Source organism: Triticum urartu, chromosome 5 (genome assembly GCF_003073215.2).
Source record: "Triticum urartu cultivar G1812 chromosome 5, Tu2.1, whole genome shotgun sequence".
NCBI lineage: Eukaryota > Viridiplantae > Streptophyta > Magnoliopsida > Poales > Poaceae > Triticum > Triticum urartu.
The window spans coordinates 483,184,182-483,256,270 of NC_053026.1; the positions used below are offsets into that span (position 1 = coordinate 483,184,182).

Sequence of the window (72,089 nt, forward strand, 5' to 3'; positions counted from 1 at the left end):
GAACAGAAGGTGAAGTTGATTCGCGATAGGCTCAAGGTAGCCCAGTCTAGACATAAAAGTTATGCAGATTCTAAACGCAAGGAGACAGTTTACGAAGTTGGAGATAGAGCTTATCTTCGAGTATCTCCACTTCGGGGAACAAAGCGTTTTGGAGTTAAAGGGAAGTTAGCACCACAATTTGTAGGACCATATCGAGTTTTGGAACGTATGGGGGAAGTGGCCTACAAGTTGGAATTGCCCAAAGGATTGTCAGGAGTTCATGATGTGTTCCACGTTTCTCAGCTGAAGAAGTGTCACGCGGAGATGGCTGACATACCGTTGAGAGAGACAGTGCCTTTGGAAACTATTCAGTTGGATAACGATTTGACCTACGAGGAGAAGCCAGTCAAGATCCTCGAGTTTGCCAACCGAGTTACTCGCAGCAAGGTTATCAATTTTTGCAAAGTTCAGTGGAGCCACCACTCAGAGGATGAAGCCACCTGGGAGCGAGAGGAAGATTTGTTCAAGGACTACCCTCACCTATTTTCTAGCCAACCCGAATCTCGAGGGCGAGATTCATCTTAAGGGGGGTAGGTTTGTAACATCCCAAATTTTCAATTTGGAATGTTATACATTAGATCATCAATGCATATCATATTTCTTTTGCATTCTGGTTGATCCTAGAAATTCTACGCAACTCAATAACCCATGGAGAGAGTTGGGGATTTCGATATTTTCATATTTGAGTTCTCTCAAATTTTGTGAATAGGATCATTTGATTTTATTTATTTTATCATCAATTATTTCTATTACAAAAATATGAGAGAGGGAATAAAATGACTTTCCCAAAATAAAGATATATTGAGGATTTAATAATAAAATCAAATAAGTTTTTATTTCAGAGTTTTTCGGTGTTTTATCTGAATTTAGGAAAAAAGTGTGTTTTTCAAAATTGCATTTGGGTCCCAAATAAATGTTCACCTTGTGAGGCTTGATTTTAGAAGCCCGTGAAAATTTATTTCGGAATTTTTGGAGTCCATTTAGTATTTCTTTTTATTCTTTTCTTCCGAGCGGATTATAAAAAAAACCGCGCCCGACTGGGCCAAGGGCCCAGCTGCCGCCGCCTCCCGCTCGAGTAGCCGCCGGACTCGGGAGGAGTCCGAGCCGGAGCCGCCTCGCCGCCGCCCGACCCCCTCCCCAAGTCAGCCCCCCTCCCTCCCTTAAATAGCCGCCCCACCGCCGCCATTCTCCTCACCCCGCCGCCCCGCACCGCAGCCCGCCCCCGCCGCCTGCGCTGCTGCCGCCGCCGCCGCTGCTGCGTCGCCCCGCCGCCCCGCATAGCCACCGCCGCCGCCCGGAGCCCCGCCGGAGTTTCGCCAGTGCCCGAGCCGAGGTAGCCGCCCCGCCGCCGATTTTCTTAGAGAAACTGCTTCGGTTTTTTAGAAAACCCTAGTTTTCATTTTTTTAGATCGTTTTTTTTGGTTTTTTTTATTTAGCGAGCGTTCGCTCGTTCGTTCGTTTTAACGAACGCGTTCATCGTTTAGTTTCAGATAACGAACGTTCGTTCGTTAATCTGTTCTTCGTTTTTCTTTTTTCTCGGATTAAATCCGCGATTTTTCTGATCGCGATTCCTGATCTGATTTTCGTTTGAGTTTAACTTTTCGCTCATTTATCGGAATCAGGCGATTGAAGCGCCTAGGGATTCGTCTCGAAACCCTCTATCCGTTTAACCAACTTAAACAAGGTTTTGCTACTGTAAAATTTGCCCTAGATCCAGATTGCTAGAACGAAGTTGTTTTCTTTCGCCGTTTGTCTTTCGTTGCTTCGTTCGATTTGATTCTTTTGCCAACCGGAGTTCTTAAGTTGAACCTTCTGGTTAGATCTCTTATTTGAGTTTTACCTGTGCATTAGATGAGTACTTATTGTATGCTCGTTTGTTTGTTTGCGATAGAGTATCCGGAGTGCGCCGCCTGTTACTTCAAATCGCTAGGTTTCCCGGATCATCAGCAAGGCAAGTAACACTTTGATCATACCTTCTCTACTACCCAGTTTTATTGCATTAGATCAATCCTCACACATTGCATGATTAGGATCTAATTAAATTGTGGGATGGGAAGTAGATGAGGTAGTACCTATTACCAGTTTATTTTCAAACCTTTGGGAGTTACTTCTACGTTTGCTTATTATGCCATGCTATGCTAGTAGACGTGGACTGGGTGAGTGAAATCCATGACAGATGTGAGATTGTTAATTAATGGTTTATCTAAGGTGGCAACTTAAACACACATCTGGGTGGATTGAGGCACCTGGGTATTCCAGGACTTTCTTGTTTTCTTTTGGACCGCCACCCAGGCTCAAAGGGATCATAAGACTATTCATACTAGAAACTTCTGTGTGCAACCACAAGCTATTATGGGCTCTAGCATAGTTGACTAAGTCGTCCGAACTCTTACAGTGGTAGACTAGCAGATGTAGGGGATGTAGGTGGTACGGTCTACCCGATCGTAAGGTGCTAGCGCTTCTGAAAGACTATGTCTCGGTCATCCGTCTTCTCAAACACCGTGTAGTGCGAGAAACCAAACGGAGGCGATCGAGTCTTGTGGGGAAAAGTGTGCAAACCTCTGCAGAGTGTAACAAACTAATCATGATTAGCCGTGTCCCCGGTTATGGACATCTTGAGTATCTAGTACCTGGATTTTCATGTGAATCTCAACATGTTACTCTAAATTAATTTTGTTGGGTTATGTTTAATGATGATGCTTAATTGGGATTGAGAATGTTGTCAACCATTCTCAATGTTTAACAACTACCATGATAGTTAAATAAATTTATTCCTTTGAAGTAGGGAAAAATTGGCTTTACACAAAAACTGTAACCATAGAGCTTTCCACCAGCCAAATATGCATATAGTATAGCTGTTTCATTCCATTACTCTCTATGTGTTACATTGCCAGCATATTCCATGTGCTGACCCGTTTTCGGGCTGCAACGTTAATGTTGCAGACTTTTCAGACGACGACTAAGGAGTTTAGGTCGTGGTTCTATACTTAGTGATGCCGTTGGAGTTGATGGACTCACTTATCTTCCAAGCCTTCCATTGTTATCGTTATTAGATGGCCTTAAGCCATATTTATTGTAATAAGTTCTCTTTTGAGACACTCGATGTAATAAGTGTGTGATTGCTACTCTGCTATAAATCCTCCGAGTACTGTGTGGTGTCAGCATTACTGATCCAGGGATGACACCGGAGCACAGAGATCAGACTGTTTGAGGTCTGGTCGCTACAGAGAGGACATGAGGCTTCGACGAGGGTGGAGGGCGCGCCCTACCCCCCTGGGTGCGCCCCCTGCCTCGTGGGCACCTCGTGCGCTTTCCGGACTCCGTTTTCTTGCATGATATTTCTTTTGGTCGGTAAAAATTCATTATATAATCTCCCGAAGGTTTTGACCATCGTATCACGCAAAAATCTCCTGTTCTTGTTTCGAGCTGTTTTCTGCCAGGGTTGTCAAGGCCAAGCATCATGTCATCTCCCTCCTCCTCCAACAATGAGGGCAACGATGCTTGGATAATGAAGATAGAGCTGAAGAGAGAAGAGCCCGGAGAGATCAACAAGGATGAAGGGATCAAGAAGGCCACGGAGGACCAAGTTCCGGCAACAGAAGACATCCTTCAACTTGATCACAATCTTCTTACCCCAACTGAGATCGAAGCTTTCAAGATGATTGAGTTAGCTCGTATACAAAACAAGTATCTCACACGTGAAAATATTTTGTTGAAGGAGCATATCATCGCACTCAAGGGCATTATCCGTAAGTTGGAAGACCTCCTACACTCGATGTGCGACAATCCATCATCACCAACACCCTCTTCACCGACAAAGAAGGAGATATAAACACATGGGTATGGCCACTCCCCTTGGCAACTTCCAATCTTGGGGGAGTGCCCCGGTATCGTATCACCATCACTTTTATCTTTACCGTTTTTCTTAGTTCGATCCTTTTGATAATATCTTGATCTAGTAGAATAAAGTTTTAGTATGATCTAGTTGTGAGTTTTGCTTTATGATCCCTCTATGTAATCGAGTCCGTAAGCTATATAATAAAGATTTGTGTTGAGTCAAAGGCTTGATGATTTTGCTATGATCTTGAGGGAATTAAATAAAATAAAAGAGAAGAAATAAAAATAAATAAAGAGATCATATGGATCTTATGGAGAGTAATGACTTCACATATAAAAAGTGTGATGAATAAAAGTTGTTGAGAGTTGACAAACATAGTTTTGGTCATCGTTGCAATGAATAGGAAGTAATAAAGAAAGAGTGGTTCACATATAAATATACTATCTTGGACATCTTTTATGATTGTGGGCACTCATTAAAGTATGACATGCTAAGAGTTGACGTTGGACAAGGAAGACAATGTAATGGGTTATGTTTTCTTACATCTGAGATAAATTATATTGTCATGGATCATCCAACATGTTGAGCTTGCCTTTCCCTCTCATGCTAGCCAATTTCCTTGCACCAGGTAGAGATACTACTTGTGCTTCCAAATATCCCTAAACCCAGTTTTGCCATGAGAGTCCACCATATCTACCTATGGATTGAGTAATATCCCTCAAGTAAGTTGTCATCGGTGCAAGCAATAAAAATTGCTCTCTAAATATGTATGACTTATTATTGCGGAGAAAATAAGCTTTATACGATCTTGTGATATGGAAGAAATAAAAGCGACGGGCTGCATAATAAAGGTCCATATCACAAGTGGCAATATAAAGTGACGTTCTTTTGCATTAAGATTTTGTGCATCCACCCATAAAAGCACATGACAACCTCTGCTTCCCTCTGCGAAGGGCCTATCTTTTACTTTTATCTTCTACCTTACATAAGATTCATGGTGATCTTCACCTTTGCTTTTTACATTTTATCCTTTGGCAAGCACAATATGTTGGAAAGATCCTGATATATATATAGCTAATTGGATGTGAGTCTTCATGAACTATTATTGTTGACATTACCCTTGAGGTAAAACGTTGGGAGGCAAAACTATAAGCCCCTATCTTTCTATGTGTCCGATTAAAACTTCATACCTATAAATATTGCGTGAGTGTCAGCAATTGTGAAAGACTAAAAGATGGTTGAGTATGTGGACTTGCTGAAAAGCTCTTATATTGACTCTTTCCTATGTTATGATAAATTGCATTTGCCTCAATGACTGAGATTAGAGTTCGTTGGTTCTCAATGAAGTTTATGATTCATACTTGAAATTGTGATTGAATTGTTACTTTAGCATAAGAGATCATATGACTATATATATATATATATATATCATATATATATGTGTGTGGTTGTTCTAAGAATGATCATGATGCCCTCATGTCCGTATTTTATTTTTATCGACACCTCTATCTCTAAACATGTGGACATATTTTTCGATTTCGGCTTTTGCTTGAGGACAAGCGAGGTCTAACTTTGGGGGAGTTGATACGTCAATTTTGCATCATGCTTTTATATCGATATTTATTGTATTATGGGCTGTTATTACACATTATGTCACAATACTTATGCCTATTCTCTCTTATTTTACAAGGTTTACATAAAGAGGGAGAATGCCGGCAGCTGGGATTCAGGGCTGGAAAAGGAGCAAATATTAGAGACCTACTCTGCACAGCTCCAAAAGTCCTGAAACTTCACGAAAGCTATTTCCAGAATATATAAAAAATACTGAGCGCAAGAAGTTCCAGAGGGGGGCCACACCCTGGCCACGAGGGTGGGGGCGCGCCCTACCCCCTGGGCGCGCCCCCTGCCTCGTGGGCCCCCTGGTGGCCCTCCGATGCCCATCTTCTGCTATATGGAGTCCTTCGTTGAGAAAAAATTCATAAGCAAGCTTTCGGGACGAGACTCCGCCGCCACGAGGCGGAACCTTGGCGGAACCAATCTAGGGCTCTGGCGGAGCTGTTCTGCCGGGGAAACTTCCCTCCGGGAGGAGGAAATCATCACCATCGTCATCACCAACGATCCTCTCATCGGGAGGGGGTCAATCTCCATGAATATCTTCACCAGCACCATCTCATCTCAAACCCTAGTTCATCTCTTGTATCCAATCTTTGTATCCAAACCTCAGATTGGTACCTGTGGGTTGCTAGTAGTGTTGATTACTCCCTGTAGTTGATGCTAACTGGTTTACTTGGTGAAAGATCATATGTTCAGATCCATTATGCATATTAATACCCCTCTAATTATGAACATGAATATGCTTTGTGAGTAGTTACGTTTGTTCCTGGGGACATGGGAGAAGTCTTGCTATTAGTAGTCATGTGAATTTGGTATTCGTTCGATATTTTGATAAGATGTATGTTGTCATCCCTCTAGTGGTGTCATGTGAACATCGACTACATGAGACTTCACCATTGTTTGGGCCTAGAGGGAGTCATTGGGAAGTAATAAGTAGATGATGGGTTGCTAGAGTGACAGAAGCTTAAACCCTAGTTTATGCGTTGCTTCGTAAGGGGCTGATTTGGATCCATATGTTTCATGCTATGGTTAGGTTTACCTTAATACTTCTGTTGTAGTTGCGGATGTTTGCAATAGGGGTTAATCATAAGTGGGATGCTTGTCCAAGTAAGGACAGCACCCAAGCATATGATCATGATGAAAACTAGCTTGACGATAATCCCCATGTGTCCTGGAAGCGCTTTACTTCATATAAGAGTTTGTCCAGGCTTGTCCTTTGCTACAAAAAGGATTGGGCCATCTTACTGCACCTTATTTACTTTTATTACTTGCTACTCGTTACCAATTACCTTATCACAAAACTATCTGTTACCGATAATTTCAGTGCTTGCAGAGACTACCTTGCTGAAAACCGCTTATCATTTCCTTCTGCTCCTCATTGGGTTCGACACTCTTACTTATCGAAAGGACTACGATAGATCCCCTATATTTGTGGGTCATCAGGGTTCCGGGGGTTCAGTTTGTGAGACGTGGGTGTGCACAGAGACCATGGATCACGACAAGAGTCCGTGACCGCACGGTCAAGCCCTCTGCGGAACACGTAGGATGCCTCTTACAGATTACCTGCGCATTATCGAGTGATGAAGCAAGCACAAGTAGTAATCAATATATATAGAGAGAGATATGAACATGGTTCACCTTGTAACACACCCCGCACTCGCCGGAATATACTCGGAATCCCATCACCATTTTCTTGAAGGGCGCGGTAAGCATAGTTTCCCCGAAGACACATATGGCCAAGTCTTCAATTCATGCGCAAATCAACAAACAGAGACGTGGACGTGGCGATGAGTACACTATGAAGGTGTTTGTTTTGAGGAGTGGTAATGTAAACGTAAAGGTAATTACCTTTACCGTTACGTTTACAGACTGTATGGTAATGTAAGTAGTTCCCGGCGGCTGGGTTGGCGTGGATGGATCAAGAGGCTGCTGTGCTGGAATAGGAGGAGAGGATCGAGGGGAGGCGGCGGCACTGCACTCAAAGAGGGTCGACGAGGAGTGGCGGCGCTGCACTCAGAGGGCATCGTGAGGAGGTGACGACGCAGCCCTCGGAGGGGGTCGAGGGGAGGCGCAGTGCTGGACAGATTGAGCAGAGGAGTCAACTCTGACGAGGAGTATCGGTTTTAGCCTGGTTTTCCATAAATTAACCAGGCAATTCTTACTCTCTTCTTAATCAAGTCTTTTGCCTTGTTTCAAAAAAACTCTAGAGAGGATGGAGTCGTGGGGGGAGGCCGGATGGGCTCCTAGGTGGTAACGTACGTTATCGGTGCGGGGTTGGCTGTATCGATTGAGAAACAATTCCTTACTTAACACTATCTTAAATTTCGTTTCCTTATTTGACACTGAAAAAAAAATTCTTCCTTATGTAACAACGAGTCTAAATTTTATGCCTTTTATAACACTTTCGTCTATTTTGAGCCTAAATGACAACTGAAAAGATCCTTTTGCCCCTCATGTGGTATGTGTGTGTGTGCGGGGCAATAACACACGCACGCAACATCAGCACGAGGGCAGTAGCACACACAACACACACACAGCAGCACGCACACACACAGCACACACACACACACGCAACACACTCACAGGTAGCAGCACACACGCACGCATCAACAACCCACACACGCAGCAACACACACAGCGAAGTAATATACATCCAGTATTGTAGTAAGTTCTTTCAAAATTATATCATACATGATTTTCTCCTTCATAAACTCCGCCACACCAGAAAAATATCCTGCCTCCGCCACTGCACGCACCACGCATGCACACAACAGCATGCACGTACACACGCAGTAGCAAACTCACAAACAGCAGCACACGCGCGCGCACACACACACACACACACACATATGCAGCAGTAGCACATACATACGCGCACACAAACAGACGCAACATCACAGGCAAGCGCACACAAACATACCACATGAGGGCAAAATGGTCATTTCAGGTGTTATTTAGGTTTAAAATGGACATAAGTGTTATAAAAGGTATAAAATTTAGACTCCTTGTTAGATAGGGAACAAATTATTTATCAATGTCAAATAGAGCATAAATTTTAGACACGGTGTTAAATAAGGAATTCTCTAATCGATTGATAGCTAGCCTGTATCTGTATACGGAGGAATGCGATTACAGAGGCAAGGCAACAAACACTTGTAACGTTTTCTGTTTACGCCGTAAACAGGTGACGAGCAAGAATTGGCTAAAAACACCTCTTATAGAGGACGCGGCATGTAATCCAACAGAGATGTGGACTAGGAGTAGCTACTACGAGGGCGGATCAATGTAGGTCTGAATGGGTGTGGCAGCACGAGACCAATACGTGAAATACATTGTACTCCTTTCGTTTCATAATAGATGATCCAATTTTACACTAACTTTAGTATAATGCATGTTTCTACTTTTTTTAAGACAACCTCGCGAAGCTTTTTATTAATTCGTCACAATGTTTCTAAGAACGGATGGTAGATTTTCCGGGTGGCTTAACCACACATGACGGCTAACACCAGAAGATAAAACATGCTTCGCTAAGTTGTGAGCTTCATAATTTGAACTCTTACTTTCATGACTAAAAACACCGTATTCACACCTCTCTCGCAAAATCATCTGCACCCACACACAGCCCAGCTCAACCTGGGAGAGCGCACAGCAGCCCAACAATGGCCCAACAGGCAACCACACATGGCAAAGTAAGCAACTTTAAAGAGTCTTCATCTATCCAGCTTTCAGCAATCGGAAATCCAAATTGGTTGCAGTTAATTTTGTAGCTCTACTTTGTCGAGATTCTAGGGTCATGCTTTTTTATTCTTCCTCAGCTATTTAATATTCCCTCTGTCCCATAACATAAGAACGTCAAAAACGTTCTTATATTTTGGGACGGAGGGAGTAGTTGATAGTAGTTAAGAAAGCAACGAAATCAACTAAAATGTAAATATTTTGGTGAATGTTAGGAAAAGTTTTTCCAAAGAAAAGCACCATACAGTCTTAGTTGCAAGGTTAGAAACGGAAGATGGATATACATTGGTCCTAAAATTTTAGGAAGAAAGTGTAGCTCTCTTGAGAGATCCTAGCCACCAATTTTGCCTCTACATTTCAGATGTGATTTACTTTTTTCAATGAATCATCTCTTGAGAGATCCTAGCCACCAGCATATAGTACGTGACGCGCTACCAACAGTACGTATTGATCTCTTTTTTTTTAACATCAGTACAGACACAAGCGCTTATATACACACGCATACACTCACCTCTATGAACGCACACACGCGCACCCTATCCCTATGAGCACCTCCGAAAGACTGAGCCGGCATATCATCTTGAAATTTACGAAGTCACCGTAGGCGCCTCGTCGTCGACGGAAACGTCTCCTCCCATTGAATGCGCATCGCCGGAAACCCTGAAATAACTCCAGGAATAAATGCAAGCACCAGGATTTGAACCCTGGTGGGCTGGGGATACCACAGTCCCTCTAATCATCCAACCACATGTTGGTATGTGTTGATCTCTAGTGGTACGGTGACGATGTATATGGGAGTATATGATGATGGAACTCACAGTCGTAACGGGCGCTGTCCGGTGGCCCCAACCAGGTGGCAGTGCCTGTCTGCACCGCCGGCACAGCACCCTGTGAGGCACCAGCGAGCAGGACGAAAAGCATGAGGAGGAGCTGGAGCCTGCCGGCGCGGCTCAACGCCGCCCCCGCCAAGGTGATGATGGCCCCAGGCCGCGTGCAATGGGTGCACGAAACAAGCAAGGTGAACGTGGGAGGGGCGGAGAAATCAACCGAACAAGATTACACCACCAACCGTCAAGCTAATCATTGTTTGCATGCTTGGACTCGAGTCGATGGAACATATTAATTGATGTGTCCGCCCGTATGTGGACACATCCCCCCCCCCCCCCCCCGCGCACACACACACACATGTCGGTCCTGTGACGGCACGGGCGGAATCCTAGCCCACCGCCGTTGTCGCCCCTCCTTGGACTCCCCTGGCCATCGCCGAAGGGTGCTGGCTGGAGGCGACAGTGGCGGGGGGAGCTTGCTCGCGCGCCCTAGCGTTTACCATGGTGGGGGAGGCTCCACTCCTGATCTGCGCACTTCTCTGCTCCGCGTCGGCGACTTCTATCACACGGTGTGACGACTCCTTGGGCTTGGTCCGGCAGACACCAGGTTGCGTGCTCCAGTGGAGGTGGCTCTAGGAACTTCTAGCTACGTCACCGCCCATGTCCCGGTCCCACCGGATCTTCCCGGGTTAGCATGGCGGGGTGGCGGCCTGGTTTCCTGCTGGCTGGAACGTGCCCTTCTAGGGCAATCGATCCACTTTCCCCATAGCCCTAAGGCTGTGTCTCAATCTCCTACGCGAAAACGATAAGATACTGGAGACGGGGTCGCATGGCATGGGTCTTCGACTCTTGGTCTAATTCCACGACGGAGAGTCGGCATGGTGTAAAGTGAAGATTGGAGGAATAGAGCGAAATCCCCGTCTGGGGTATTCCAAAGGTGTAACCTACGCAACGAAAAAGGCAGGGGAGATGGCTGACGGGCTTGGCGATACTATCACGGGAGGATGCTGGATCTGATTGGGCGGCTGGATCTGGGCTGTTGGTTTTAGTTGGTGGTGAGAAGATGGTTTATCTTGCATGTGTCGGTGCATCGGCTTCGTGGGAGGCGGGCGGTCTAGCGGAGCTGCGGTGCGCGCAGGTGTTGGGTTGGGCGGTGCGCCAGACTAAACCTTGTCGGGCTATTGCCGGCGGTCGGTGTCCATGCACTTTGTTTCACTTTCTTTGAGGTGTCGGCGTGGAATCCATCCCTTGCACATCCCCAGATCCAGTTCTTTAGGTGAAAAGCTGAAAGAACATGCGGTGCCCCCATGTTTGGTTTTGGTAATTGATGACAATCTCTATGGACTAATGGTTGCCTTGAGTTATATTTGAAGGTTTTGTCCATACTTGGAGTACATGTGTTGGTTTCAAGGAGAGTTTGTGTCGACCAAGGTGTTATTCAAGGAATTATCCAAAGATTGGTCATGTGAGAGTTGAGCTTATTGCAAGCATGTCTTGAAGAAGAAGATTGTGTGATAATTCATGTCTACCTTCAAGACATCATTCAAATGAAGAGAATTGGAAAGGTTCAAGGATGATCAAGACTAAGTCAAGAGTGAATCAAGTTGATCAACTCACAAAGCGCAGAAGATGTACCGAGAGGGATCAAGTGATCCCATGGTATGGTAAGAATTGTCAATTACGCTTTGTGTACTAACACATGGTCTTCGTGAGAGTTCTTTGTGGGGTTAGGTTGCGGTGTGCAAGTTCAAGTGGAGCATCACGAAGAGATCAAATGCTTGAAGCTTGCCGTCCTTTGTGGTGATAATGGACTTGTGAAGATGTGCGGAAGAGTGGCTCACTCATAGTGGAGTATGGGGGAGCAATCAACTAGTCTTCATCGAGTCAACACAATCAAGAAAGGTGGTCCAACTTGAGGGAGTCAAGATTGTCATCATCTAGCTCAAGTGGACCATGTGCAAGGCAAAGGTTTGCCCTTAATAGGTTTTCTATTTTACCAGTCTCATGATGGTAGTTGGGAGACCGCGTCATAGGATCAATTGCCGTACTATCAAGGGGGGCTCTCGATGAGTAGCTTGATCGTATCGTTCGTAGAGAGCTCAAACCATTGCATCCTTGCATCATCTTTCTTGGTTCTTGTTTGGTTCTCTTTGTGAGTCTTAGAGCTTATGGTCATCTTGATGACAAGCTCGAGTTCATCGAAAACGGAGTTCACATGCATCTTCTATAATGTTTTCGATGTTGGAGGTTTTGCCAGTTCTTCTCGGTTGGAGGTTTCACTCCTCTATTTGTTGGCATACCTCCCCTGCCTCTTCTTACTATATCCAGTCGCTGTTTTGATGCTACTCGTCGTCTTGTTTCCAACAAGCTTGAGTTTGCTCAATTCGGAGCTCATATGCAGAAGTTATGGCAGTTCTGATTTTCTTGAGAGTCGTTTTTGTCTGGTCTCAGCGGTAGTACCGCGTGCCCCAGCGGTAGTACCGCTTGGAGCTCTCAGCCGTTGTACCGCTGCTTCCGGGCGGTGGTACCGCCAACTTGCTCAGCAAAGACTTGGGCGGTTGTTCCGGCCAGGCACCGCCCAAGTACCGGTCAAGCCTCTGTTTTGATGCGGTACTCGGACGGTGGTGGCCCGGTTGGTCCGGTCGTACCGGTACCACCGGTGTCCGGAGCGGTTCGACCGCTCAGGACTTAGCCGCCCGAGTGCTCAAGGCCATGCGGTTGCACCGGCCCGGTACCGCTCGACTACCGCACTCAGGGGTGACTCCCTTCTGTTCCTATGCGGTGGTTGAGCGGTGGCTGGGCGGTTGGTCCGGTTGTTCTTCTCAACCGGTGCTACCGCCTGGTCGCCCGGTTGTACCGCCTGGTAGGGTTTTGCACGTATACTGTGAGTCCCGGTTGTACCGGGACCAGGAGCGGTTGTACCGCTCGTGTGCGGGCTGAGCACATAACGGTTGGATTTTCCCCCTCCTATAAAAGGGGGTCTTCTTCCCCATTGACCCCAAAAACCTTTTGAGCTCGTGTTCTTCCCCCATTGTTGACCTTTTTTGAGCTTGCTAACTCTCAATCCCTCCATAGATTCTTGCTAGTTTTTGAGGGAAAAGAGAGAGGAGATCTAGATCCACATTTCCACCAATCACTTTCTCCTTTATGTGAGAGGAACCCCTTGGATCTAGATCTTGGAGTTCTTAGTGTTCTCCTTCTTGTTCTTCCTCTCATTTTCCTCCCTAGCATTAGTTGCTCCGGTGGGATTTGAGAGAGAAGGATTTGGGCACTCCGTGTGCCCTTGCCATTGCATTTGGTGCATCGGTTTGAGTTCTCCACGGTGATACGTGGAAGTGAAGTTTGAGAAGCTTATTACTCTTGGGTGTTTGGGCACTCTAGAGCTTGTTCCTCTTGGGTGCCTTGGCGCCCTAGACGGTTGGTGTTGTTCGGAGCTCAATCATTGTGGTGTAAAGCTCCGGGCAAGCGTCGGGGTCTCCAATTAGGTTGTGGAGATCGCCCCGAGCAATTTGACGGGTACCGGTGACCGCCCCCAAGGGTTGCCAAAGTGTACGGGTTCGGTGACCGCCCCCAAGGGTTGCCATTTGTAAGGGTTCGGTGACCGCCCTCAAGGGTCCCTTAGTGGAATCACGGCATCTTGCATTGTGCGAGGGCGTGAGGAGATTACGGTGGCCCTAGTGGCTTCTTGGGGAGCATTGTGCCTCCACACCGCTCCAAAGGGAGATTAGCATCTGCAAGGGTGTGAACTTCGGGATACATCATCATCTCCGCGTGCCTCAGTTATCTCTTACCCGAACTCTTTACTTATGCACTTTACTTTGTGATAGCCATATTGTTTCTTGTCATATATCTTGCTATCACATAGTTGCTTATCTTGCTTGGCATAAGTTGTTGGTGCACATAGGTGAGCCTAGTTGTTTTAGGTTTTGTGCTTGACTAATTAACCTCTAGGTTTATTCCGCATTTGTTCAAACCTAAATCGTAATCATTTTAAAACGCCTATTCACCCCCCTCCCCCTCTAGGCGACATCCACGATCTTTCAAAAGCTAATGCCCAGTCAGGTCGGGTGACGGCGTCGACATTGTCGCTTCCTCCTTTGGGGTGTCATATTGAAGACTTAGGATCTCATTCGAACTCTCTATGTGCTAGATGCTCATGGCAGTGCAGTCGGCAGACGCACGACCGACAATGTGGTGGTGTATGTCTAGTTTGGCAATGATGATGATGGCCAGCAGTATAGGGTTGTGACAATGCTTTGATTGTCAGATTTTCTCGATGTACTCGACATGTCACTTTTGGGTCTCGCTGTGTCGTTGCTTTGTAGGAGCTGCCCTTGAGGTGCCTAGGTGGTGACCATGATTGGTGGCTAGTGGTCTTCGAGGAGGTGTTGGTTGGCGCAAACTCTGCCCATTTCTCCTGTGTTTCGGTTGTCTTCATAGTCGGAGTTGTCTGGGCGCCTGACTTTTACCGGCGGGCGACTGTTTGACATGGACCGACATGGATTCTGACATTTGCAGCGACGAGGACTTTATTAGTGGAAGTCGATGGCAAAGACAGAGCCGCTAGCTCATGGAGGAGTGTTGACGATGACGCTTGGTGACCACCTCACCTTTGTTTTTCTTCTGACCATTGTTGCTCTATGTGGACTGTTGTAACGGGTTTTTTCGGTCTTCTATTAATTAATCAAACAACCCTCTTCTTTCCTAATGTCAAAATTCTAATGGGCCGACATCGAAAAACCGCTACATAGCTATGCACGTGGAATGAGACCCATACTTTCTTGAAAGTCTCTCCGAAGTTTAGCGCTTTTGTTCGTTGTGTGTGTGTACATATATCAGGGCTAGTACTATTTTTAAAGGGAATACCTGTACAAAGGGCATTTGGATTATTCTTTGGAGGCAAAAAAACAAATGTAATGGTTTACCCAACTTATCGCAATCAACCAATATCTACATTGATGTATGTACTAAATGACACAATTTTTCTTGCAAAAAGAAAAACTTCTTGTGACTGGGGGCTGGCTGCGGAAACTAAAAATTCTCCTTGTGGAACTCAAATTTGTTGCTCGTCTTCCTCGAGAAATCTTGCACAAGCTGCCACAGCTCCTTGATCAGCACCAACGCGCCGCAGGTGTGCTTGAGGGTTGATGTCCTTGTAGACGTTGCGCCAGTTCGGACGGGTGAAGTGGGTCTTCATGCGGGCGCCGGAGACGACGTCGATGGCGTGCTTGGAGTGGTTGAGGGACTGAAGAATGGCGACGAGTGCCGACCGGGCGCCCCCTTCCTTGTAGACGCTAGTGTAGTAGTTATGGAGCTCGATGATGCCCTTCTTATCACTCTCGGCCACCTCGTCCATGACGTCGCGGAACTAGTTGAAGGAGCCTTCCTCCCTCGTCACCTAGTAGAAGTAGGTTGTGCCTCGCCTGAAGCACCGTGCCCCTCTGACCAGCCTGGACCCGTGCCTTCGCCGCCACACGAGGGTAGAAGGAAGCCCCGCCACCACCGACACGGGCCAGGTTGCGCCCGACGGCGCCTTTTGGCGGTGGCGAGGAGGAGGGAGTAGGGATGGGAGCTCGCTAGCCGCTACTCGCGGGAGCGGCGGGCGCAAGATGATAAGGTTTGTCTGCCCTGCTCCTAACTCCTGAGCGGCAACAACCGAATTATGCCACTAAGTACTTGAACTGCCAAGACATCTTACATTAGTGAATAGAGGTCGATGTGGTACTTCCCTAAGCACCATGCATTGTACGAGGCCTAAGTTGACTCGTAAGTATATGATTTTTTATGAAGAGCATTCGGTTATGGTGACATACACACCATAATAAGTCTCTATGAAGTTTAGCATTTTTTTTTTGAGACCGACTATACATTTGATATTTTGGGGGGTAATTCAATTTTCCGACCATTAGATTAAGATTTAACGGTCATCCTTCTTTCTTCTTCCTCTAGCTTTTCTTTGGCCTCCAACCGATTCCTCCTCTCACAAGATCAACTTATTCAAATTGCAAATTCAGTCAACTTACATATAACTATTGTGTTTTTGTTAGTTGTATGTGTACATACACCTGAAGTGCTGATTGTATTTTTCTTTAGAAGGGAATATCTGTACAAGGGGGCATTGGATATTATTCTTCTATAGGCAAAAAAATCGATGAAACTCTTGACCCAGCTTGTCAAAATCAACCAACACCTACTTCGATCTATAGAACTGGGTGTGTACTGAATTAACAGAGTTTTTCCTCACGAAAAGAGAAACTTGTTTCTTTTCTTAAAAAAAAAAAGGAGGAACTTCTTGTGACTGGGCTGGCTGCAAAGTTAGAAATTCTCCTTGTGGAACTCGAATTTGGTGCTCGTCTTCCTCGAGAAATCTTGCGCAAGCTGGCGCAGCTCCTTGATCAGCACCGGCGCGCCGCAGTAGAACACTCCGACGCGCTGCCCGGCGTGCTTGAGGGCGATGTCCTTGTAGACTTTGCGCCAGTTGGGCCGGGCGAAGTGCGTCTTGACGCGGGTGCCGGAGACGACGTCGACGCCGTGCTTGGCGTGGTTGAGGGACTGGAGCATGGCGATGAGCGCCGACCGGGCGTCCCCCTCCTCGTAGACGCTGGTGCAGTAGTTATGGAGCTCGATGATGCCCTTCTTGTCGCTCTCGGCCACCTCGTCCATGACGCCGCGGAACCAGTCGAAGGAGCCTTCCTCCCGCGTCACCCAGTAGAAGTAGGCGCGCCGCGTCCGGAACGACGCCGCCGACACGCTCCTGTCGCTGGGGCTGCCGGACTCGATGTCGCCGTCGAGCCGCTTCATGTTGTTGATGATGTCCTTGATGATGGAGATCATGGGCGTGGCCCCGATGCCCAGCCCCACCAGCAGCACCACGTCGTACTGCTTGTAGTCCTGCGCCGGCGCGCCGTACGGCCCGTCGATCAGCACCGTGGGGAAGCTGCTCGGGCTGGGCATGGCGGCGCCGCCGTCACCGGCGTACTCTGCCCGGAGCAGCCCGCTCTTGCCGTCCGTCGGCGGCCGGCAAACCTTCTCGAAGACGCTCTTGAGCTCCCGGGTCCAGTCGCCGAGCGTCCTGATGTGGACGCTGATGTAGTCGTCGTGCGGCGCCGACGTGATGGAGAAGGGGTGCCACTGGAACGGCGAGACGGCGGCGCAGTTGACGAAGATGTACTGCCCGCTCTTGCACCTGAATCCCTGCGGCTTGGAGAAGCGCAGCGACAGCACGTTGCCGGGGTACACGGCCACCTTGAGTATCTTCACCGGCCGCACGCTCGAGCGGAGCGCCCGCGCCAGCCGCTCGCACGCGTACATGACCATCGGCGCCGCCAGGTACATCCACGTCGACTTCTTCTGCCACTTCTTGGTGAGGTAGAGGAAGTGGCCGTGGACGATGAGCAGCGCGTAGACGATGATGAAGAGGTGGTGCGTGTACCAGAAGGCGTTGAACCCGGTGAGCCGGCTGAGCGGCCCCGGCAGGCGGACCCTGCCGCGGCGGAACCACGGCGTGGCGAGCGTGAAGGCGACGGCCATGAGCGCCAGCATCACCAGCCCCGTCCACCCCTCCGTGCCCTTGACGAACCACCAGTAGTTGGGCGGCTTGACGTCGCCGAAGAAGGGCTTCATGGGCTCGTACTCCTCCTCGGTGGCGTGCAGCAGCCGCGGGAAGTCGCACGCCAAATGGGAGATGATGTGCATCCCGGCGCCGACGGTGATCCCCGCGGCGATCACCTTGTGGAAGTTGAGGTTGTCGTCGAACGGCACGACCCGCCCGGCGGCGGTGCGGTTGCGGAGCCACGTGATGGTGTTGCGGCACACGGGGAGGAGCACGAGCGCCATGTTGAACTTGAGCGTCTCGGCGCCGCCCTTGGCGACGCACACGCAGTAGCCCATCACCTCGAACACGGCGCGCCGCCGGTACTGCACGAACTTCCAGGCGAAGAGGCCGGCGCAGATGGAGAACCACAGGATGATCACCCAGCAACGGCGCCAGTTGTCCTCCAGGAAGTAGCTGGCGCGGCGGTACCACCGGCGGAGCGGGTTGGGCTCCGTCGTCGGCTTGAGGTGCTGGCTCAGCATCTGGCTGAGGTTGCGGCTGCTGGTCGTCCCGCTCCCGCCCCGCGTCGGCTGGGTCGGCGGCGCCTGCAGCAGCAGCGTCTCCAGGTTGGACAGCTCGATGTAGCCGAGGTTGTCGGGGTCGAGCTCCTCCATGATGAGCCGGGCGTACTCTTCTGTGCGCTCCGTGATCTTCTTGAGGTCGTTGGCGGCGGCGCTGAGCCCGATGATCTGCCCGACCTCCGCCTCGGTGATCCTGCCGTCGGCGTCCTTGTCCACCATGTCGAAGAAGGTCTGCAGGCGGCTGTCGAAGCTGGTGTCGGAGATCTGGTCCCAGAACTCGAGCAGCTCCGCCTTGCTGATGCTGTCCCCGGAGATGTCCCGGCGCCGGGCCAGCGCGTCGAACAGCTCGCCGGCGAAGGCGAGCTCCTTCATCCCGATGCACTTGCCGAACTTGGAGCGGTGGAGGAGTCCGCCGTTCTCGGCGAGCTCGTCGAAGCGCTTCTCGACGGCGGGCCAGCCGTCGGGCTTGCTGATGAACTTGAGCCCCTTGAGCGCGTGCGCGGCGGCGGACTTGGACCGGTCGATGCGGCTGGGGCGGCGCTTGACGGACGCGATTTTTCGGAGCTCCTGCGACACCTGCTTGATCCTTGTCGACGCGTTCCGGAGCACGCCGCCGCCATGGGTGCCCCTGCCGGCGTACGAGGAGGAGCGCGTCTCCAGCGCCCGCGCCAGCAGCGTGACGTCCGGGTCCTCCTCGCCGCCGGCCGCCGGCTTGACGCTGTGCACCGCCACCGAGTCGTCCCGCACGTCGAGGGTGACCTCCACGTAGTCGTTGTCGTCGTCGTCGCCCTGGTGGTGGTTCCCGCGGCCGCCAGCGCGCAGCGGCGCGGACACGGAGTCCGCGAACCGCGCGCTCTTCCGCGTGGCGGAGCGCTTCCCCACCAGCGGCCCGCTGTGCGGCACGACCCTCTCGCCGCCCGCCTCCACGATGTCCCCCGCCCCGCCGCCCCCGTGGTTATGCATGACCGGCGGCCGGCTCTCGCTACCCCGCCCCCAGCAAAGTCAACCGGCGAACAGAAACCTCCAGGATGCGCAGCCAGGAATGAGCGCGCCGCGGAGGCTGGATATAATGGACGTACTCGCGGCCGGAGACCTCGTCGTGATTAGACTCACGTAGTAGGTGTGGAGGAGGAGATGGCAATGAGACCACGCACCGGAGCGCCAAGTAAGCAGTTCAATCGCTGCGCCGTACTACTAATATACTAGCAGCTAGCCGGGAGGGAGAGAGGGACTGTTTCAGCGCGGCGCAAAGTCTCGCGAAATTTATGTCGAAAAATTGAAGTCTGGTGAAATTCTCCGGCGACCCTTTCAGCCGGGCAACTCACCTACTCCGACCTACGCTACGCAGGCGGCGCGGCGTGCCCTCTTGGTCAGAACAAAAGGTGGCTTGACCGCGACCGCGCCGCGCTTGCTCCAACGGCCGCATGCAGATGCACGCACGCACGCGGTTTACGTACACGCACCAGGGGCTGGAGGTTGGAACAGGTCTCTACTCGCTGCTTAGCATTTATTGAGCATGAAACGACGCCGTAGCCTCTCGGTCGATGCATAGATGCGACGAGAATGGTTCCCTTTTTGGCGCTGAAACTCTTGTCTTGCTCGAAATGAAAGAAATCGGTGCACGCAACCGTGAAACTTTTAGTTTGCAGAAGATAATTAACGCGCAGTAGGTGTAGCAAAAAGAAAACAATGGTTCAAGTTGTTAGAAACATTAGAAACACACCCAGAAAAAAAGGTGTTAGTAAAGTTTTGAATTCCGAAAGAAAAAAAAAGAAAAGAAGAGCTCGTGGAGCACTGAAATTTCAGCTGCCGGAGTAATCAGAAAATACCCGGAGGTTACCAAGCGATTTCTTGTTTGAATGAACTTTTGACTCGCGCAAAATTCACTTAAGATTCAAAAGTATCAACAACGGAAAGTTGCCTCGTAATGCGGTTTCTCGTGAGGTATCAAAGATTCGTGGTTACCGGACGATAACCGAATTTTCCGCCCGGTAACCAAATCACTCGTTAGGCAATCTCCAACGCCTACCGTCAAATCACCTGCAACCGTCGGAACCGCTCGGTTTGAACGTGGTGTGTCCTCTAACGTGAGCCTGTATACGTCCGATGAGTGGTCCGGACGCATTTTTCCTCGTAAAATGGAGACAAACTAGGTGGGGTTTCATTGGAGTCCGGACATTAGCCACGCAGGACTCCGACACCCCCGGCCCACTGAATCCTCCCTCCTGGTCCTATTTTTCCCAATCTGCCCCTTCTCCCCCCCTTGCTCTGCACCCCCACCCTCCTCCTCCGCCGCCGCCGTTGTACCTCTTCCGTCGGCACAGAGGCATTACCGGACCTCCGCAACCAGCATCGACGTGCCCACTCGCCTTTTACGACGGTGTTGTCCACCCAGAACTTGTCCGTAGGCAGGAACAACCCCCCCCCCCCCCCCCACCACCCCCGGTCGAATTCGGCCATGGCAATCACCACGCTCGGTAGGTATTCGGTCAAATGGCGTTGAGCTTATTTTGAATGACATGTCGTTTTTAGAGTACGAAGGATGACGGGATACGCGACTATGGAGGATGAGTTGTTGTGCAATGGGCGGTTCGACGTATCCACAGGTTTCGTAGACAAGAGAAAGGGAGGACCTTTTGGCAGCAAGTGCATGAATCATTTCACACGCGAAAGCACATTGTGCCCTACGACATGCACATCAACCAGCAACGCAATGTGAGGTCATTGTCGTATCGATGGTATGCCATCCAAACCTCTGTCACCAAGTTTTGTGGCGCGGTTGATAAGTTGAAGGCAAGGTGGCCATTGCGCGCGACAGAGGAGGAGATCGTAAGTTCTGCTTCTTCTTCCTCAACTTGTTGATTGATTGGTTCATTCATTCATTCAATGTTGCTCTACACATTGTGTAACCCGCATGCACTGTCGCCACCCGTGATGTAACACATGATGGAGGGACGGCCATTTTATGCATATGCACTGTTGGGTGAAGTTGAAGGGGTAGTAAGTGTGGGACATCAGGATCCATTAATCTCGCTGAATTTGACATATTGTTATACTAGACTTATTTACATGCTATGTATGAATGATTTGTGCTATTTTCTATCCGAACTTTGATAAAAATTCGCCTTGTTTGCATGAATCTCGCCTGATTAGTTGAAACCCGGCTTGAAATGTATGCGGGCAGCATTGGATGGTCGCCTTCCTCATCAGTATTTATGGGTCAGTATTGGAGATGCCCTAGGGCATTTTCAACGGCGACCCGTAAATTTCCTCCAGCATCCGTCTGCGGACAGGGGGGCCAGTCCGCGGAGACGGATGCGGGAGACCGCCATTCAACGTTGTCCGCATACATTTCAACCCGCATTTAAACTAATCGGACGACATTCATGCAAATCGACCGATATTCATTAATGTTTGGATAGAAAATAGCACAAATCATTCATACATAGCATGCAAATTAATTCTAGTACAACAATGTCTTAAATTCGACTAGATTAGCCGAATGTGTAACAAGTTTTTCATCAACAGATCATGGTCTCCCACACATACTTCCCCTTCAGCTTCATTCAACATTGTGTGTACGTAAATGGTCGTCCATCTGTCCTGTGGTATATCAAGGCGGCGTGTGCGTGCTACATAATGTCTAGACCAACATTGTGTGAACGAATCAATTAACAAGTTGAGCAAGAGAAAGCAAACTTATGATCTCGTGCTCTGCCGCGTGCAATGGTCACCTTGCCTCAAGCTGACGAACCACATTACAAAACTTGGTGACGCTAGTCTGAAAAGCGTACAAGCGATACGATAATGACCTCACATTGCGTTCTTGAATGATGTATATGTCGTAGGGTGTAATGTGCTTTCATGCGTGAAATGATTCACGCACTTGCTGCCAGAAGGTCCCCCTTCTGCTCCTGCATACGAAATTCACGGATACAGCCAACCACGCATCGCACAACAACTCATCTTTCATGATTGAGTAGATCACCATTTTTCGTACTCTAGAAAACGACATAGCATTTGAAAATAAGCTCAATGGCAGTTGACCGAACAACTGACGAGTGTGGTGTCCGCCATGGAGGTTGTCGACAGGGGGCGAAGTGTACCTGGGTACAAACGATCCAGGGCGGATATCGCCGTCATCGAGGCGAGCGGGCGCGTCAGTGCTGGTTGTGGACGTCCGACGATGCCTCTGTGGGGGCCTGAGACGTGCAGCAACGGCGGCAAAGATGAAGAGTGCGGATGCAAAGTAAGGGGGAAGGAGCGGAGTGTAAGGAAATTTTGCCGGGAGTGGGATTGGGTAGGCCGGCGGTGTCGGAGTCCTACGTGTCTGCTGTTCGGACTCCCGCAAAGCCCCCGTTCCCTCCCATCACATTTTGTCTCCAATTTACGGGAAAAAAAACACGTATGAACAGCTCAGCGAAACGATACAGATCCACGTTGAATGACTTCCACAGTCCGGACGTATGCGGGCGGTTTAAGAACCGCGTCGAAGATGCCCTCAATGCCCTTACTGATGAGGCGAGATGGACGTAGCTCGTGAAAGAAAGAAAAAACGACGACACGTGCATGTTGTCAAAGTGTCAAGCTCCCGTGCGGCTTCCAGGCGCGTGCAACATGGGCCTCCAGCCGTCTGCGCGAGCAGGAGGAGGGAGAACATATCCAGTGCACCGGCTCCACTGATGCAACGGATGCACCGAGAGAATCTGGACCACGGGATAGAGAGCAGACGGGCTGGATGTTAGCAGTAGGTGCCAGGTGGTACAGTTTGCATAATGGACCTTGTAAAGTTATTCAACTACGCATGTAGTCCCTCCAAGATTCTTCCATAGTCTCCTTCCGTTTGCTCTGTTCCACTCTGTACCTCTGAGGCTATCTGCAAGCTACGGTTAGGGACCGATCGACTCATTTTTTAGGTGAATAGAAAGAGTGTTCATAAGTTATGTAAATGCACAGCTGCCTTTTCTCTTCTTTTTTGCTTTAGCTTATTGTTAACTAACAAATCTGCAATCTGGCCATTACATGGAAAAGAATGATAATATCCAAATATCCTTATTTATATGACAAAATTAAGAGGTGTGTTTGTATGACAGTGTTAATAATTACATATCAAGTGTCATAATCGCTGAAGAAGTTGCACTAAGGCTTCAAGATGCACTAAAGTAATTTCATCCAGGCTACAATTGTCTCGTAGAAAACTTGACAGTACCATATTTAAATTTCTTGTACACCACTGTCGTATACACAGTCGGATTCACTCATTGTGTACATATATATGACGCACATATTTCATAAGGATAGCTTGTTCTACACAACTCTTGAACAGAAGGTCCACCATGTTCTGTTGTCAATAACTTTACTACAAGAGATACATTACGTTTCAGATGCCAATATATCCTGAATTAGCAGCTCCCCTCATCATCTGACAGAGATATCTTGGCTGACTAGAAGAGACAAAGTAACTATAAATGAGCTTGCAGCTGAACATCCAGACAGTATCTGAAAAAATAGGAACATCATCTATTTTTAGAAGCGTATCCAATATGAGAGGTCAACCAAATTATCTGATTGGGTAAGAATAAACTTTATGCTAAAGACCATTTCAGTGACACTGCTTAAGATTTGTGTACCAGATCATGGCTCTTACTCCTAAAACCATTGGTGAGTGTTGATTGCAAAAAAAATATTCTTACTTGCTGCCATTACAAAATATATTCTTGTTCCAGATCTTGACCTTAATGTCTGCTCTTCATTCCTGCAAGTACATGAGGTACAGAAAAATTTAAAAGAAGGGGACTACAACTAACCTGAAATTGTTATAAATCAAGTGAAGAATCATATTTTCTTGTAGAGAAAAGGGATACACCCCTTGCTTTCATTTATTAGAATGAAACCTGCAAGTGTGATTTCTCGGTTGCGAGCATCGGACTTAGTTTAGAAACAGTTGAACAAAAATAACGATAGCCATAGGCACAGGTCGGTCAGAGTACATCTCCAAGTAAAATTCACATGTACTACAATTACATGTATCAAAAATTTGTGAGATGATTCCAGGCATGTACGCTAGATCAGTATTGTTATTTTAAAGAATTGTTTGAATGTGGATTGCAACAAAGAAAAAAGGCATGAATAAGAAGAACTAGTAATGAATTCAGAAAGTTCAATTGGACATTAAAGTGCAGTTTCATTTTACGATCAACAAAGTGAATCAAAATAAGACACTTCAAAGTATATTCTACTCCAGACATGTACGCTAACTCGCTTTTTCACATACAAGTCATAACATTCATGCACAAATCTTACTTTATAGGCTGCAGGAGATATGGAAATTGTTTACGAATTAAGTATGGGAACAACGAGCACATCTCTTTGCCTGTTTGCTACACCATTGCTGCAATTGGGGGAAATTGACAGATGGGAGGAAACATAATATTTGGATAACTCAATAAGAGATCATACCCTGGATACTTTAAGCTGCAGAAGATGGCCGGCTTTGCGATGGCTGGGTCAACGTTGCCCAGACCTACAGCACGGCGGCGCTACATGTAAGCGCTCGTCGGTGGCGCGGCCGTTTCAGGGGAGAGGGGGCGCTTGTACAGAGCTGGAATTAGGTACAAAATACAGTAGGGAGAAGGTCAGAGTGGCCCAGCAGAGGGGGATGTGGAGGGGAGAGAGGCGATGAAGCAAATTGCTAACCCTAGCTTGCAAATCCTCGGTGTACAGGTACAGAAGGGAGAAGAGCGAAGGGAAGAAGACGATGGGATCTTGGAAGAACTGCTTGTGTAGTTGAATGATTTTACAAGGTCCATTGTGTGAAATGTACCGGCTGCCACCTTATACTAAGATCCAACCCGTCTGTTCTTCATCCAGTGGCCCAGAATCAGTCGGCGCATTCGTTGATCCAATTCATCCGGTGCACAGGATACGTTCTCCAGGAGGAGGGCAGCGCGCGCACGTGGAACATGCGTGGACTAATCTTGGTTCCGCTGGCCGGCCGGCGAGCCGAACGACGGCACGCACGCGCGTCAAGTTGCGGCTACACCAACTCCAGGCGAACCGTGCACGTCGCAGCACCGGTCACCCGTTTGAGCCGGCTTCTCCGCGCGCGGCAGCCATGGGATCAACGGGGCCATGCAAGTATGCAACCGGCCGGCCACGTTCCACGTAGTGCATGTCCAGCAAAAGGGGCTACTCATCCAGCAAGTCCATCGGCAGCTTCGTCCGTGCGTGCGTACGAGTGTGCATGTACGCATCCGGCAAGCAACGGCCGACGTCGCCGCGTGCGAGTCCACCGAGCTGCCGGACTCCATCGACACCGACGGACCCACGGGCGACGAAGCCCACGCGGCGCACGTAAGCCAGCAGGGACGCCGTCGATCCCCGGCCGTATCGGCAATGGCATCGGCATCGGCATCGGCATCGGCATGGTCACCATCCACGCGGCCGCACGCACAAGCCGTCAACCCGCCCAACGTCAGTGTTAAATGTCACATCAACTTTATACGGAGTACTATATTAACTAAACGAAAATGGTGGTTTCCATCACCCTTTTTTTAACTATAAAATAATACAGTAGTCAGATATGCATGCGGTCAAGAAGGCTCAACGTGTGCTCATGGAAAACCTGGGGCTGGCCGCGCCTGATGAGCAGATCACGTCTCACAACCTGCTTAGATATGCGGCCGAAGAGGAACATTCATCAGAGGTTACTAAACTTGTTCTAGAACCCAGTGCTTTAAAATACCTAAAATACAGTCATTGAACTCGCTAAGGCTTCGTTCGGTTGATGCGGTTTCCATCCACACGGGGAACCAACCCCTGCAGGGATTGGGTGAATCCCCTCATGTCACCCACCCCCCGCCAACACCTTGACCACAAATCCCTTTGTCTTAAATTCTGTTCGGTCACTCCCTCACTCCTTTGGCAAAAATTTAGCAGTCAGCTCATTCAATTAAACATGCTAAGGACGTCAAAGGTAGCATCACAGGTACCACATCAACAAACTCAAAAGCACAGCTGCTTTTGCATCATCAGAGGGAGTCAAAAATCACCCCGTATCACCAATTCCTCAAATCAAAGTCCATGAACCCTAGGAATTAAGGGTGTGAGAGGGGCATCAAGAATAGGAGGGAGGGATTACTGGTCCACCGTCGGGGTAAGGTAACGCCGGCAATGGGTTTCTCTGGTCTCCATAGCTCGCGCCGCGGCTGCTCCGGGTCGCCGCCGAGCTCATGCCGCTGCGACTAGATGCGGTGGCGCCGCTTGGGCACGCCGCGGCGGTCTCCTCCAGTAGCGCTGCTGCTGACCCTCCTTCTCCGAAGTCGTCGCCATCGCCGTCTCCCTGCGAAATTGAGATTCGAGAAAGGGAGCGAGGGGTCGGGGCGAGAGAGAGAGCGCCGTTTCGCTCGCGAGAGAGACGGGGTTTGGTTCCATGGGGTGAGACGCGTGGGCCATTTCCCGGCTGTTTCCACGGGGTTTGGAAGGGATTTGGGAGGGACTTAATCCAGGCCGGGTCTAACCGAAGGCTGCTATAGGCCAGACCGGGATCTGATCCCGGCCGGGACGAAACCCACGGGGATCGACGGGTTTTGTCTCTGATCCCGGCGAGGGTGGGGATAACCGAACATAGCCTAAAGGGGTTTACATACAGCCTCTGACATGTTTTTGTGTACATATTTTGTTTAGCAGGCATACAGTTGACTGGTCCAACCACCATGTGAACGACAACCGTAAGGACAACGTGGCGAGGCGATGTGACATTTTGCAATAAAGCACTGATAGCCCCACCTGTTAGCTGGGGGTCAAAATTTTGCAATAAAGCCTTGATGGTCCCACCTGTAAGTTGGGGGTGAATTTTTTGCAATAAATCCCTGATGGCCCCACCTGTCAGTTGGGGGTGAAATTTTTGCAATAAAACCATGATGGCTCCACTTGTCAGTCTATTAGTTGGGGGAAGAAATATTATGGAAACTAAAACAAAGAAGCATGTCCGACAATTTTGCTACTCTACATAAAAGCTCGTTCTCTCCAGCTATTGCCCTTACCTTTCGTGAAATTGTTCATTGGTCAATGGGTGTGAGCCCCTGTATATAACCCCAACATATAACCTCGTCTCCCCTCTGTGCACCACCTCCTAAGGCCTTCCAAACTTATTACCCATCTCCGCACTAGATCCACCACCACCCACCATTCAAATTAAACCCTATTCTCGCCGAAAATTTGTAGGAGTAATCATCTTCGGAAAACAAAAATTGGGACTAGGAGAACACGAAGAGGTCACCGAAGGACGACATACGCCAAGTGAGGACACAAACAGATTGTCATCCCCGGAGGCCAAAATACGCCGAGTGAGAGGACATCCCAGGTACTTGTTCATCAGGTATGTTTTCCTTCGCTTTTTGATTTCATAGTCACCTTTAGGCCGCGCTTGGCAACCATCTAACTTAATACAGAAGTATTAAATTTACAAGTGTATTTTACCAGACATAGTGATTTCCGGCCGGAAACAAAACCAACAGGCAGAAATCTGTATTTTTTTATGGATGTATTTAAAAGACAAACAATAATCCAAAGAGAGCCTTAACCCACAATAAAAACATTTCTAATGGAAAATGGGGTTTACAGAAAGTCGAACGAACTATGATTAGATTAGTACGTCGACCTAGGTGAGACCATTCACGCTCTGCCAAGCACGCTGGCATGGCATCAGAGCCTTGCCAATCTTTACCAGCAGAGAAAAAGCATGGGGTTTGTACCAGCGAAGCAAGTAAACCAAACAAAACATGATCAGACCCAAAAATTGCAGATGCATCACCTCTCAGGCGTGAGAAACCAGGCAGATCTCAGGACCCAAAATGGTAAGAAATACTCCCTCCGTTCCTAAATATTTGTCTTTTTGGAGATTTCAACAACTGACTACATACGGAGCAAAATGAGTGAATCTACACTATAAAATATGTCTATATACATCTGTATATGATAGTCCATTTGTGAAATATCTAAAAAGACAAATATTTAGGAACGGAGGGAGTATATTCAGTTACAGTTTTCACCAACCAAACCTTGCAACATCAATGACTGCGAACACTGCCACAGATGGCAGGCAATCATGCGTGATGATGACTGGCCAAACAGGAAATATATAAGCAGCGAGCTGGCTCCTGCATGGATAGCATTTCTATCACAGCACACAAATCACAACCAGCCATATATTACAGTACGGTACGACGGCATCTATTGCCCATCTGGAAAACAATGTGACATACTGCAGGTTCAAAAATTTCCTAACAATCATGATATGTTTGTACAATGGTTGGTGTATGCGGAGCTCGGCACTGTGTGAAGTATAACAGATGCTGTATAACAGAGAAGAACGGCAAAAAACATTTGGTGGCATTGAGCTGTTGACAGAAGTATGCAAAAAAGCTACTCAGTTGCTAGCAAGATGAATCAACGAGAACTGTGAAGGTTGGAGTCTAGAAAGGTATTCCCTGTTGGAAATCGACTACGACGGCAGTTAAGCTATGCATCATTCTTGGCGGTGGATCTCATCCCTGTCATTTTTAGCAATCACTGCACGTGGAAGAAGTAAAGCATGTCAGTTGTATTGATTTTTAAACACACAAAAATGAAGGAGCAAAAGGCAGCCAAAATATAACTGCAGGTCCCTCTTAACACATAATGCTTGTGCACAATCTGTCAATCAGCTTATGCACGATCATGGCAATTTTTTACACTAGTGTAGTGTCAAAAATGCTCTTATATTACGGGGCGGAGGGAGTATCAGGTTGTGCTATGGTATTGATGATTAACAGCTCTTTCACTAATCAGTAATCACTATCAGGTTGTGGTATTGAGTACCAAATTCAACAGCAGTGACCACTACTGTGCTAACCTTTGGGACAAGCCTTGATGACCGTCTGGGTACTGTAGAGGGCTTGGTCTGCTTAGCAGCAGCACTTCTTAACCTACATAGTATATTTCTTGTAGCCACACCCTGCAACTCCTCAGGATCACACGGTTTTTCTTTGTCTGCAGATTCATGACTGTTACCTGTCCTGCAAAATATAAGGTTTATGTAAGTAAGGAACTACTTCAAAAACAGAGGTGCTAACTATGTTTACACAGAACATACTTTGCACCATGATTCGTGGCCAGGGGAGTAACAGCATTGTCCTGCACAAGAGGATAAAATAAAATAAATCAACCGAAAAAACGACAAATGAAAGCAAGCAATGAAGCAGCTTCCAGATACACAGGCACACAGAGATATAATTAATAACTTTGTATACTAAACACACAAATGGAAATGAAATTTCAAAGGAAACATAGTAAACGAAAATGATTTTACAACACATTATACTATTTCTTTTAAGTGATCATTTCGCTAATCCCTGTAGAAAAAGAAAACACTAGATTCACCAAGCCATGCTATATGAAGGCACTGGTAGTGAATACCAAAGATGCCAGTTAATGAGGTTACCCAAATATCAATTACCAAATAGATAGGTTTGCAGTTGCAGAGCTAAGATTTGGGCATGTGGAGTTGGCCACAGTTAGGCCAGAATGATACAGGCAAGCTTTCCTTCTTTCTTCCCCTTTTACTACAAAGTATAAACCAGTAAAAATAAGTCAGCCATGCATCTACTAGTTTAGTGAGAGTTGACACTATGACTAGTTGAAACCGTTGCATGGATGACTACAAATAGAAGACGCCATCTTGAAAGTTGTTTGAAAAGGGGATGTAGGCACCAATTCATTGTAACAAATGAATAGGAAAATTTGTGCAGGGAAGATGTATCACTAGTAGGCCTTAGATGATACAGTTCAACCACAGAAACACGACACCTTAACAAAGTGCTTACTTGGCCATATAGAAAACCCAAGAAAAAAGAAAGAACAATCTTCGCTACAATAACAGGTCATTCCTAGTATAGAAGGTCATTAATATTGGTATTCTACCTAGAAAGTTTCCTTGGTCAAATTAGAAAGTTATTTATGAATGGCACAAGAATGTCAATATTATGTTACTATTTTCGAGTCCTATTGGATATTTTTGCATCAATACTTCATTTTGTATAGAGAAAATATTAAACTATTTTGAATGTCATGAACTGACAAATCAAGAGTTCACATGTCAGATACAAACCCTACAAAAGGCAGTTGGAGCCATGCAAGTTTGCATGAAACTTGTCTAAAGTACCAATAAGGGACGGCATTTGATGGTCATGGAGATTGAGAAGGTTAAGATGACAGCAAGAACCCTGTAAGTGGGTTCATAAACATGTTGGTCCACTAGGCCCATGACGGATGTGGCGAACTAGCAATTCATTATTCCCAGCTCACATGATGTGCCTAAGCGATGGCGCTTTTGCATCCGCCCTCTACTATGAGGAATTTGACAAGGTTCTTGTCATAAAATTAATCCACAGTATGTCAAAGTTGAGGACCACCTTCAAGATTGGAATGGCATGGCAAAAAGTTGATACGACCTTTCAATTAGAAAATGAACAGTGTTTAGAGTTCTTGAGTTCTTTTAGAGCAAAGAGAACATTGATGCAGGCAGGGAAAACATAATATGTATATGCTTCTTGATTTCCATGCCAGTCATCTGCATGCGCATGTGGGGATATTACCAACGTGTTGGGTCAAAAGGGCCAACGTTGATGTGAACGATGTGGACAGTGTGGTCTAGCAACAATTACAGTTATCGAAGCTGCAGGGAGGAAGGTTAATACTACCTTTCAGCTAGAAAATGAAAAGAGAGTTCTTGAGTTCTGTGGCCCAAACAAAATGATGCAGGAAAAACATGATTTTAATTCAACAGGACACAGCAATTCAATGAAGTGCTTGCTTGCCCAGCCATATAGGCAAATTCTGTGTTTGTACACAAAGGAAAGTTAAACATAAAAGATAGAGAAAAAAGATCCAGGCCAAGAGAAGACAGGGACAATGTTTCATGCACGTCAGAAGGTCATTAAATACGGATTTCCTAGTTTGTAAATATTTCTTCCTGAAAATAAACATTACCAAAGTGCTTTTGGGACCACTCATTTTGGAAAAACAATTGACTGAAAACAGTAGTAGAGGCTCCTACTAAAATAAATCAGTTAAAAAAAGATTTATGTACATCATATGTAGGGTGAGAAGGACCTTTAGATCCTCATTTTGGGAAGTTCGAGATCATGAGGTCATATATCTTGTAAGATTAAACTTTTTATTAATTAAATTATCAAAAAATTCAAGATTCCAGAAAACGTAGAATGTAAAATTAAGCAATAAGATAGGACATGAGTAATTAAGATGCAGATATCACAATCATCATCATGCATATTTCTATATTTGGTATTAGGCACAGTTAATTTTCTAGCTAGCATTGAAGTACAACGAAATTACCGAAGCAACAGATGATCGTGTTGGGTCTGTGAGGTCGAAGTTTCCAGCAACGCCGCGATCTGCAGAACTAGCATCTGACTGGGCATTTGCGGCAGGTAGTGCAATTACCGCCTGATTGGCTAGTTGACGAACTGACAAGCTGCCACCATGACCATTATCTTCTTCCATAGCCACTGCTGCTGTTGGTACATTTTCCATTAGGAGTCCATTTGTATCACTGTTGCGGGTACGCTGATCCCCTGAAGTAACATCTAACATTTCCTGTTTGCCCACAGATGGTGGACGAGAGTTTTTGTCAGTGTCACTTATAACCACATGCCCTGGGGAAGATGACACAGCTTTGTCAGTATGAGCATCCAAAACATTCTGAGTGCAGCCATTCTTGACACAAGCTTTGGTTTTACCAGGACTAAATGTGCTTTCATTAGTTGGTTGTATGGAATCATCGGTCAGGGGTGCATTGCTTCTTCTAGGCAACATGGAGACATCAGCAGATTCTTGAGGAAGCACATTGCTACCCAAAGCACCAGCCACCATATCAAGTGACACGTTGTTCTGAACATCAGATGCAGATGAAGAATGTACCACTGGAGGTCCCTCCTGAGATACAGAAATTTCAACAGCAGTACCAGGCAATGTGGATGCAGATGACCTCAAGTTTACAGCAGTGGTATCACGTGGATTGGATTTGGAGCGATAATTCTCACCATCAGTTGAACCTAGTGATGAATTGGTGCAAGCAGCAATGCTCTCAGGTCCCTTATCTTGTATATCTATAATGATATTATCTGGTGGCAACATTGTGTTCTGATCATTCTTATTCCTAAGGCTGCTAATAGAATTGGTGAACATATCACTTTCAGAGTTATGTGTGCTTGGAGGGAGGTTCACTCCACCCTTGAAGCTGCCAACCCAATCTCCTGGAGTGGAATTAAGATCAACAAATAGATCAATTCCATCTTCATCCATCAGAAAAAGTTTAAAAGGAGATTTTACATTTGCCGAGTTCTCATTAGACAAGCCACTGCCCTTATCTATGCCATTTGTACCAGCTTTCATATGGCTGGGAGGCTTTGATGCCACACCATTAGGACCAGGATGACTTGCTACGAAAGAAATTGTGTCATTCACAGGAGCAACTGAAACATGATTTCCATTAAGCTTTGGGGCTGTTGAGCACGTTGCAATACCATCAGCAGTTTGTTTCACATTATGAGCAATCCCTTGTCCAGAACATGAATTAAAGCAGTCTCCTTTGCCATTGTTACTAGAAATCGGAGGAAGATTCGTTCTGGTACCAGAGTCCTGGTTCAAGATACAGAAACAAATGAAGAAATGATACGCACTGTATACAAACAGAAACTTTGACAGGCATTATGAGTATACAGATCACAGAGAAACACCATCTTAAACGTAAGACAAAAATCAACTAACAAAAACGATGATGATAATTGGTAAATCCAAAAGAGTATCCTATTTTTTGAAAAAGCATGCTGCAGAAGATAGGTTTCATATAAAAATATTATGGTCCTAGATTTGCAGCTTACTGGACAAAACACCACTACAGCTATTTGTAGTAACAATCCATTACTTGAATTCAAATCCAACCACAATTCAGCGACAAATCGTTATCTATGTAGTATGTACACGTGTAAATTTTACAGCTGCTAATATCCACCTTGTTCATTTCAAAGAATAATCGTAGTTTTTACTCCCTCCATTCCAAAATAAGTGTTGGGGCTAGGCAGTAAGAAACAAGTGAAACTATATTTCACATTTTCATGAGTGAGAAGATTCATCCTATCTTTTATAGGAATGGGCCAACTAGCACGAAATGTCCAAGGAATTCAAATCTTGGATGACTCTGGCAAATTATAGAAGTTGGGTGGAACCTCCTTTCACCCTAGTGCAGTGCATGTCAAGAGTATTGTACTATCAAGACGAAATAAAATAATATATTTCTGATTCAAGGCCAATCTCATCTAAGGCACAGAAATAGTTTCAGGTATCAAGTGAAGAGGACTGGGAAATATATGACTCTATTCGTTACACAAGAAAACTAAATAATCTAACCCGCACATTTCTCTTGGCCATGAAACCGGACAAGCTGATAGCCTGATACCGAAAAATTGAATAGTATGATTTGACTAGATAAAATTCAGTTTACGGAACACATGCCAAGAAATGCCTAGATTACCCAATATGTTGAATTTGAACAAATGAAATTGATTTATACTAAAGTATGAAATTGCCTGGATTACAAAATGTTAAAAAGCATGCATCCAGTACTCAGTTAGACAATCGGAATCCTAGTTGTATTGCATTGCATTGCAAGGATAAACATTAGGTTGAATCAGAGAAAATGATGTATTGTAACAACATAAAATTGACAGAGGTAACAATTACTTACACTTTTCAATTTTCTATCTGCTTGTTTTCTAGACACTTTTTTATGCTTTAATGGTGGCCTAACATCATCATCATCTCTGTCACTATATGGGCCTCTTTTGTGGTTATCTTGCTCACCTGCAATCAATTAGGTTTTGTCAGATATATACTAACATCCACATGTCCCTGAGTGTGTCCGCCAGTAAACATTGGCATCTGCCAAACTAATAAAGAAGTTTCTACACATACATTTGGATGCTTCTTTGGTATTTGGTAACATGGCAGGAGAGGTAGCAGGAGAAGCCTGTGTAGAAGTAGGACCAGTCAAATTTTCCTTTTCAGGTCCTGAATTATTTTTTTCATTCTGGAAAAAGAAAGATGGTGCACATCAGTAGTCAATTTATTTCACCCTTGCAAAGCAAGAAAACAACTGACAATAACACTAGGTAACATCTTCGCCTTAAAATACATACATGTACTCAAAGTTGAAGCAGATGGTGTATACTGAAACTCACCTCGAGATAAATGGCCAGCAAGCGAGCTAGCTGAGGGTGGGTCTTGTTTGCAGGAAGGTTATACTCCTTGCACAAAGATTGGAGGCTTTGGAGACTAAGGCTGAGGAGGTGTTTCTCGTTTTTCTCCCACCCCATCAGGTGGACTGTAGCAGCACAGGGAAGACACAACAGCATTAGGTACACTTTGACATGAGGCAACGATCACGAGTTACACAAACAGTACTCAATATTCATCGGAATTTGGAAGCATCGGTATGCCCAAGCACGACAACAACACGCAAGCGAGTAGAGCACACGACTCAATCTGAGAGCACCAATTGCCCAGCTTTACATAGGGCTGAAACACGCGAGCACTTGGGAGCTCGTTGCGCTTGAAATTCGAGCGCGCATTGCGTTCCCCTAAAGGAAGGTGAACATCTCAGAACCACGAAACACATGACTCCACCGTCCCTCCCGCCGCGAACCCCACGCCACCCTCGCCACGCGGACGGAGGGGGCGCGGAAATGGAAATTCCCGAGCGGATCCGAGCGGAGCCAGATCCAGGCGAGCGGAGAGGCCACCGGGGACGGGGCGCGGCCCACCGAACCCAGCCCGCCAGCCCCAAGCGAAAAACCCGCCCAACTAGGCAACAACAGCGCACGCGCGGGAGAGATGAGAGGGCACCGGCGGAGCGGCCCCTCCTACCGCCGCGCCCCACGACGAGCGGCGACGCGGACGGCGAGCCCCGGGCGAGCGAGCAAGCCAGGGAGCAGGGCGTGGCGACGTCGAATCGGCGCTAGGGAGCGCGGAGGCGCGGAGATTTACCTGGAGCGGCGGGCGGGGCGGGCGGGGCGGCGGGAGGCGGAGGAGGAGGAGCTCCGGGCGGGCGGGCGGGAGGGGAGGGGAGCTCCGGGCGGGCGGGCGGCTGTCTGGTGTGGGGTTCGGTCAGGGGAGCGTGGCGGATTTGGGGAGGAAGGAGTACGGTGGCGTCGGGGCGGAGCTGCGCGTGACCGTGACGGCGGGGGAGGGTTGGCACGGGAGGGAGGGGGCCGACCTGCGGGCCCCGCGGATCGATTACTGGATCGGGGCCGTTGCTGGTTCAGCGCGGCACGTGCCTGCCTCTGGGGTCGGGTCGGGTCAGGTCCGGCCGGTCTGGCCGGACCGGATTGGTTCCAGCGGGGCCGTGGGTTCCAGGAGCGGCGCGGCGGAGCAGGTACTACGAAATTTGAATTTTGGTTTTGGGGGCTTTTAAAAAGGGCAGGAGTTCACTCCGATTCGTCATCCCCCACCTGCGTACACAATGGAGAAACAGTATGCCACCACAAAAGGCACGCACTAATGCTTGCTGTGCGTTTGGAAAGAAACGGTGCACGATGCCTCGAAGCACTCGTAGTTTGGCTTTTCTTTTTTCTTTTCTTCTTTTTGGATGAATGTAGCTTGTCATTCATGATTCATTTTCTTTAGTAGCGCATGTCTGCTGGCTTGTTGAAGATTAGGAAGATGGAAACTATCTGAACAGAACGGTAAGAGCAAACTACCTTACCAGCTACTCCCTCCGTTTCAAAATAGATGACTCAACTTTGTACTAACTTTAATACAAAGTTAGTACAAAGTTGGGTCAAAGTTAGTACAAAGTTGGGTCATCTATTTTAGAACGGAGGGAGTACGAATGAATACTCGATGATGCTAATATATTGGATTGTCAACCACGAAAAAATAAAGCAACGATACAATAGCTAGTCAAGAAGATTTGTTTTGGTGGGAGGAGGGAGGAAGCTAGATAATAAGTTGGAGCACAACGTATCTTCAAAGAACAGAAGAGAGGGAATTTAATCCTTTGTTTATAATAGAAAAGGGAACTATCTCTATTTTCTAGTTAAGCTATGCTACTACACAATCAAATATACAAACTATTATTGTGATACTTTCAGCATATGGCGGCTTTGAGCTTGCATGCCCATGTTCTTCCACAGAGGCTGACTTTATGCATATTTGGCTCGGCCTCTATGACTAGCAACGATCAGGATCTGGCAACATATCATCACAACCTACGTCTTCTTTCATCACCACTTCTTCTACTAGTTCATTTTCCTAACGGCTCCATGCTTGTCACAACTAAGAGTATGTTGACTCCATTTAGGAACATGCAACTTTTCACCGCGTGTTATTTTTTCTTTGATTGCTCTTTGTCACTAATCATTGTCCATTGGCGCTTTATGTGTGTTGTTGGCATGAATCGGTTGAGGTCATCCACAATTTCAATTATTCATTTGAAGGTTGCACGTGATATTTATCGAAGTTGATATGAATAAGTGAAACTTTGAAGGATGTGATCTCCACTACAAATTTTAGGCGGCTAGAACCAGCTAGTCATCATAACTTTGAACCAAACTCCTAGAGAAATCTAATTGCGTTGGTACCTTGTCTAGCTACTTTACCTTCCAAAGGTTGACTCATCATTTTGTTGTTGTATGTGGTGTGGATTTCTGTCAAGATACACTTATAGTATTCATTCTCGTTGTGATTGCCCCAAGTTTAATACCTAATTATTAGGCCAATTCTGGGTATAATAGGTCATTAGGTATTTTTGTTTCCCATTTTATAAAAGGTCATTAGGTAATTTTGCTAGCACAAAACCATGTGAACAACCGAGGTGTTTTTATAGGAGCTATGCATACATGAGTAAATACCAGTGTGACTTAAGTAGTTTCATAAAGATGTAATATCTAGTTGTCTCTTAGAATATGCGGGCTTCAACCTTTAATGTACTCAAGATTGTAGTTTGAATCTTCAACCCCTCTACATGTGACCTATTCCATGTTTTCAACCAAAGCAAAGGATGAAAAATACCAACTCTCGAGTCTTCGACTAAAACAAAGGATTCGGGGCTGTTTGGATTGTGACTATCTTTGCCATATATTGCCACATGATTTTTGCCACACTTGCCTTAGTTGAGTTGCTCAAATTGTTAGCCACACTTTGGCTTGCCTAAGGGAATCTTGCCACACTTTTTGTGTCTATGACATGTGGGGTTCACTGCTCATAAAATAATCCTTGCCTTAGGTGTGGCTAGAACCAAACACCTACCTAACTTGGTCAAACTTGCCTAAGGTTAGGCGTGGCAAAGTGTGGCAAAGTGTGGCTGGAAACCAAACAGCCCCGAAATATACAAACTCTTAAGTAAATATACAAATGATGAGTTTGTAATGTGTTGCATTGTGCACATTCTTGCCAACAATGTGCTCAACGAATTACTTTATAACTATTTGATTTTGTTTCCCTTTGTTTTGAATACTTCTTATAAAAACTCTTGAGTTGGACTCCACTTATGTGCATATGATGGGCTGCATTTTCCCAAAATTACAGCACCTATTTTGAATGGTTGATTATATTTTATAATTAAATGATTGCATTTTTGTCTTGATAGGCTTTGCATCCCTTTTATCAACAATGAATCATCCCATATATTATACTATCTATCCAAAGACGTTCTTCCAATCATTATGGGAGCCCCGCCATTTCTCTTGAAGTGGAAGCACATCCTCTAGCTTTTTCCATGTAGTGGAACCTTGCAGTCCTTTTATCGAGCATTGGTGGTTTGGATTAAGATGGAGCTTAGTGATTTTAGTTTCTTGTATGGTTTTTCAAGCTTTTGATTTTACTTTAGGTTTAGCTACAAGGGGCCATAACACGGAAATGTAGAGGATGTGCTTGCACTTTGAGAAGAGCAATGACGGGCCTCCCACAGTGGTGGACAAGAACATCTTTGGAGAGAATGGAGTAAAATGTATAGTGTTGCTCACGATTAACAAAAAATATTGGAAATCCTAGCAAGGAAAAAATGAATGCAATCACTATACTAAATAATCATAGTCCAAAAGGGTGCCATAAAGTTACGGAAATACAACTCACTCACATGCACACAAGTGGAGTTATTAATGGCAACATGTGCACAATGCAGTATAATTAAAACTCATAGAGCATAAATCATTGTATTGTTCACACACCAAGCCATCAAATAGTTAAGATTTGGTATTTTTCATGCTTTTGTATTGTTGAAGACCCAAGAGTTGTTTTTTTCATCCTTTTCTTTGGTCGGAGATCTGAAATTGGTCACATGTAGATCGATTTGCAAATTTGAACTGCATTCTTGGGTGCCTAAGACTGAAGTCGAGATATTTGAAGATAGCACAAGCTTTTCCAGAGCTTCAAGAACCTGACGAAGGTCACACTACTATCGACTGATGTATGTTGTCCCACTTCCTATAAAAATACTTTTGTTATTCACTTGGTTTGTTTTTGGCCAAAATGAATGACCCCTTGCAAAAGGAAAAAACAACACCTAACGATCACATATGAAACTTAGGCCAATGGCAGCAACAACTAAATACTATAAGTGATGTTGTGTTTGTCATTAATTTGTGTGCACTCATATAAAGTTGACATAACAACTACAACACCATGGAAAGTCCAAAATAGAGTTTTTGACATAAATATACGACATACGCGAAAACAATGCGAGTAGTCAACCTTCTAGAATGGTAAAATAGCTAGTCAAGGTACCACCACCAATATGTTTTTATGAAAGTTTGGTTAAAGTTTGTAATGGCTGTAGTGGTTCAAGGCGTTTGTCAATTTCTAGATGGGAACACATATCATCCAGAGTTCAATATCAAACTAAGAACACCACACCATACCTTTAATCCTCTCTATTCCCAACAGTGAGTTAGAGCCGACATGGAGGAGAGATGCCAGGAATAGGCACAAGGGTTGTGCGAACTAGAGAAGGGTAAATTGACGTGTCTATATGACCGCGGATTCTAGGATTTAGACACATGAAAAAGTGAGTTATTGGATCATAGTTAGTCTTATATGTGTCATACGCTAAGGTGTGGTTGTCGGAGACACTACACGTAGCGATGAGTGTTTGAGTGAGAACTTCATCGAGGTATTAAGGCATGGAGATGAATAAGCATAGGAGAAATGCTCTCAATTGAGATGGAGAGTCAAGTGAAGATTATAGGGATTGAACGAGGGGATGGGGATAATGGGAGGAAAGGAAGTTGTTGGTTGATAGTGTTGGCGATTTTTATAGGAAGAAGATAGTGGGAAAGCGTATTATTTTGCTAGAGGAACGAAGGAACTCGTGTTCTAATTCCTGTTCCTTCTTCTTTATGCCACCTTAAATATATAGCAATATTTTGTCAAGACTAACTTGGAAGGTATGCATTGATGGGATTATGTGGCTGCACATGTGGTTGGTTGAGAGAGATAGAGGAGTGCATGGTGGTTGGTGGAGTCAGACATCTAGAACTATAATGGAACACATGAAGCGGTGTGATGGGTGGCTATATATAGAGGCAAAATGGGAAGGGCGTGATGGGGCAAGACCGATCTGCCATCCATTTCTCGCCCCTTCGATGACTCCCTACTATCCATCATCGTTCCCAGAGTAGGCAAATATTCAAGGTAGGAAAAGACAGTTTGGTGTCTATTTTGGATGCAATGTTATGATGTTTTGCTCCACCTTGCTTTCTTCACGGATAATTAGTTCTCTCTTCCTCCACCGTTCTAGTTGTAGTTATGGATGGATCTTTGGCTCCCTCTCGGTCTCCGACACAACGAGACTCGCCAATTTAATAGTTTGACTCCTTTCAAAATTAGTATGTTTTCCCCTGAAATAAGTACGGTGGCGTGGTCCTCATCCGAATTGTGTGTGTGATGGCAAAGTTCACACGGTTGGAGGGGGGGGGGGGGGGGGGGGGGGGGGGGGCTGACCTGTGAAATCAGGCTGATGTTGATTCGGCTTGAGCATGTGCCTACTGTCGGGCCAGTTCACGTCTAGTCGGCCCTGATGAGTTGCACGAAGCTACTGGGAAGATGAGCAGCATGACAACCTTAGTTCGACATTTGAATTTTGGGCAGTTCTTAAAGCAAGAATTTACTCCAATTCATGGTCGCCACTTTGTGGTGTACATGTGTACAACTAATTGTGTACAAATGGGGAAATGGTACTCTCTTCATGCCACCTCCTAACTAATGCTTTGTGTCTGCAAGGAAGATACGGTAGACTCCACCTCGATGCATTAAGTTAGGGAATTTTGTTGCAACAAATTAATTTAGAGAACGATACCTCCACTTTTATAGTTGGTATGTATAAGATATAAGATTTCAGTGCATACATAAATAAGAAGAAACATAGTGTACGCCACCTCACACCACATTAGTTCAAAGATGAACACCTCGATTCGTATATGTAACATCCCAATTTTTAATTTGGATGCTAATCATTAGGTCATCATATGCATTTATGCTCTTTGCATTTTTGTTTAATTTTATTTGAATATTTTGATCCTAAAGACCTTAAGCAACTCAAAGACCATTTGAGAGAGTTGGAGGTTTTATGAAAATTCCATTTTGATTTTTATTTAAAATGGTAAATGTGGATCAAAGTGAATTTTTTTGAAATTATTTTTCCAAAATTATTTCCAAATAAATAAATAATGAGAAAGATATTCTTAAAAACAGAGAAAATAATGTAAATTTAGTTTTAAATAAAATATCTATTTTATTTAAAATTTTATCGAGATATTATTTGATTGAATTAGGGAAAATTGAATTTTTCAAAATTGCATTTTTAGCCCAAATTTTTTTTCATATTGTCCTAAATATTAGGAGAGGACCGTGAAAAATTATTTATTCGATTTTAGAATTTTTATTTTTAGATTTTTTTCTTCTGTTCGACGAATTATTTTAAAAAAAGTTCCTAGTCCGGCCCAGCTGAGCCGGGCCTTGGCCCAGCAGGCCGCCGCCGCCTTCCCGTGCGGGAGACCGCCCCGCCGCCGCCTGCAGAGTCCGAGCTGGACTCCGCCTCCGCGTTGTGCCCCTTCCCCAAGTCGCCGCCCCCTCTTAAATAGCCCCCCGCCCTCCTCCTCCTCATCCCGCCACCCGCCGCCGCCGCCTGCAGCCGCCCGCGCGTTGCCGCCTCGCACCCGCTGCCGCGCCGCCACCCCGCCTCGCCACCGATGCCCGACGTCGGAGCCGCCTGATGACCCACAAGTATAGGGGATTGTAACATCCCCACTATCACACTACAATGATCTCTCTCTAACAGTGGCCATGTTACCATGATCACTCAGTCAATCTGCCACTTGTCCAAAACCAAACTCAAATTCAAATTCAAATTGCATGTCAAATTATTTTCTTCAAAAAATTAAAATACAAAATGTTTGTTGGGTTGAAAATATTAACCACCTAATTATCATGTAGAAATCAACACCAATTGGTTCACCATTTAATTCCTAGGAAAATATAAAGTGGTCCAACAACATATTAGTTAACCTATTCAATTTCTAAAAATGATTGAACAATTCCATTGGCTCTAAAACTTTTTATGCAACACCAAAATATTGTTCTTGAATTGTGTGCCAGATTTAAAGTTATACTAAATTCATTTTGTCACTCAAATTAATATGAAACAATAGCGAACTTAAATACATAAAAGGGAAAATAGAAAATGGCCTAGCTAACTGATGTGCAACTGGGCCTTTGATGACCACAGTGCTTTCGGCCGAGCCCAATCGCGTCTTCTTCCTCGGGCAGACGAGATTGCCGCCTTCAATACGTCATCTCCGGTGCTCCATCGAGCCCGCTAGCCTGCCCTGCTGCTTCGCTGTGAGCCTCGTCTCCTCCTCAACCTGCCCTTGTTCCTTACCGTGCCCCGTAGGCTAGCTTCCGTAGAGCACCGCCGCTACCGCCGCTTAGCCGTCGTCAGTAGTCGCCGTTGACGCCGATGCCGACCTCGTCTGCACGCGCCCGTAGCGCCCTTAGATGCTCCCGCTGCGCTCGCCTGTGCGCCCCCTGGCTGCTTTGTCCGCGCGCCGCCTCTGCCGCTCGTGCGCTGCGCCCCCTGGCTAGCGCTGTGACCGCCGGCGCGCCCGTGTGCGTGCGTGCTGTGTGTGTGGTGTGTGCGTGCGTGCAGTGTGTGTGCATTGAGTGGGTGGTTGAGCCCGCCTCTGCCTGGCCACGCCCACCTCCAGCATCGCCACGCCGCTGCACTGCTGCTGCTTCTCTGCCCGCTGCTGCTCCTCTGCTACAGTAACGTTCAGTTACTGTAGCAGTAGCCAGCTTTGCATCTATTACGCCGACTGGCCCTCTAAACAACCTTAAAACAGCAACTAAACAAAGCTTGACATAGCTAAAATAAATATGTGCGGATAGTACACTTGACAGGGTTCAATTCTTTCCATTGGACCAAATCCAAAAGTTGGCTGGATTAATTCCTATGAAAATCACAAAATGCTAAGTTCTGTTAAGCGAAGAACTGAAAAACAACTTTATTTTTATAGCGACTTTAGAGCTGTTGATGATCAAGCTAATGAACTCTAATATGGATAAAAGTGATACTAACATGTAGATCATAGAAAAATGCTCATAATTGATGTAAGACACGAGATCATAGGATATACAGATCAACAACTATAGCCTCCGAAAAACAGCTAACTGATGTTTTTAAAAACTGATGCAATCCTCACACTTGGACAATTTTCAGGAATTCCAGAATATGTCTAAAACCTTTGAAAATTCATAGAAAATAAACCGTAACTCGGATGAAAATGTTTTCTACATGAAAGTTGTTCAGAAAAACGAGACGAATCCGAATACGGGGTCCGTTTACCTGTCAGATGCCTCTAACTATCTGAACACGGAATATTCCCCCGCCGGTCATCTGTCTAACACAGGTCCGGAACCGGGAATACCTTCCTAGTTGAATTCCCTCTTCACCTATAATGTCTAGCACTGCTTAGTTCATCTCTAACACCGCCTATTACTATGTTATGCTTTATGATGCTTTGTTTGTTGTATATTTATTGGTTCTTCCCCCTCTTCTCTCCGGTAGACCCCGAGACCGATGTTGCCCCTGTGATCGACTACGTCTCTGACGACCCTTCTTCCTTTACAGCAGAGCTTCCAGGCAAGCCCTCCCTTTGATCATCCCTATATCACCCATTCCATTCTCTCATGCTTGCACTAGATTTTGCTACTGTTATTGTTTGCTCCTATTCTGATGCATAGCCTGCTTTTGTAACTTGCTCATTGTACCTTACCTGCTTATCCTAAACTGCTTAGTATAGGTTGGTTAGTGATCCATCATTGACCCCCACCTTGTCCCAGTTGCCCCGCTTTATGTTCGATGACTCGATCAACGTGATCGACGTCCAGGCCCCGACACCGCACATCACCCCCCTTAGTTGTACGACTCTGCAAAGTTACTATCAAGTGCCGAGGGTGATACCTCATCAGCACTTCTGATGTTAATCATGTAGTGTAGCTATTTGTTCATGGTCATCGAGGGTGATTCCTCCTTAACCACTTCTGATACGACTCTGTCGTGCAACCCCTCAAGTGTGAACCTCGAGGGTGGTTCCTCCTACGTTCACCTTGATGATTACATCGAGTGGAATCCACCGAGGGTGGTTCCTCGGGGTTTCCCCCTGGTGTTTGGACACACGGATACTTGGACTTTACAACTGTTACTTGGAAAGACGGGTCGACCCTGAGGGGTACCCGCGAGTGACGTGGAGATGGGTTGACCTAGAGGGTACCCAAGAGTTGAATATGAGGCGTGGCCGGGCATTCTTAGCCCTTGCCGCAAGTCCTCGAGACGGGGCGACGGGGTCACATTTTTCGTGAGTCTCTGCTCGTGACCGCACTACCAACACACTAACGGTTTGGATATGTGATCCGAGAAGGCCTCTGGCCTGATAGCACTAACCATCACATGGGCATAGTATGTGAAGGAAATATGCCCTAGAGGCAATAATAAAGTTATTATTTATTTCCTTATATCATGATAAATGTTTATTATTCATGCTAGAATTGTATTAACCGAAAACATAATACATGTGTGAATACATAGACAAACAGAGTGTCACTAGTATGCCTCTACTTGACTAGCTCGTTGATCAAAGATGGTTATGTTTCCTAACCATAGACATGAGTTGTCATTGGATTAACGGGATCACATCATTAGGAGAATGATGTGATTGACTTGACCCATTCCGTTAGCTTAGCACTTGATCGTTTAGTTTGTTGCTATTGCTTTCTTCATAACTTATACATGTTCCTATGACTATGAGATTATGCAACTCCCGTTTACCGGAGGAACACTTTGTGTGCTACCAAACGTCACAACGTAACTGGGTGATTATAAAGGTGCTCCACAGGTGTCTCCGAAGGTACTTGTTGGGTTGGCGTATTTTGAGATTAGGATTTGTCACTCCGATTGTCGGAGAGGTATCTCTGGGCCCTCTCGGTAATACACATCACTCAAGCCTTGCAAGCATTGCAACTAATAAGTTAGTTGCGGGATGATGTATTACGGAACGAGTAAAGAGACTTGCCGGTAACGAGATTGAACTAGGTATTGAGATACCGACGATCGAATCTCGGGCAAGTAACATACCGATGACAAAGGGAACAACGTATGTTGTTATGTGGTCTGACCGATAAAGATCTTCGTAGAATGTGTAGGAGCCAATATGAGCATCCAGGTTCCGCTATTGGTTAATGACCGGAGACGTGTCTCGGTTATGTCTACATAGTTCTCGAACCCGTAGGGTCCGCACGCTTAAAGTTCAATGACGATCGTTGAGGGAGTCCTGGATTAGGGGGTGTCCGGATGGCCGGACTATACCTTCAGCCGGACTCCTGGACTATGAAGATACAAGATTGAAGACTTCATCCCGTGTCCGGAAGGGACTTTCCTTGGCGTGGAAGGCAAGCTTGGCGATACGGATATGTAGATCTCCTACCATTGTAACCGACTCTATGTAACCCTAACCCTATCCGGTGTCTATATAAACCGGAGGGTTTTAGTCCGTAGGACATCATATTCAAACACAATCATACCATAGGCTAGCTTCTAGGGTTTAGCCTCTCTGATCTCGTGGTAGATCTACTCTTGTACTACCCATATCATCAATATTAATCAAGCAGGACGTAGGGTTTTACCTCCATCGAGAGGGCCCGAACCTGGGTAAAACTTCGTGTCCCTTGCCTCCTGTTACCATCCGGCCTAGACGCACAGTTCAGGACCCCCTACCCGAGATTCGCCGGTTTTGACACCGACATTGGTGCTTTCATTGAGAGTTCCTCTATGTTGTCGCCGTCAGGCTTGATGGCTCCTACGATCATCAATAGCGATGCAGTCCAGGGTGAGACCTTCCTCCCCGGACAGATCTTTGTCTTCGGCGGCTTCGCACTGCGGGCCAATTCACTTGGCCATCTGGAGCAGATCGAAAGCTACGCCCCTGGCCGTCAGGTCAGATTTGGAAGTTTAAACTACATGGCTGATATCCGCGGGGACTTGATCTTCGACGATTCGAGCCACTGCCGAGCGCGCCACACTGTCACGACGAGCATGATCTAGCTCTGTCGCCGAACAGTGCCCTGGAGGCCGCACCCGCATCGGCTTCGACCCTTAATTCAGAGCCTACTGCGCCGATCGAGGATGAGCGGTTGGACGCCGCCTCGGGGGCTGCGATCCCAACGGCGATCGAGCCGAACACCAGCCCCGCACTCCACGAGACTCGTGACTCCAAGAAGCTGGACTCCTCTCCGGACTCCGAACCCTCCGTGCCCCTGCCGATCGAATCCGATTGGGCGCCGATCATGGAGTTTACTGCCGCAGACATCTTTCAGCACTCGCCTTTCGGCGATATTCTGAAGACGATGAAGTCTCTCTCTTTATCAGGAGAGCCCTGGCCGGACTACGGTCAACAAGGTTGGGGTACGGACGATGAGGAAATTCAAAGCCCACCCACCACCCACTTTGTAGCCACTGTCGACGATTTAACCAACATGCTCGACTTCGACTCCGAAGACATCGACGGTATGGACGCCGATGAAGGAGACGATGAAGAACCAGCGCCTATTAGGCCTTGGAAAGCCACCTTGTCATATGCCATATACATGGTGGACACCCCAAAAGATGGAGATGGCGATGGAATAGCGGAGGATGACCCCTCCAAGAAACAGCCTAAGCGCCAGCGTCAGCGGCGCCGATCAAAATCCCGCCAAAACAAATACGGCGATTCTAGCACGGGAGATAATAATACTCCGGAAAGTGCCAAAGAAAACCCCCTCCAGCAAGATTTAGCACAGGAGGATGGAGAAACCAGCCCTGATGAGACAGCGGCAGATAGAGAGGTCAAGGACGATAATTATATGCCTCCCTCCGAAGATGAGGCAAGCCTCGACGACGACGAATTCGTCATGCCAGACGATCCCGTCGAGCAAGAGCGTTTTCAACGCAGGCTTATGGCCACGGCAAGAAGCCTCAAGAAAAAACAGCAACAACTTAGAGCTGATCAAGATTTGCTAGTCGACAGATGGACTGAAGTCCTTGCGGCCGAAGAGCATAAACTCGAACGCCCCTCCAAGAGCTACCCAAAGCGAAGGTTGCTACCCCGATTAGAGGAGGAAGCACTTGATGCGGCCGACCGGCCACCTCGTGGCCGCGACAGAGAGGCCTCTCGGCCCTCCACTCAAGCCGCACCCCGTACCAAGGCACGGGAATATGCGCCGGACTTACGAGATATGTTGGAGGACAAGGCAAGGCAAACAAGATCGATCTACGGATCGCATGGGCGCCCCACGGCTCGAGACGGTAACCGTCATGCCGGCCACAAATTCGGCAGGGCCGAACACAGTAGACAAAGCTCATTGGAGCTACGTCGTGATATAGCCCAGTACAGAGGCGCCGCACACCCACTATGCTTCACAGACGAAATAATGGATCATCAAAACCTCGAGGGTTTCAAACCCGTAAATATCGAATCATATGATGGCACAACAGACCCTGCGGTATGGATCGAGGATTATCTCCTTCATATCCACATGGCCCGCGACGATGATTTCCACGCCATCAAATACCTCCCACTCAAGCTTAAAGGACCAGCTCGGCATTGGCTTAACAGCTTGCCAACAGGATCAATCAGTTGTTGGGAGGACCTGGAAGCCGCATTCCTCGACAATTTCCAGGGCACTTATGTGTGACCCCCAGACGCAGATGACGTAAGTCACGTAATTCAGCAGCCAGAGGAATCGGCCAGGCAATTCTGGACACGGTTCCTAACAAAGAAAAATAAAATAGTCAACTGTCTGGACGCTGAGGCCCTAGCAGCCTTCAAGCACAATATCCGTGACGAGTGGCTTGCCCGGCACCTGGGACAGGAAAAGCCGAAGTCTATGGCAGCACTCACGACACTCATGACCCACTTTTGCGCGGGAGAAGACAGCTGGCTTGCTCGTAGCAACAATATGACCAAGAACCCGGGTAATTCGGATACCAGGGACAATAGTGGCAGGTCGCGTCGCAACAAGCAGAAGCGCCACATTAACGGCGACAATGCTGAGGATACAGCAGTTAATGCTGGATTCAGAGGCTCTAAATCCGGTCAGCGGAAAAAGCCATTCAAAAGGAATCCTAGGGGCCCGTCCAGTTTGGACCGAATACTCGACCGCTTGTGCCAGATACATGGCACCCCCGAAAAGCCGGCCAATCACACCAACAGGGATTGTTGGGTGTTCAAGCAGGCAGGCAAGTTAAATGCCGAAAACAAAGACAAGGGGCTGCATAGCGATGACGACAAAGAGCCCTGTCCGCCGAACAACAGTGGACAGAAGGGTTTTCCCCCACAAGTGCGGACGGTGAACATGATATACGCAACCCACGTCCCCAAGAGGAAGCGGAAGCGCGCGTTAAGGGACGTATACGCGGTAGAGCCAGTCGCCCCAAAGTTCAACCCATGGTCCTCCTGCCCGATCACCTTTGATCGAAGGGACCACCCGACTAGCATCCGTCATGGCGGATTCGCCGCATTGGTTCTAGACCCAATTATTGAGGGATTTCATCTCACTAGAGTCCTTATGGACGGCGGCAGTAGCCTGAACCTGCTTTACCAGGATACAGTGCGGAAAATGGGCATAGATCCCTCGAGGATTAAGCCCACCAAAACGACCTTTAAAGGCGTAATACCAGGTGTAGAGGCCAACTGTACAGGCTCAGTCACACTTGAAGTGGTCTTCGGATCTCCGGATAATTTCCGAAGCGAGGAGTTAATCTTCGACATAGTCCCATTCCGCAGTGGCTATCACGCACTGCTCGGGCGAACCGCATTCGCCAAGTTCAATGCGGTACCGCACTACGCATACCTTAAGCTCAAGATGCCAGGCCCTCGAGGAGTAATTACGGTCAATGGAAACACCGAACGCTCCCTCCGAACAGAGGAGCACACGGCGACCCTTGCAGCGGAAGTACAAAGCAGCCTCTTCAGGCAGTTCTCCAGTCCGGCCATTAAACGACCGGACACCATCAAGCGCGCCCGGAGTAACCTACAACAAGACCGCCTGGCATGATCCGAGCAGGCGTAGCAATGCGGCCCCAACCCCAGCCCTCGCAAAAATGTGATGCCAGTACTTCGCGTATATAACTACGCTCTAGAAATACCATGGGTACAGGGGGAGGGGCACCATCACGGCACGCCCGAAACACGGCTTAAACCGTACCAGGGGCTGCCAATTTTTTAATTTTCTCTTACTTTCAGGATTCCACTCTTCGGAAGGCTTGTTTGGCAGTTCAATTGCCGCACAAACGATGCAAGAACCAGGGAAGCAGACAAGCCACGCCGCATTACGAAACTCCCAGGTGGTCTCTATCACGAGCAGTATACCTATTTCGCATACTATTCCGCAGCTTGCCCCTGGAACGGACATGTTACATAGTCCAACCTTTTGCTTATCGCATTAACTGTATCGTTCTGCTTTGATCGCAGCCCTCTTTAATAAACAATGCATAGCTTCTGTCTATTTTTGCATTACTCTTTTTTAATATATGTTCCTTAACGACATATTGCACCCGTACACTTTGGTACGGCCTAAATACGCCAGGGGCTTTAGTACCCCTCAATATGGTGTGAGAAATCTGAACACTTTAACAAGTGCGGCACCCCGAACTTATAGCATTATATGCATCGGCTCCGAATCATGTCTTGGGTCAATAGTTGGGTTTGCCCGGCTCCTATGTTTTGGTGCCTTACGTTCCGCTATATCGGCTAAGGTAGCACTAGGAGAACCACTGCGATTGTGCCCCAGTTGAGCTGGGTCGAGCACCTCAGTGGAGAAAGCTAAAACTGACTGTCATGATGAAGCGAGAGCTGGTCGCTGTTCGAAAGGTTTTTCGAGTCGTTAACGACTTATGCCGCTTAGAGCGAGGAGCCGGCTCTGTCTGGACAAGGCGTGGATAGCGCCCCGAACTCGGTCTTCCGAATACCAGGGGCTTCGCCGAAATTTAAAATTATAGAATTCTATGGCTAAGTGAGAGTGTTCACGCATTATAGTCCGATTGCCTTGTTCGTTGGGCTGAGCGCCTCCCTCGAAGGACGCAAACATGGGAAAAAGAGCGCTCAGGTTTATCCCCGAACACCCCAGCACTAGCGGCACGGGGGCAGAAGCCGACGACTTACCATCTCTCAGAATTGATAAACAGCCGCACAGAAGGTAATATTAAATTCAAACAGCATTGCTTAGCGCATATGAACAAGTTTTCAGCGCACAGGACAAAACGAGCGAGTTTTACTCAAAAATTACATCTCTGGAACATTCATCCGCCACAAGGTAGGCACCCTTCAGAACATCCTTATAATAATTTTCAGGCTTGCGATGCTCTTTCCCCGCTGGTGGCCCGTCCTTCACAAGCTTCTCAGCATCCAGCTTGCCCCAGTGCACCTTAGCACGGGCAAGGGCCCTACGGGCACCTTCAATGCACACGGAGCGCTTGATGACTTCGAGCCTTGGACAGGCCTCCACCAGCCGCCGCACCAGCCCAAAATAGCTCCCAGACAGAGCCCCTCTAGGCCACAGCCGAACTATGAGGCCCTTCATGGCCTGTTCGGCCGCCTTGTGGAGCTCGACCAGTTGCTTCAGCTGGTCGCTTAGGGGCACGGGGTGTCCGGCCTCAGCATACTGAGACCAGAACACCTTCTCTGTCGAGCTGCCCTCCTCGGCTCGATAGAATGCGGCGGCATCGGACACACTCCGGGGAAGATCTGCGAACGCTCCTGGAGAGCTCCGGATTCGGGTAAGTAACAAGTAACTCACGTTTATGTGTTTGCTTTGCATAAAGAATGCCTTACCCGCCGCTATCTTCTTCACCTCATCCAACTCCTGGAGGGTCTTCTGGGATTCGGCCTTGGCAGACTTGGCATTTTCAATAGCCACCGCGAGCTCAGACGCTCGCGTCTTTGAGTCAAGCTCCAAACTCTCATGTTTTCCATGAGAGCCTAGAGCTCTTGCCGCACCTTGCCAACCTCGGCCTCATACTTCTCCCGCTCGGTGCGCTCCGTGGCCGCCGTCTTCTCGGCTTCGAGCAGCGCCTGCTTAAGGGTCGCCACCTCAGACGTGGCCCCTATAATAGCCATGATATTCCTGTCATTTTTTGCAATTGCACCTTTTTATATATATTTAAACAAGGTATTTCTTACCTTCATTGTCCTCGAGCTGCTTCTTGGCATGCCCGAGCTCTTGCTCGGACCGCTCGAGGTTCTGCTTTAGCATGTCCACTTCCGCAGTCAGTGCGGCGGACACAAGCAGAGAAGCCTGCATACGCATATTGACTCCTTTTTGTTAGACTCCTGCGAATTTTATTTGATCCTCTATTCAGCTTTTCTTCCTGAACGCCAAATAGAGCATCAGGGGCTACTGTCTATGCGGTAATATTATTTACACATTCTTTACTTACCTCAAAGCCTATTAAAAGACTAGTACAAGCTTCACTCAGTTCGCTCTTGGCGGACTGAACCTTCTGGACCACCGCACTCATAATGGTGCGGTGCCCCTCGTCGATGGAGGCACCTTGGAGCGCCTCCAGCAGATTGTCCGGCGCCTCCGGTTGTACAGGGGTCACCGGCACGGTGGGCTTGCTCCTCTTGGAAGGAGGTCCCCCGCCGGACTCTGGAACCTTTGAAGATTTCGGAGCAGTGTCCTGCCTAGAGCCGGACTTGGAGCCCTGGGGGGTTTCATCCCCTTTACTCCTGGAGTCTGGGAGGTCGCCTTGCGGCACCTCCAGGACCACCTCCTCCTGGCTTGGAACCTGTTGGGACAACACTTCGGTGTCATCCGTAGGGCGGGGGGAGGAAGCCGTCGGAAGCGAGTTCACATCCGACGAGTCCAGTGAGCCGCTCGACGACGCGTCGGGCCGGTCTTTGGGTGGGCTGCATAAACATATTCGACATAAGGAAAAGTTGTGCAATAAACGAATACTATGAACTACTCTGGTATCCGGATACTTACGATTTCGCCAGGGGCTTGGCCCTGGTCGGCCACTCTTCTCCGCCGTCGTCGGCGTCGGTGGAGTAGTCTGAAGGAAGGGTTCTCCCCTTCTTAGACCCTCCGGCCTCCCTAGAGAGGGCGGCCTTCCTTTTCTTCCCTTCCCCCGCTGGAGGGGGAGAGGTCTCTTCTTCCTCCTCATCTTCATGGGAGGAGTGTGCCTCGGAACCGTCGGATGATGGATCCGACACCTCCTGGCGCCGGGCACTCTTTCGAGTCCCCATGGCCTTTTTCGCGGCCTTCTTCTCCGGCACCACATAGGGTGCCGGAACCAGCAGCTTCGCCAAGCGAGCGTCCGCTAGGCCTTCGGGCAAAGGAGCCGGACAGTTGATCTGTCCGGACGTCACCTGCCAATCCTGTCAAAGGTAAGGGAGCTTAGATCCCGCATGGAGTCAAACTATGAAAAACTGATACCCTGTAAAAGGAAAAAACAGCTTGCCGCAAGAGCGTGACGCTGCGTACTAAATCCGCGATCCTCGGTAGCAGATGCGGGGCCTCGGCGCCCTTGAAAAGCACCTTCCAGGCATCTTCGTACGTCGTGTCGAAGAGCCTGCTCAGAGTTTGGTGCCGCGCTGGGTCGAACTCCCACAGGTTGAAAGCCCGTTGTTGGCACGGGAGGATCAGGCAGATGAGCATAACCTGGACTACGTTGACAAGTTTGAGCTTCTTGTTCACCAGGGTTTGGATGCATGATTGGAGTCTGGTCAGCTCTCCTTTTTTACCCCACGACAGGCCCGTCTCCTTCCAGGAGGTGAGCCGCGTAGGGGGTCCAGATCGAAACTCAGGGGCTGCGACCCATTCAGGGTCGCGCGGCTCGGTGATGTAAAACCACCCCGATTGCCACCCCTTTAGGGTCTTCGCGAAGGAGCCTTCGAGCCATAAGACGTTGGCCATCTTGCCCACCATGGCGCCTCCGCACTCCGCCTGGTTGCCGCGCACCACCTTCGGCTTGACATTGAAAGTCTTGAGTCATAGGCCGAAATGGGAGCGGATGCGGAGGAAAGCCTCGCACACGACGATAAACGCCGAGATGTTGAGGACAAAGTTCGGGGCCAGATCGTGGAAATCCAGGCCATAGTAGAACATGAGCCCCCGGACAAATGGGTGAAGAGGGAAGCCCAGTCCGCGGAGGAAATGGGGGAGGAACACCACCCTCTCATGGGGCCTAGGGGTGGGGATGAGCTGCCCCTTTTCGGGAAGCCGGTACGCGATGTTGTTAGACAAGTATCCGGCCTTCCTCAGTTTTTTGATGTGTCCCTCCGTGACGGAGGAGACCATCCACTTGCCTCCCGCTCCTAGGGCTGGACCAAAAGCTCGTAGCTCGTGAGCTTAATGAGCGCTCGATAGTTCGGCTCGTTAAGCTCATAGCTCGCTTCTTAATGAACAGAGCCAATCATTGATTATAGCTCGTTAAGCTTAACGAGCTTAACGAGTGAGCTAACGAGTTTCACGAGTAGCTCGTTAAGCTCGTTAGCAACAACACAACACATATTTTTATCTTATGTGGCAAACTTTTTGTAGCATCTCAGCCCATCTATTTAATCTAATCGACATATGAGGCAACAAGCTACTTCATTTCTTTTTGTAGTCACCATATTTCATCTTGAAAACCATACCTACACATTCATCATGTACATCATAACATATTATAATCTGTTAACGAGCGCTCACGAGCTTAACGAGCTTCAAATGAGCCGAGCCGAGCAGGGTTTTCTGCTCGTTAATCCTAACGAGCCGAGCCTTAACGAGCACGAGCTTAACGAGTACGAGCTTAACGAGCCGAGTTGCTCGTTAGTCCACCCCTACCCGCTCCGGACATGGCTGGAGAAGGTTGAGGTGGGGAGTGCGGACTTGGGCGCTGGAGCTCGAGTGCGCGAAAATGGATAGGCAAAGGAGGAAGAAGGCGTAGGTGAAAAGATGGATCCTTATCCCCTTATATGGGTGGACGCGACTATGCGTCCCCACCAGCCTGGTAAAACTCGCTTATCTCCCAAGCGTCGTAATCAATGGCGCGGTTGGGTTACCCATGCCCGTATTGATGAGAATCCCGGAATAAGGGGACACGATCTCTGCTTTAACAAGATGTGCCAAGGAAACCGCCTCGCATAACACGCTGAGATGGGACAGTAAAACGGTTCGAATAAAAGCTTGGCTGTGGTGTGATGTCACACTACGGAATACGTCAGCAGATTAGATTTGTGCAAATATTATTCTCTCTATGGCAATATGTGGAAACTTATTTTGCAGAACCGGACACTATCTTTGTGTTCAAAATCTTCTATGAAGTACTTGGAGGAGGAACCCGCCTTGCAATGCCGAAGACAATATGTGCGCCGGACTCGTCGTCATTGAAGCCTGGTTCAGGGGCTACTGAGGGAGTCCTGGATTAGGGGGTGTTCGGATGGCGGGACTATACCTTCAGCCGGACTCCTGGACTATGACGATACAAGATTGAAGACTTCGTCCCGTGTCCGGAAGGGACTTTCCTTGGCGTGGAAGGCAAGCTTGGCGATACGGATATGTAGATCTCCTACCATTGTAACCGACTCTATGTAACCCTAACCCTATCTGGTGTCTATATAAACTGGAGGGTTTTAGTCCGTAGGACATCATATTCAAACACAATCATACCATAGGCTAGCTTCTAGGGTTTAGCCTCTCTGATCTCGTGGTAGATCTACTCTTGTACTACCCATATCATCAATATTAATCAAGCAGGACGTAGGGTTTTACCTCCATCGAGAGGGCCCGAACCTGGGTAAAAATTCGTGTCCCTTGCCTCCTGTTACCATCCGGCCTAGACGCATAGTTCGGGACCCCCGACCCGAGATCCACCGGTTTTGACACCGACAATCGTAATTAGGGTTTTTGTCTTTTGATGTACCGAAGGTTGTTCGGAGTCCCGAATGTGATCATGGACATGACGAGGAGTCCCGAAATGGTCGAGACATAAAGATTGATATATTGGAAGCCTATATTTGGATATCGGAATCATTCCGGGTGAAATCAGGATTTTACCGGAGTACCGGGGGGTTACCGGAAACCCCCCGGGGGTTAATGGGCCTACATGGGCCCTAAGGGAGAAGAGGAGGGCCGGCCAGGACAGGACGCGCACCCCTCCCCCTAGTCTGAATAGGACAAGGAAGGGGGGGGCGGCGCCCCCCTTTCCTCTTTCCTCCTTCCCCTTTCCTTCTCCAACAAGGCAAGAGGGGGGAGTCCTACTCCTGGTGGGAGTAGGACTCCTCCAGGCGCACCCCTAGGGGCCAGCCGCACCTTCCCCCTCCCTCCTTTATATACGGGGGCAGGGGGCACCCCATGACACACAAGTTGATCTTCGTGATCGTTCCTTAGCCGTGTGCGGTGCCCCTTCCACCATATTCCACCTCGGTCATATGTAGCGGTGCCTAGGCGAAGCCCTGCGTCGGTAGAACATCATCACCGTCATCACACCGTCGTGCTGATGAAACTCTCCCTCAACACTCGGCTGGATCGGAGCTCGAGGGAAATCACCGAGTTGAACGTGTGCAGAACTCGGAGGTGCTATACGTTCGGTACTTGGATCGGTCGGATCGAGAAGACGTACGACTACTTCCCCTACGTTGTGTCAACGCTTCCGTTGCCGGTCTACGAGGGTACGTAGACAACACTCTCCCCTCTCGTTGCTATGCATCACCATGATCTTGCGTGTGCGTAGGAATTTTTTTGAAATTACTACGTTCCCCAACAGTGGCATCCGAGCCAGGTTTTATGCGTTGATGTTATATGCACGAGTAGAACACAAGTGAGTTGTGGGCGATATAAGTCATACTGCTTACCAGCATGTCATACTTTGGTTCGGCGGTATTGTTGGATGAAGCGGCCCAGACCGACATTACGCGTACGCTTATGCGAGACTGGTTCTACCGACGTGCTTTGCACACAGGTGGCTGGTGGGTGTTAGTTTCTCCAACTTTAGTTGAATCGAGTATGGCTACGCCCGGTCCTAGCGAAGGTTAAAACATCACCAACTTGACAAACTATCGTTGTGGTTTTGATGCGTAGGTAAGAACGGTTCTTGCTAAGCCCGTAGTAGCCATGTAAAACTTGCAACAACAAAGTAGAGGACGTCTAACTTGTTTTTGCAGGGCATGTTGTGATGTGATATGGTCAAGACATGATGCTAAATTTTATTGTATGAGATGATCATGTTTTGTAACCGAGTTATCGGCAACTGGCAGGAGCCATAGGGTTGTCGCTTTATTGTATGCAATGCAATCACGCTGTAATGCTTTACTTTATCACTAAGCGGTAGCGATAGTCGTGGAAGCATAAGATTGGCGAGACGACAATGATGCTACGATGGAGATCAAGGTGTCGCGCCGGTGACGATGGCGGTGACGATGGTGATCATGACGGTACTTCGGAGATGGAGATCACAAGCACAAGATGATGATGGCCATATCATATCACTTATATTGATTGCATGTGATGTTTATCTTTTATGCATCTTATCTTGCTTTGATTGACAGTAGCATTATAAGATGATCTCTCACTAAATTTTAAGATAAAAGTGTTCTCCCTGAGCATGCACCGTTGCCAAAGTGCGTCGTGCCCAGACACCATGTGATGATCGGGTGTCATAAGCTCTACGTCCATCTACAACGGGTGCAAGCCAGTTTTGCACATGCAGAATACTCAGGTTAAACTTGATGAGCCTAGCATATGCAGATATGGCCTCGGAACACTAAGACCGAAAGGTCGAGCGTGAATCATATAGTAGATATGATCAACATATTGATGTTCACCTTTGAAAGCTACTCCATTTCACGTGATGATCGGTTATGGTTTAGTTGATTTGGATCACGTGATCACTTAGAAGATTAGAGGGATGTCTTTCTAAGTGGGAGTTCTTAAGTAATATGATTAATTGAACTTAAATTTATCATGAACTTAGTACCTGATAGTATCTTGCTTGTCTATGTTTGATTTTAGATAGATGGCCCGTGCTGTTGTTCCGTTGAATTTTAATGCGTTCCTTGAGAAAGCAAAGTTGAAAGATGATGGTAACAATTACACGGACTGGGTCCGTAACTTGAGGATTATCCTCATTGCTGCATAGAAGAATTATGTCCTGGAAGCACCGCTGGGTGCTAGGCCTGCTGCTGGAGCAACACCAGATGTTATGAACGTCTGGCAGAGCAAAGCTGATGACTACTCGATAGTTCAGTGTGCCATGCTTTACGGCTTAGAATCGGGATTTCAACGACGTTTTGAACGTCATGGAGCATATGAGATGTTCCAGGAGTTGAAGTTAATATTTCAAGCAATTGCCCGGATTGAGAGATATGAAGTCTCCAATAAGTTCTATAGCTGCAAGATGGAGGAGAATAGTTCTGTCAGTGAACATATACTCAAAATGTCTGGGTATCATAATCACTTGACTCAACTGGGAGTAAATCTTCCTGTTGATAGTGTCATTGACAGAGTTCTTCAATCACTGCCACCAAGCTACAAGAGCTTCGTGATGAACTATAACATGCAAGGGATGGATAAGACGATTCCTGAGCTCTTCGCAATGCTAAAGGCTGCGGAGGTAGAAATCAAGAAGGAGCATCAAGTGTTGATGGTCAACAAGACCGCCAGTTTCAAGAAAAAAGGCAAAGGGAAGAAGAAGGGGAACTTCAAGAAGAACAGCAAGCAAGTTGCTTCTTAGGAGAAGAAACCCAAATCTGGACCTAAGCCTGAAACTGAGTGCTTCTACTGCAAGCAGACTGGACACTGGAAGCGGAACTGCCCCAAGTATTTGGCGGATAAGAAGGATGGCAAGGTGAACAAAGTTATATGTGATATACATGTTATTGATGTGTACCTTACTAGAGCTCGCAGTAGCACCTGGGTATTTGATACTGGTTCTGTTGCTAATATTTGCAACTCGAAACAGGGAGTACGGATTAAGCGAACACTGGCGAAGGATGAGGTGACGATGCGCGTGGGAAATGGTTCCAAAGTCGATGTGATCGCAGTCGGCACACTACCTCTACATCTACCTTCAGGATTAGTATTAGACCTAAATAATTGTTATTTGGTGCCAGCGTTGAGCATGAAAATTATATCTGGATCTTGTTTGATGTGAGACAATTATTCCTTTAAATCAGAGAATAATGCTTGTTCTATTTATATGAGTAATATCTTTTATGGTCATGCACCCTTGAAGAGTGGTCTATTTTTGATGAATCTCGATAGTAGTGATACACATATTCATAATGTTGAAGCCAAAAGATGCAGAGTTGATAATGATAGTGCAACTTATTTGTGGCACTGCCGTTTAGGTCATATCGGTGTAAAGCGCATGAAGAAACTCCATACTGATGGACTTTTGGAATCACTTGATTATGAATCACTTGGTATTTGCGAACCGTGCCTCATGGGCAAGATGACTAAAACGTCATTCTCCGGTACTATGGAGAGAGCAACAGATTTGTTAGAAGTCATACATACAGATGTATGTGGTCCGATGAATGTTGAGGCTTGTCGTTATTTTCTCACCTTCACAGATGATTTAAGCAGATATGGGTATATCTACTTAATGAAAACATAAGTCTGAAACATTTGAAAAGTTCAAAGAATTTCAGAGTGAAGTTGAAAATCATCGTAACAAGAAAATAAAGTTTCTACGATCTGATCGTGGAGGAGAATATTTGAGTTACGAGTTTGGTCTACATTTGAAACAATACGGAATATTTTCGCAACTAACGCCACCCGGAACACCACAGCGTAATGGTGTGTCCGAATGTCGTAATCGTACTTTATTAGATATGGTGCAATCTATGATGTCTCTTACTGATTTACCGCTATCGTTTTGGGGTTATGCTTTAGAGACGACTGCATTCACGTTAAATAGGGCATCATCGAAATCCGTTGAGACGACGCCTTATGAACTGTGGTTTGGCAAGAATCCAAAGTTGTCGTTTCTGAAAGTTTGGGGCTGCGATGCTTATGTGAAAAAGCTTCAACCTGATAAGCTCGAACCCAAATCAGAGAAATGTGTCTTCATAGGATACCCAAAGGAGACTGTTGGGTACACCTTCTATCACATATCCTAAGGCAAGACATTCGTTGCTAAGAATGGATCCTTTCTAGAGAAGGAGTTTCTCTTGAAAGAAGTGAGTGGGAGGAAAGTAGAACTTGATGAGGTAATTGTACCTGCTCCCTTATTGGAAAGTAGTACATCACATAAACCGGTTTCTGTGACACCTACACCAATTAGTGAGGAAGCTAATGATAATGATCATGAAACTTCAGCCATAGGCTCTATCATGTATGCAATGCTGTGTACCAGACCTGATGTGTGCCTTGCTATAAGTCTAGTAGGGAGGTACCAAAGTAATCCAGGAGTGGATCACTGGATAGCGGTCAAGAACATCCTGAAGTACCTGAAAAGGACTAAGGATATGTTTCTCGTATATGGAGGTGAAAAAGAGCTCATCGTAAATGGTTACATAGATGCAAGCTTTGACACTGATCCAGACGATTCTAAATCGCAAACCGGATACGTGTTTACATTGAACGATGGAGCTGTCAGTTGGTGCAGTTCTAAACAAAGCGTCGTGGCGGGATCTACATGTGAAGCGGAGTACATAGCTGCTTCGGAAGCAGCAAATGAAGGAGTCTGGATGAAGGAGTTCATATCCGATCTAGGTGTCATACCTAGTACATCGGGTCCAATGAAAATCTTTTGTGACAATACTGGTGCAATTGCCTTGGCGAAGGAATCAATATTTCACAAGAGAATCAAGCACATCAAGAGACGCTTCAATTCCATTTGGGATTTAGTCCAAGTGGGAGACATAGAAATTTGCAAGATACATACGGATCTAAATGTTGCAGACCCGCTGACTAAGCCTCTTCCATGAGTAAAACATGATCAGCACCAAGGCTCCACGGGTGTTAGAATCATTACTGTGTAATCTAGATTATTGACTCTAGTGCAAGTGGGAGACTGAAGGAAATATGACCTAGAGGCAATAATAAAGTTATTATTTATTTCCTTATATCATGATAAATGTTTATTATTCATGCTAGAATTGTATTAACCGGAAACATAATACATGTGTGAATACATAGACAAACAGAGTGTCACTAGTATGCCTCTACTTGACTAGCTCATTGATCAAAGATGGTTATGTTTCCTAACCATAGACATGAGTTTTCATTTGATTAATGGGATCACATCATTAGGAGAATGATGTGATTAACTTGACCCATTCCGTTAGCTTAGCACTTGATCGTTTAGTTTGTTGCTATTGCTTTCTTCATAACTTATACATGTTCCTATGACTATGAGATTATGCAACTCCCGTTTACCGGAGGAACACTTTGTGTGCTACCAAACGTCACAACGTAACTGGGTGATTATAAAGGTGCTCTACAGGTGTCTCCGAAGGTACTTGTTGGGTTGGCGTATTTCGAGATTAGGATTTGTCACTCCGATTGTCAGAGAGGTATCTCTGGGCCCTCTCGGTAATACACATCACTCAAGCCTTGCAAGCATTGCAACTAATAAGTTAGTTGCGGGATGATGTGTTGGGGATCGTAGCAGAAATTTAAAATTTTCTACGCATCACCAAGATTAATCTATGGAGTAATCTAGCAATGAGGGGAAGGGGAGTGCATCTACATACCCTTGTAGATCGCTAAGCGGAAGCATTGCAAGAACGCGGATGAAGGAGTCGTACTCGTAGCGATTCAGATCGCGGTTGATTCCGATCTAAGCGCCGAACCACGGCGCCTCCGCGTTCAACACACGTGCAGCCCGGTGACGTCTCCCACTCCTTGATCCAGCAAGGGGAGAAGGAGAGGTTGGAAAGACTCCGTCCAGCAGCAGCACGACGGCGTGGTGGTGGTGGAGGAGCGCGGGACTCCAGCAGGGCTTCGCCAAGCACTACGAGAGACGAGGAGGGAGAGGGGTAGGGCTGTGCCAACAGGGAGATCAAATCGTGTGTTGGGCTGCCCCTTTGCCTCCACTATATATAGGGGGAGAGGGAGGGCTGCGCCCCCACCTAGGGTTTCCACCCAAGGGGTGCGGCAGCCCTAGATCCCATCTAGGATGGCGGCCACAAGGGGGAGAGGGGGAGGCGCACCCGGGGTGGGCCTTAGGGCCCATCTGCCCTAGGGTTTGCCCCCCTCCCCTCTTGGAGGCGCCTTGGGCCTTGGTGGGAGGCGCCCCAGCCCACCTAGGGACTGGTCCCTTCCCACTATTGGCCCATGTAGGCCTCCGGGGCTGGTGGCCCCACCTGGTGGACCCCCGGACCCCTCCGGTGGTCCCGGTACACTACCGGTGATGCCCGGAACACTTCCGATGGCCAAAACCATACTTCCTATATATCAATCTTTACCTCCGGACCATTCCGGAACTCCTCGTGACGTCCGGGATCTCATCCGGGACTCCGAACAACATACGATAAACGCGTACATACTTTCCCTATAACCCTAGCGTCATCGAACCTTAAGTGTATAGACCCTACGGGCTCGGGAGTCATGCAGACATGGCCGAGACAACTCTCCGGTCAATAACCAACAACGGGATCTGGATACCCATGTTGGTTCCCACATGCTCCACGATGATCTCATCGGATGAACCACGATGTCAAGGATTCAATCAATCCCGTATACAATTCCCTTTGTCTATCGGTACAATACTTGCCCGAGATTCGATTGTCGGTATCCCGATACCTTGTTCAATCTCGTTACCGGCAAGTCTCTTTACTTGTTCCGTAACACATCATCCCTTGATCAACTCCTTGGTCACATTGTGCATATTATGATGATGTCCTACCGAGTGGGCCCAGAGATACCTCTCCGTTACACGGAGTGACAAATCCCAGTCTCGATTCGTGCCGACCCAACAGACAGTTTCGGAGATACCCGTAGTGTACCTTTATAGCCACCCAGTTACATTGTGACGTTTGGCACACCCAAAGCACTCCTACGGTATCCGGGAGTTGCACAATCTCATGGTCCAAGGAAATGATACTTGACATTAGAAAAGCTTTAGCATACAAACTACACAATCTTGTGCTAGGCTTAGGATTGGGTCTTGTCCATCACATCGTTATCCTAATGATGTGATCCCGTTATCAATGACATCCAATGTCCATGGTCAGGAAACCGTAACCATCTATTGATTAACGAGCTAGTCAACTAGAGGCTTACTACGGGCTTGGTGTTGTCTATGTATCCACACATGTATCTGAGTTTCCTATCAATACAATTCTATCATGGATAATAAATGATTATCATGAACAAGTAAATATAATAATAACCAATTTATTATTGCCTCTAGGGCATATTTCCAACAGTCTCCCAGTTGCACTAGAGTCAATAATCTAGTTCACATCGCCCTGTGATTAACACTCACAGGTCACATCGCCATGTGACCAACATCCAAGAGTCTACTAGACTCAATGATCTAGTTCACATCACTATGTGATAAACACTCAAAGAGTTCTGGGTTTGATCATGTTATGCTTGTGAGAGAGGTTGTAGTCAACGGGTCTTGCCATATTCAGATCCCTGTGTATTTCGCAGAACTTTATGTCATATCGTAGATGCTGCTACCACGTTCCACTTGTTGCTATTCCAAATTGTTGCTCCATTATACGTATCCGGTATCTCTGCTCAGAGATATCCGGATAGGTGTTAAGCTTGCATCGACGTAACTCTTTATGTCGAACTCTTTATCACCTCCGTAACCAAAGAAACATTTCCTTATTCCTCTAAGGACAATTTTGACCGCTATCTGGTGATCCAGTCCTAGATCACCTTTGTACCCTCTTGCCAGACATGTGGCAAGGCACACATTAGGTGCGGTACTCAGCATGGCATACCTTATAGAGCCTATGACAAGAGCATAGGGGACGACCTCGTCCTTCCTCTTTCTTCTGCCATGGTCAAGCTTTGAGTCTTACTCAACTTTACACCTTACAACTCAGGTAAGAACCCCTTCTTTGACTGATCTATTTTGAACTCCTTCAAAAACATGTCAAGGTGTGTGTTCTTTGAAAGTATCATCAGGCGTTTTGATCTATCTCTATAGATCTTGATGCCCAATATGTAAGCAGCTTTATCCAGGTCTTCCTTTGAAAAACACTCTTCAAACAACCGTTTATGCTTTCCAGAAATTCTACATTATTTCGGATCAACAATATGTCATCCACATATACTTATCAGAAATGTTGTAGTGCTCCCACTCACTTTCTTGTAAATACAAGTTTCTAGCAAACATTGTATAAACCTAAAAGCTTTGATCACTCCATCAAAGCATATATTCTGACTCCGAGATGCTTGCTCTAGTCCATAGAAGGATCGCTGGAGCCAGCATACCTTTTAGCATCCTTAGGATCGACAAAACTTTGATTGTATCACATACAACTCTTTCTTACAAAAACTGGTAAGAAAACTCGTTTTGACATCCATCTGTCAGATTTCATAATCGAAAAATACAGCTAATGCTAACATGATTCTGACGGACTTAAGCATCGCTACGGGTGAGAAATTCTCATCGTAGTCAACTCCTTGAACTTGTGAAAAGACTCTTTCCCACAAGTCGAGCTTCATAGACGGTAACATTACCGCCCACGTCCGTCTTCTTCTTAAAGATCCATTTATCTCAATGGCTCGCTGATCATCGGGCAAGTCCACCAAAGTCCATACTCTGTTCTGATACATGGATCCTATCTCAGATTTCATGGCTTCTAACCATTTGTTGGAATACGGGCCCACCATCGCTTCTCCATAGCTTGCAGGTTCATTGTTGTCCAACAACATGATATCTGAGACATGATTACCGTACCACTCAGGAGTAGTACATATCCTTGTCGACCTACGAGGTTCGATAGCAACTTGATCCGAAGCTTCATGATCACTATCATTAACTTCCTATTCAATAGACGTAGGCGCCACAGAAAACATCTTTCTGTGTTGCATCACTTTCTGGTTGAAATAAAGGTTTGACAACCTCATCAAGTTCTATCTTCCTCCCACTCAATTCTTTCGAGAGAAACTCCTTCTCGAGAAAGGACCCATTCTTAGCGACAAACAATTTGCCCTCGGATCTGAGATAGAAGGTATACCCAACTGTCACCTTTGGGTATCCTATGAAGATGTGTTTGTCCGCTTTTGGGTTCGAGCTTCTCCGGCTGAAGCCTTAAGCATCGCAACCCCAAACATTAAGAAACGACATCTTTGGTTTCTTGCCAAACCAATGTTCGACGTCGTCTCAACGGACTTAGATGGTGCCCTATCTAAAGTGAATGCAGCTGTCTCTAACGCATAACCTCAAAATGAAAACGGTAGATTGGCAAGAGACATCATAGATCGCACCATATCTCATAGGGTTCGATTACGACGTCCGGACACACCATTACCCTGTGGTGTTCTAGGTGGCTTCAACTGTGAAACAACTCCACAATGTCTTAAGTGTTTGCCAAACTCATAACTCAGAAATTCTCATTGATCAGATCGTAGGAATTTGATCTTCTTGTTATGATGATTCTTAACTTCACTCTGAAATCGCTTGAACTTTTCAAATGTTTCAGACTTGTGCTTCATTAAGTAAATATACCTATATCTACTCAAATTATCAGTGAAGATGAGAAAATAGCGATATCCACCGCACGCTTCAATTTCTCATTGGATCACACGCATCAGCATGTATGATTTCCAACAAGTCACTTGCCCGTTTCATTGTACCTGAAAACGGGGTCTTAGTCATCCCGCCCATGAGGCATGGCTCGCATGTGTCAAGCGATTTAAAATCAAGTGACTCCAAACATCCATCGACATGGAGTTTCTTCATGCATCTTACGCCAATATGACCTAAGCGGCAGTGCCACAAGAAAGTGGTACTATCATTATTAACTCTACATCTTTTGGCATGAACATCTGTATTACCACGACCGAGATTCAATGAACCATTCACATAGGGTGCATGACCATGAAAGGTATTATTCATGTAAACAGAATAACCATTATTCTCTAACTTAAATGAATAACCGTATTGCAATGAACATGATCTAATCATATTTATGCTCAACGTAGACACCTGATAACATTTATCTAGGTTCAATACTAATCCCGAAGGCAGATGGAGCGTGCGATGGTGATCTCATCAACTTTGGAAACACTTCCAACACACATCGTCACCTCGCCCTTAGCCAGTCTTCGTTTAGTCCGTAGCTTTTGCTTCAAGTCACCAATAATAGTAACTGAACCGGTATCCAATACCCAGGTGCTACCAGGAGTACTAGTGAGGTACAAATTAATAACACGTATATACTTTGTTGAAGTTGCCAGCCTTCTTATCTACCATGCATTTGGGGTAATTCCGCTACCAGTGACCGTTCCCCTTACAATAGAAGCACTCAGTCTCGGGTTTGGGTTCAACCTTGGGTTCCTTCACTGGAGCGGCAACTGGTTTGCCATCCATGAAGTTTCCCTTCTAGCCCTTGCCCTTCTTGAAACCAGTGGTCTTATTAAACCATCAACACTTGATGCTCCTTCTTGATTTCTACCTTTTGTGGTCTTAAGCACCGCGAACAGCTTCGGGATCAACTCCATCCCTTGCATGTCATAGTTCATCACGAAGATCTAGTAGCTTAGTGATAGTGGCTAGAGAACTCTATCAATCACTATCTTATCTGGAAGTTTAACTCCCACTTGATTTAAGTGATTGTAGCACCCAGACATTCTGAGCACATGCTCACTAGTTGAGCTATTATCCTCCATCTTGTTGGCAAAAGAACTTGTCAGAGGTCTCATACCTCTCAACACGGGCATGAGCCTGAAATCCCAATTTCAGCTCTTGGAACATCTCATATGTCTTATGGCGTTCAAAAACGTCATTGGAATCCTGATTCTAAGCCGTGAAGTATGGTGCACTAAACTATCAAGTAGTCATCAAGATGTGGCTGTCAGGTGTTCACAACATCCACAGACGACGTTGTAGGGGTTTGCACATCGAGCGGTGCATCAAAGACGTAAGCCTTCTGTGTAGCAGTGAGGACACTCCTCGGACTACGGACCCAGTCCGCATCGTTGCTTACAATATCTTTCAACTTGGTCTTTCTCTAGGAATGTATTGAAATAGGGAGCTACAACATGAGCTATTTATCTACAACATATTTGCAAAGACAATTTAGACTATGTTCATGATAATTAAGTTCATCTAATCAAATTATTTAATGAACTCCCACTCAGATAGACATTCCTCTAGTCATCTAAGTGATACATGATCCGAGTCAACTAGGCCGTGTCCGATCATCACGTGAGACGGACTAGTAAACATCGGTGAACATCTTCATGTTGATCGTATCTTCTATACGACTCATGCTCGACCTTTTGGTCTTCCGTGTTCCGAGGCCATCTCTGTACATGCTAGGCTCGTCAAGTCAACCTAAGTGTATTGCGTGTGTAAATCTGGCTTACACCCGTTGTATTCGAACGTTAGAATCTATCACACCCGATCATCATGTGGTGCTTCGAAACAACGAACCTTCGCAACTGTGCACATTTAGGGGGAACACTTTCTTGAAATTATTGTGAGGGATCATCTTATTTAAGCTACCATCGTTCTAAGCAAATAAGATGTAAAACATGATAAACATCACATGCAATCAAATAGTGACATGATATGGCCAATATCATTTTGCTCCTTTTGATCTCCATCTTCGGGGCGCCATGATCATCGTCGTCACCGGCATGACACCATGATCTCCATCATCATGATCTCCATCATCGTGTCTTCATGAAGTTGTCTCGTCAACTATTACTTCTACTACTATGGCTAACGGTTTAGCTATAAAGTAAAGTAATTACATGACGTTTATGTTGACACGCAGGTCATAAATAAATCAAGACAACTCCTATGGCTCCTGCCGGTTGTCATACGCATCGACATGCAAGTCGTGATTCCTATTACAAGAACATGATCAATCTCATACATCACATATATCATTCATCACATCCTTTTGGCCATATCACATTAAACGGCACATGCTGCAAAAACAAGTTAGACGTCCTCTAATTGTTGTTTGCAAGTTTTTACGTGGCTGCTATAGGTTTCTAGCAAGAACGTTTCTTACCTACGCCAAAACCACAACGTGATATGCCAATTTCTATTTACCCTTCATAAGGACCCTTTTCATCGAATCAGATCCGACTAAAGTGGGAGAGACAGACACCCACTAGCCACCTTATGCAACTAGTGCGTGTCAGTCGGTGGAACTAGTCTCACGTAAGCGTACGTGTAAGGTCGGTCCGGGCCGCTTCATCCCATGATGCCGCCGAATCAAGATAAGACTAGTAACAAGAAGTAAATTGACAAAATCGACGCCCGCAACAACTTGTGTTCTACTCGTGCATAGAAACTATGCATAGACCTGGCTCTGATACCACTGTTGGGGATCGTAGCAGAAATTTAAAATTTTCTATGCATCACCAAGATCAATCTATGAAGTAATCTAGCAACGAGGGGAAGGGGAGTGCATCTACATACCCTTGTAGATCGCTAAGCGGAAGCGTTGCATGAACGCGGATGAAGGAGTCGTACTCGTAGCAATTCAGATCGCGGTTGATTCCGATCTAAGCGCCGAACCACGGTGCCTCCGCGTTCAACACACGTGCAGCCCGGTGACGTCTCCCATGCCTTGATCCAGCAAGGGGAGAAGGAGAGGTTGGGAAGACTCCGTCCAGCAGCAGCACGACGGCGTGGTGGTGGTGGAGGAGCGCGGGACTCCAGCAGGGCTTCGCCAAGCACTACGAGAGACGAGGAGGGAGAGGGGTAGGGCTGCGCCAACAGGGAGATCGAATCGTGTGTTGGGCTGCCCCTTTGCCTCCACTATATATAGGGGGAGAGGGAGGGTTGCGCCCCCACCTAGGGTTTCCACCCCAAGGGGTGCGGCAGCCCTAGATCCCATCTAGGGTGGCGGCCACAAGGGGGAGAGGGGGAGGCGCACCCGGGGTGGGCCTTAGGGCCCATCTGCCCTAGGGTTTGCCCCCTCCCCTCTTGGAGGTGCCTTGGGCCTTGGTGGGAGGCGCCCCAGCCCACCTAGGGGCTGGTCCCTTCCCATTATTGGCCCATGTAGGCCTCCGGGGCTGGTGGCCCCACCTGGTGGACCCCCGGACCCCTCCGGTGGTCCCGGTACACTACCGGTGATGCCCGGAACACTTCCGGTGGCCAAAACCATACTTCCTATATATCAATCTTTACCTCCGGACCATTCCGGAACTCCTCGTGACATCCGGGATCTCATCCGGGACTCCAAACAACATTCGGTAACCGCGTGCATACTTTCCCTATAACCTTAGCGTCATCCTTAAGTGTGTAGACCCTACGGGCTCGGGAGTCATGCAGACATGGCCGAGACAACTCTCCGGTCAATAACCAACAGCGGGATCTGGATACCCATGTTGGTTCCCACATGCTCTATGATGATCTCATCGGATGAACCATGATGTCAAGGATTCAATAAATCCCGTATACAATTCCCTTTGTCCATCGGTACAATACTTGCCCGAGATTCGATCGTCGGTATCCCGATACCTTGTTCAATCTCGTTACCGGCAAGTCTCTTTACTCGTTCCGTAACACATCATCCCATGATCAACTCCTTGGTTACATTATGCACATGATGATGATGTCCTACTGAGTGGCCCCAGAGATACCTCTCCGTTACACGGAGTGACAAATCCCAGTCTCGATTCGTGCCAACCCAACAGACACTTTCGGAGATACCCATAGTGTACCTTCATAGCCACCCAGTTACGTTGTGATGTTTGGCACACCCAAAGCACTCTTACGGTATCCGGGAGTTGCACAATCTCATGGTCTAAGGAAATGACACTTGACATTAGAAAAGCTTTAGCATACGAACTACACGATCTTGTGCTAGGCTTAGGATTGGGTCTTGTCCATCACATCATTCTCCTAATGATGTGATCCCGTTATCAACGACATCCAATGTCCATGGTCAGGAAACCGTAACCATCTATTGATCAACGAGCTAGTCAACTAGAGGCTTACTAGGGACATGGTGTTGTCTATGTATCCACACATGTATCTGAGTTTCCTATCAATACAATTCTAGCATGAATAATAAACGATTATCATGAACAAGGAAATATAATAATAACCAATTTATTATTGCCTCTAGGGCATATTTCCAACATGATGTATTACGGAACGAGTAAAGAGACTTGCCGGTAACGAGATTGAACTAGGTATTGAGATACCGATGATCGAATCTCGGGCAAGTAACATACCGATGACAAAGGGAACAACGTATGTTGTTATGCGGTCTGACTGATAAAGATCTTAGTAGAATATGTAGGAGCCAATAAGAGCATCCAGGTTACGCTATTGGTTATTGACCGGAGACGTGTCTCGGTCATGTCTACATAGTTCTCGAACCCGTAGGGTCCGCACGCTTAAAGTTCAGTGACGATCGTAATTAGGGTTTTTGTCTTTTGATGTACCGAAGGTTGTTCGGAGTCCCGGATGTGATCACGGACATGACGAGGAGTCTCAAAATGGTCGAGACATAAAGATTGATATATTGGAAGCCTATATTTGGATATCGGAATCATTCCGAGTGAAATCGGGATTTTACCGGAGTACCGAGGGGGTTACCGGAACCCCCCCGGGGGTTAATGGGCCTACATGGGCCCTAAGGGAGAAGAGGAGGGCCGGCCAGGACAGGCCGCACACCCCCTCCCCCTAGTCCGAATAGGACAAGGAAGGGGGGCGCCCCCCTTTCCTCTTTCCCCCTTCCCCTTTCCTTCTCCAACAAGGCAAGAGGGGGGAGTCCTACTCCCGGTGGGAGTAGGACTCCTCCAGGCGCACCCCTAGGGGCCGGCCGCACCTTCCCCCTCCCTCCTTTATATACAGGGGCAGGGGGGAACCCCATGACACACAAGTTGATCTTCGTGATCGTTCGTTAGCCGTGTGCGGTGCCCCCTTCCACCATATTCCACCCCGGTCATATCGTAGCGGTGCTTAGGCGAAGCCCTGCGTCGGTAGAACATCGTCACCGTCATCACGCCGTCGTGCTGACGAAACTCTCCCTCAACACTTGGGTGGATCGGAGCTCGAGGGACGTCACCGAGTTGAACGTGTGCAGAACTCGGAGGTGCCGTACGTTCGGTACTTGGATCGGTGGGTTCGGGAAGACGTACGACTACTTCCTCTACGGTGTGTCAATGCTTCCGTTGCCGGTCTACGAGGGTATGTAGACAACACTCTCCCCTCTCGTTGCTATGCATCACCATGATCTTGCGTGTGCGTAGGAATTTTTTTTGAAATTACTACGTTCCCCAACAGTATGGGCATCCTGCGTCGTATGCATCAGCCGAAGCTTAATAGACGTCATGCGACTGAGCGGCGCACACCGGGTTGGACTGCGAAAGCACCTGCCTTTTTAAGGAGATAGCTAGGTCTACTCACCGGCCGCCCACGCAATGTGTAGGAGTTCCCGGGGTGATGGCCCAAGACCCCTGGGGGCATAGGTTTAGTCCGGCGTGCTGACCTCTCTATTAATCCTAGGTCAGGTTGCAGCGTATCGTTTGGCCGAGGCCGGGCATGACCTAGGAAAGTGTGTCTGACCGGAGTTAATCGAGCGTGGTGGGTAAGTTGGTGCACCCCTGCAGGGAAGAAAACATCTATCGATAGCCTGGCCTACGGTAACAGACACTCAGAGTTGTATCCCGATCAATACAACTAGAACTTGATGCTGAGGCATGTAATGGAAATGATGGCTCTAGGATTGTTTTGTCATAGGGAGTCGAGGAATGATGACCCACAAGTCTAGGGGATCTATCGTAGTCCTTTCGATAAGTAAGAGTGTCGAACCCAACGAGAAGCAGAAGGAAATGATAAGCGGTTTTCAGCAAGGTATTCTCTGTAAGTACTGAAATAAGTGGTAACAGATAGTTTTGTGATAAGATAGGTTGTAATGAGCAACAAGTAACAAAAGTAAATAAAGTGCAGCAAGGTGGCCCAATACTTTTGTAGCAAACGATAAGCCGGAACAAACTCTTATAATAGGAAAAGCGCTCCCGAGGACACATGGGAATATCGTCAAGCTAGTTTTCATCACGCTCATATGATTCGCGTTCGATACTTTGATAATTTGATATGTGGGTGGACCGGTGCTTGGGTGCTGTTCTTACTTGAACAAGCATCCCACTTATGATTAACCTCTATTGCAAGCACCCGCAACTACAACAAAAGTATTAAGGTAAACCTAACCATAGCATGAAACATGTGGATCCAAATCAGCCCCTTACGAAGCAACGCATAAACTAGGGTTTAATATTCTGTCACTCTAGCAACCAATCATCTACTTATTACTTCCCAATGCCTTCCTCTAGGCCCAAATAATGGTGAAGTGTTATGTAGTCGACGTTCACATAACACCACTAGAGGCTAGACAACATACATCTTATCAAAATATCAAACAAATACCAAATTCACATGACTACTCATAGCAAGACTTCTCCCTTGTCCTCAGGAACGAACGTAATTACTCACAAAGCATATTCATGTTCATAATCAGAGGGGTAATAATATGCATATAGGATCTGAACATATGATCTTCCACCAATTAAACCAACTAGCATCAACTACAAGGAGTAATCAACACTACTAGCAACCTACTAGCACCAATCCCGGACTTTGAGACAAGAATTGGATACAAGAGATGAACTAGGGTTTGGAGATGAGATGGTGCTGGTGAAGATGTTGATGGAGATTGCCCTCTCCCGATGAGAGGAGCGTTGGTGATGACGATGGTGATGATTTCCCCCTCCGGGAGGGAAGTTTCCCCCGGCAGAACAGCTCTGCCGGAGCTCTAGATTGGATCCGCCAAGGTTCCGCCTCGTGGCGGCGGAGTCTCGTCCTGAAAAGTTCCTCTCTATTTTTTTCTCATCGAAATACCTCATATAGGAGAAGATGGGCATCAGAGAGCCACTAGGGGGCCCACGAGATAGGGGGACGTGCCCTAGGGGGGCGCCCCCCACCCTCATGAGCAGGGTGTGGGCCCCCTGGCCTTCATCTTTGGCGTGGATTTTTCTTTATTTATTTTAAGACGTTCCGTGGAGTTTCAGGACTTTTGGAGTTGCGCAGAATAGGTCTCTAATATTTGCTCCTTTTCCAGACCAGAATTCCAGCTGCCGACATTCTCCCTCCTTGTGTAAACCTTGTAAAATAAGAGAGAATAGAC

At 47.1% G+C, this 72,089-nt stretch overlaps 2 protein-coding genes across 5 annotated transcripts; both read right to left on the bottom strand.

Annotated features, from left to right (window-relative positions):
* Window positions 1-16,119: 16,119 nt before the first annotated feature.
* LOC125510018 (respiratory burst oxidase homolog protein B-like) lies at window positions 16,120-19,450 on the bottom strand. Its single transcript, XM_048675107.1, has one exon. The coding sequence runs from the start codon at window positions 19,129-19,131 to the stop codon at window positions 16,369-16,371; it is 2,763 nt and encodes a 920-aa protein (XP_048531064.1). The 5' UTR covers window positions 19,132-19,450; the 3' UTR covers window positions 16,120-16,368.
* An 8,910-nt stretch (window positions 19,451-28,360) lies between these two features.
* On the bottom strand, window positions 28,361-35,411 carry LOC125510019. 4 transcript variants are annotated; one of them, XR_007284440.1, is made up of 8 exons: window positions 34,467-35,142; window positions 34,201-34,315; window positions 33,974-34,089; window positions 31,564-32,868; window positions 29,666-29,771; window positions 29,303-29,343; window positions 29,063-29,225; window positions 28,361-28,740 (listed from the first exon to the last, which is right to left on the bottom strand). XR_007284440.1 is itself a non-coding variant. In XM_048675109.1 (8 exons), the coding sequence occupies exons 2-8, from the start codon at window positions 34,599-34,601 to the stop codon at window positions 28,738-28,740; spliced, it is 1,878 nt and encodes a 625-aa protein (XP_048531066.1). In that variant the 5' UTR covers window positions 34,602-34,609; window positions 35,272-35,411; the 3' UTR covers window positions 28,361-28,737. The 4 variants fall into 4 exon arrangements, 3 of the variants coding, with proteins under 3 accessions (XP_048531066.1, XP_048531067.1, XP_048531065.1); XM_048675109.1 differs by lacking the exon at window positions 29,666-29,771 and adding an exon at window positions 35,272-35,411 and having other exon boundaries at window positions 34,467-34,609; XM_048675110.1 differs by lacking the exon at window positions 29,666-29,771 and having other exon boundaries at window positions 31,564-31,883; window positions 31,968-32,868; window positions 34,467-35,120.
* Window positions 35,412-72,089: the final 36,678 nt, after the last annotated feature.

Coding starts and splice junctions, on each gene's coding strand:
- LOC125510018 (XM_048675107.1), bottom strand. CDS start 19,131: ATGCATAACCACGGGGGCGGCGGGGCGGGGGACATCGTGGAGGCGGGC.
- LOC125510019 (XM_048675108.1), bottom strand. CDS start 34,640: ATGCTGTTGTGTCTTCCCTGTGCTGCTACAGTCCACCTGATGGGGTGG. Junction 34,316..34,466: donor TGCTGGCCATTTATCTCGAG/GTGAGTTTCAGT, acceptor TTCTTTTTCCAG/AATGAAAAAAATAATTCAGG. Junction 32,869..33,973: donor CAGATAGAAAATTGAAAAGT/GTAAGTAATTGT, acceptor ATCTTGAACCAG/GACTCTGGTACCAGAACGAA.